Here is a 72089-nt window from a genome sequence, read left to right on the forward strand (position 1 = left end):
AGGTGTTAGCATATTTTCACAAACAATTTCAAGGGTGTTAGCACTCCACTAGATCCTAAATACATATGCAATGAGTTAGAGCATCTAGTGGCACTTTGATAACCGTATTCCAATACGAGTTTCACCCCTCTTAATAGTACAACTATCAAACCTAAATGTGATCACACTCTCTAAGTGTCTTGATCACCAAAACAAAATAGCTCCTATGGTTTATACCTTTGCCTTGAGCTTTTTGTTTTTCTCTTTCTTCATTTCAAGTTTAAGCCCTTGATCATCGCCATGCCATCACCATTGTCATGCTATGATCTTCATAAGCTTCTCTACTTGAAGTGTGCTACCTATCTCATGATCACTTGATAAACTAGGTTAGCACTTAGGGTTTCATCAATTCACCAAAACCAAACTAGAGCTTTCAGGTACTCAGTTCATCGAGAATGCTTTTTGGGATTTCTGCGATGAAAGGAGCATAGTAGTAAAATAAGTCTCAGTGGCGCACCCTAGAGCTAATGGACAGGTCGAGCGGGCAAATGGTATGATTTTGGATGCATTGAAGAAGAGGATGTACAGAGAAAATGATAAAGCTCCCGGAAGATGGCTCAAAGAGTTACCAGCCATGGTCTGGGGCCTCAAAACCCAGCCCAGTCGTAACACCGGCGTCTCACCATACTTTATGGTTTACGGCGCTGAGGCAGTCCTCCCAGTAGATATAGCTTTCAGATCAGCACGGGTTGAGAACTTTGACGAAGGCAAGGTCAACGAAGTGCGGGAGCTAGAAGTGAATAGTGCAGAAGAGAAGCAGCTCGATTCTTGCGTACATACAGCCAAATACCTTGTTGTTTTGTGTAGGTACTATAACAAGAACGTTAAAGAGCGGTTCTTCGTGGTCGGGGACTTGGTCCTGAAGTGGAAGACGAATCAGGCTGGTGTCCATAAACTCGCAACTCCATGGGAAGGGCCCTTCATGATCAGGGAAGTCACACGACCAACGTCTTACAGGTTAGCTCACCTGGACGGTACGGACGTACCCAATTCATGGCACATCGACAAGCTTAGGCGTTTCTATGCTTAACTACTGAGATATGTACTCCTCTTGTACTTTCGATTTAATTCAATAAAGCTATTATGATTTCTCCGACCACTATGATGTGTCACTTCAAATTTTACGGTTATTCTAACTTAGCCAGTCAAAGCCGACCACCATTCCTTCTCGGGTTTTCAGAGCAGGCCCTATCTCCGGTTCCTCCCAATGCGTGCATGGGATCCGCTCTCTACGCTACGGGTGATCGGCAGGTTCCCCCTGGTTTGACTTGTCCGCGTCTACGTGTGCATAGGTCACGCACCTCACACTCTGACCACATGGCAAATCAGGGCCATACAAACTTTTCAGGATGACATGTCGAGTAAACTAGTACAACTAAACAGAACGCTAACATGTTCTCACTTAGTTACACCAACACGAGTTTCAAGCTTAAATGCGTTTTATACAAAACAAACAAGCTTATGATGATATACAGTTATGTTATTACAAGCTTGCCTGAAGAGGCCCAAGTTTACAATAACACAACTACGCCCTTCTTCTATAGCTCTAGCCTATCCTATTGGCTGGTTGGAGCATGCGGCACCTGCTGCTCGCTGCTTCCAACATCCTACTCGAGTCTCGGGGACTCTTGTACTGGTCGAGCTAAAGAGGACCGCAGGCTTCGCCGGTTGGCTCACAACTGATGGCGTTTCCAGCTGACTTGTTGATGGTGTACCCTGTACAGGTGTTGTACCACCTCCACACAGGTTAATGTCACCAATTATCTTTGAAGATAGGTCCAGCTGGGTCATCCGAAGCTCCTCAGCCTTGTCTAGATCTATCTCCTTTGGGTACCTAGCCTCCAGGCACTTGAGATCGATCAGGGGGTAGTGGGCATGCACCATGCTTAGCACATGTGCGCTTGTGTACTCACCCGCCTCCTTCACGAACTCTTGGAACCATCCCCATGCCTTTTGGCATCTCTCGACCAGTCCGAGCTGCGGCGTCCTTGGCACTTCCTCTGTAAGCGCTGGGTCGATAAGGTTGAGGACGGGCAAAATGCCAGTTGGCACTTCCTGGCACTGGTTCTTCCATGTGTCCCGATCCTCGGTGATCTCTAGGCATCGCGCCTTCTAGCCATCACGATCTTTCATCATGGTTTCTAGATGCTTCTTGGCATTGACTTTTAAAACTACAAACCGCAAAAGACATTAAAATGTCATGCCACGACAAGATAACGTGGGCAACAGAATGAGCAAGGTGGTCTGGAACACTTACTTTTCAGCTCCTCCTTCATCTTGGTTGTGCGGTCCCGGAGCTACGACTGGTCGTGCGCCAGTTTCTTGTTGTCCTCCGTCAGGCAACCACACTCTATGGCCACACGGCTATTCTCCTCTTGGAGACAGACTACTTCGGCTTCTAAGCCTGCACTACAGCTATTACTACCAATAATGCAACAACACATGTTATGCACTTGTTGTGATAAAGTGACAACTTACTTGTTTTTTCCTGCTCTTTGTTACTGAGCTGGATGACCAGGTTCTGGTTCTATGCCTCTTGCTCCGTCCTCTCCTGGTTGGCGGTTTCAAGTTGGTGGCACAAGCGTTCCACCTCGGCCGCTAGTTCTTTATTGCTTGCTGTGATCCCCTCAATCTGGTCGAAGCACTTCTTTCAGTACCTTGCGGTCTTCATTAAGTCCTGCATGTACAAAAGCTAAGTCAGACAGTTTGATTGGATAGCAGGATCAAGTGGTCATGCAAAACATACCTGGACTTCCGTCGCCAGATGTTTTGCTGCTCGTTCAACTTTTATGGTCTCTTCGACCTCTGGGATTTCTTCATAAACAACCCATTGGTCGTTCCGCCAGCGCGACACATGTACATGTTGTCATTTGTCCTGGGGACGGCCCAAGACCTCCTCTACTTCGTCCTCTTTGGCCTCTTGTTTGGGTAGCGGCGCTGGTCCGGAGTTTGCAACCTCTGCGATCACTATGGCTTTCCCACGGGCCGTAGCATCGGCAAACTTGCTCTGTGCCACCTCCAGCTGCTGCTCCTCAGTTTGGTCTGTTACCCTTGGTGCTGAAGTGTCCCCCTCAGTAGGGTTAGTGCTCGAAGCACCTATGCTTGGCTCAGCTCTCCCCTCGACCACCTGCTTGGGGACTGTTGTCTGGCCGCTCGTCTGCTGAGGCTCTGCCGGACTTTCTGCTATAGGTTCCTCCATAGCCGGCTGCTGGGCAGTTTTCTCTGACATTGCTGGCGGAGCCATGCCGCACCCAGCTAGTTGGTCGGGATTTTCGGTGGCCGCCGACCTAATATATTCGAGATAAGTTTAGAAGATGACATTATTCAATTTAAATTGTAAGCTTACATCAAGGTTACAAATACTTATAGCTTGGAAGCGCGGAATGATGTGGCGAAGGCGCGTCTCTTCGGCCATGCTTGCTCCACGTGCTCTGCGGGTGCCACCGGGTCTCTTTCTACGACCAGTACCGGCATCGGGGCTTGATGCTCAACCCCTTTGCTGCTTGTCCTCTGCACTGTAGTGGTCGGTGATGCGAGTCCCACTGGCACGGAGGAGCCACCCTGCTCCATCGACTCCAGTTGCCTCCTCCTCTTTCGAGGGATGAGTCGAAAGATGTCTGCATCCTCTGTTTCATCATCTGACAATGTAAAGATGGCCTGACGATGCTTGCTGGCCACCGGCCGCTTACCAGCAGCTCTGGCCATTGCCTCCTCCCCAACTCCGAGTACGGCCCAGTCGACATCTTTGATCCCGGCGCTGGTCTGGGCGGTTGGGCCGACAACTTGCGGCCAATCCACACCAGGGGGTGGAGACATGAACACTACTGCTTTGTCACGACCATTAATCTAGGAAACATAAAGGCGATAACACACTAAGTTTCTGTTGCAACATAACACTATGGGTACAAGGCAGCATAATTTACCTTTGGGGGAGGTCGGGCCAGCTTGAAAGCGTGCTCGATGTCGCTCAACCTGACATAATTTGGATCAGCTAAGTTAAATAGCTCTCCAATCCTGGCTTTGACTTCTATCTTGTCAAGCGCCTCTTGCCTAGTCCTTGTTGGGTCTGCGCTACCTTGGTACTTGTAGCCGGGATGTACCCTCCTCTGGCTGGGCTAGATCCTTCGGCTGATGAAGTTCCCGACCACGCTCGGACCATCCAGTTTCTTCCACAAGATCATCCCAAGAAGATCTGAGATCTGTTCCAAGTGCTCGGGCTTCTCCGACCAGCTATTCTTCTTCTCTAGAATGAACCCCACATCGCACAGTGTGATCGTGTTCGGCTCTTCGCAGATGTAGAACCACTTCTTGTACCAGTCGTCCAGCGATGTGTTCCAAGGGCAGTGCAAGTACTGGGCCTTCATCCCGTCACATAGATTGAGGTACACACCTCCGACTATCTTCGAGCCGCCGCTTCCTTTCTTCCGCAGACAGAAAAGATGGTGAAAGAAGTCGAAATAGGGCTGGAAGCCACCATATGCTTCGTAAAGATGAATGAAGGTGGAGACAAGAAGAATCGAGTTGGGATGCAGATTGCAAATCCCAATCTCGTAATACAAACAGAGCCCCTGAAGGAAAGGGTGCACTGGAACCCCAAAACCCCGCTTGAAGAAATTTTCGAAAACCACAATCTCACTTGGTTGTGGACCGGGGTACCCTTCTCCTTCCGGCGCGCACCATCCTGTGAGTGCCTTGTTGTGGAGTACTCCCATGATGACGAGGTCTTCGATGGTCTGCTCATTGCTTCTTGACTTCCACCACTCCTTCGCCATGACTCCGGCTTTCTTCCGGGCGTCGCTCTTCGCCATGAATCCGCCCTTGCTGATGGAGGTGGATACGGTGGAGGGGTGATTGGTGATGATTTTGGAGGTATTAGGGATGGCAAGAGGAAGAAGAAAGCTATGACGGCGAATGGTAATGGGGATCGGTAAAAAGTAACTTACCAGTTCTATATTATAAATAACCAAGAGTTCCGCCGTTTCGTCTGCCTGAGATTCTTGGGAGACGTGCGCACGCACCGCAGATGGTTGTTTTCACAACCTCGAGATCTATGCCAATATATGCGCCCCTTCATTACCAGTGTACGCGCATCTTCGTTGCTAGTGTGCGAGGGCCCACTCTAACGCACCTCCTTACAGGTGCCAAACGACTGTTTGCTTGAAAGGACAAGAAGGTAGTATGACGTGCTATACCCGTCTGCTTTTTTGACCAGACGTGTCAGATTGGACTTGACAGAGTAAGAAGATAAATAAATACACCAAATAATAGTACAAGCAGTATTCGTTTCTTCGCTGCATGTCTCATGCTCAGGGATGGTCCAGACCACTACCGTGCTCGGGGACTGCTCCGACCACTATCGTGCTCGAGGACTGCTCCGACCACTACCATACTCGGGGACTGCCCCGACCACTACCGTGCTCGGGGACTGCCCCGACCACTACCATGCTCGGGGACTGTTCCGAAGAATGCTCGGCGATTGCTCTCCTCGGCTACATGTGATTTGTACTCACATACAGTTGAGAGACATTTATTTAGACCTTGCTACAAGGCTTATACTTCGTCTTCCAGCAAGCTCGGGGGCTACATCGGTACGATGCACCTGCCAGTGCATCTCGTATTGATTATACGATGATTGGATTCTTAACTTCAGTAGAAATTCTTTTTAGACCCTGGCACCATGTGCCTGCGTCACCTACTACCAGGCTCGGGGACTAAGTGGGCACACTTCACCTTGTGGTGAATATGTTTATTTAATCGACCCCTATGCTCTGACTGTTGGCCATAACAACTACTGTACAAGGGTCACTTACATTTCTTTTCAGAAATACAAGTGGGCACACTTGATCAGGAAAGAAATCTTTTTCTTTTTTCTTTAAGAGCACCATGCATTCTTCGGACAACTAGAATCTTCGGCTATAATCATGGTCTACTGCTCTCTGTACTGATCAGAATGCTGGCGCATTTGATTGGTCAATGTTTCAATCAGTTGCAAATGACATGAAGACGGATTGCATTAGTCGAAGGAGATCAAACAGCGTGTCGCAGCATAATACATGGTGCTCGAGGACTAGCTGTGGGGGTATTAAACCCTATACCCTTATGGCTAGGCTTGGGCCAGCCCATATCAGAGGGTCTGGTCCACCAAAAGATGACGCGCGGCCCGGCTAACCTGTTCGGAGTCCCGCGCAAGGAGTCAAGATAGATTTGGCGATCAAGCAAGATCCTGGTCGGTTAGAATAGGAATCCTTATCCGGCCACCTATGGCAATTATAACTGGCTAGGATTAGTTTCCAAATCTGTAACCCTGCCCCCTGGACTATATAAGGCGGGCAGGGGACCCCTCTAAAAAACATCTCTCATTGACATACAGCAATACAATCAGATGCAGGACGTAGGTATTACACCTCCTTAGCGGCCGAACCTGGATAAAACCTCGTGTCTGCCTTGCATCACCGTCTTGTTTGTGGCTTGCGCATCTGTCTACCAACAATCTACTACCTTGGGCATACCCTAGGTAGACTGTCGACCATATTTCATCAACACCCGCCATGTCTGCATCGCTGAACACAGTGAGCTGTAGCCCACTTCCATCGGTCTTGGGGAAGACAATCACCTGATCCACCATCCCCTTGACATAGCGCAACAGCTGCTTCACCGCGGCCCAGTGATCCTCTCAAGGATCCTCCATGAAGCGGCTGTCGTAGCCCACGACGAACATAATGTTCAGCCTCGTGTGGACTAGGTAGCGTAGACCGCCAATGATGCTCCGATAGAGTGTTGCATCTACCTTCACCGCGGTACTAGCCTTCGTTAGCTTCAGTCGCTCCTCCATCAGAGTCACGCATGGCTTACACTTAGCCATGCTGCTCTGCTCCAATAGCTTCGAGGCATACGCGCTCTGACCGAGTGTGAGCGCCTCCTTCCCCTGTCTCACCTCGATGTCGAGGTAATAGGAGAGCGCGCCGAGATCGCTCATTCGAAAACGAGCCACCATCTCATGCTTGAAGTTATTGATGTCCTCTGCACGCACACCGGTGACGATCAAGTCATCCACATATAGGCTAACGAGTAGCTCCACCTTTTCCCATCACCGCATGTAGAGCGCATGCTTGGTTACGCACCGCATGAACCCAAGCTCGCTTAGCGTGGTGTCAAGCTTGGCATTCCATGCTCGCGGGGCTTGTCACAGCCCCTAGAGCGCCTTGCGTAGTCAGAGCACCCTGTGCATCGCTCCCTTGATGGCGAAACCCAAAGGTTGCCTGACGTAGACCATCTCCACTAGCTCACCATTGAGAAAGGCCAATTTTATGTCTAGGTGATGGACGTGCCAGTCCTTCGTTGCTAACAAAGCCAGCAGCAGTCGGATAGACTCCATGCGCGCCACCGGCGCAAAGACTTCCGTGAAGTCGATACTCTCGTGCTGGACAAAGCCTCGGGTGACGAGGCGCGCCTTGTGCTTGACAGTGGCACCATACTCATCCTGCTTGACCTTGTACGCCCACTTCAGGCCGATCGGATGGCATCCTGGAGGTGGATCAACGAGCTCCCTAAGTCTCATTTTCCTCAATCGCCTTCATCTCCTCTAGCATCGCCCATCGCCAATTTGCATCGCGCTCAGCCAGTGCGAACATGGGTGGTTCCTCTACACTGATGAGAAGCAGCTCTGGGTCATTAAGCAGCCGACCTACCAGGCCTAAGGCACCCTATGCCACCAATGATGTCGTCTAGCCTGCGGAACCACACCTCCTCACCATCGTGGAAGGCATCCACAAACTCAGTGATGTCACTTGGAGGTGAGGCAAACTCGATCAGCGTCGATGGAGTCCCTTGTTCCATCAGAGTGGTTGACACAACACCTGGAGTGCTCGGCACCCTCGGCTATAGTGCTTGACACTACTCTTGGACCACTCGTCACCTACTCCTGAAGTGGTTGGCACACTATAGGAGTGCTTGGCACCAGTCTTAGGAGTGGTCTGAGACCACTGTAAGATCCTCTCGGCTCTACTATGGGAGCGTTTCGGCACCATGTCCTGGAGTGGTCGACACTACTGCAGGACCGCTTGTACCCCTCCTAGAGTGCTTGGCACCCCTCTTGAAGTACTCAGCACCGCCCTAGGAGTGCTTGGCTCTGTTGCTGGAGTGGTCGGCACCTCCTCTCCAGCGTCTCCACCACCGTGGATGACCAAGTGCTTGACGATGAAGGTGCTGGTGAAGCCGCCAGCTTCCCCTGTGCCCAGACTATCCTAGTCCCAGGCTGCCTTCTCATCGAACATGACGTCTCGCGAGACAATCACCTTGCCTCCACGTGGGTCATAGAGCTGGTACGCCTTGGTGCCCTCCTCATAGCACATGAGCACCATAGGCATGCTCCTGTCTTCTAGCTTGCCAAGGTGAGGCTTTGTGTTCTTCACATGGCCGATGCAACCAAATGTCCTGAGGAAGGACACATTAGGCTTGCATCCATGCCAAGCCTCAAACAGCGTCTTGCCCTTCAGGGCCTTTGGTGGGCGTGCGGTTGAGGATGAGTACTGCCGTGGTCACCGCCTCTCCCTAGAACTTTGCCAGCATGCTTTTGGCCTTCATCATGGATCGAGCCATGCTGACCATCGTCTGGTTCCTCCACTGCACCACGCTATTTTGCTATGGTGAGTATGGCGCAGTGTGGTGTTGCACCACACCCTGATCCGTGCAGTACGCAGCGAACTCCACTAAAGTGAATTCACCACCACAATCAGTCTGCAGTACGCGTAGCTTCTTGCCGCTCTCCGCCTCTGCGTGCACCTTGAACTTCTTGATCGCTTCTGCTGCCTCGGTCTTGCTGGTCAGATGCTACAGCCACATGAACTAGTTGTAGTCATCCACTAGCAAGATGAAGTACTTGCGACCACCGTGCGTCGCCGGTGTGATACCCCACAGAGGTCACCATGGACCAGCTCGAGGGCCTCTGCCACATGGTACTTCTGAAAGGTCCTAATGACTAGAGGGGAGTGAATATCCTATTAAAATTTTCTATAACAACACCTAGCAACCTGGTTAGACAAATATGAGGCGAAGCGAGTGTTGCGCTAGTCTACTAAAAATACAAGCCATCTACCACAATTTTAGTTTCTATAGTCTCTATCCACACAATGGCTATATCACTACATTAAGTTAGTGTGCTCTCAAAGGCTAACTAAAGAGCCACACTGACCAAACTAATAAGCTCTCACGACTAGCTACACTAAAGAGCTTGACAACTAGTTTGTGGTAATGTAAAAAGAGAGAGCAAGATGGTTATACCACCAAGTTTAGGAATGAACCAATCAATCACAAGAATGAATACCAATGAAGACCAATCACCTCGGAATCAAATGATGACACAATGATTTTTTACCGAGGTTCACTTGCTTGCCGGCAAGCTAGTCCTCATTGTGGCGATTCACTCACTTAGAGGTTCATGCGCTAATTGGCATCACATGCCAAATCCTTAATAGGGTGCCGCACAACCAACACAAGATGAGGATCACACAAGCCATGAGCAATCCACTAGAGTATCTTTTGGCTCTCCACCGAGAAAAGGTCAAGAACCCCTCATAATCACCACAATCAGAGCCAGAGACAATCACCAACCTCCACTCGATGATCCTCATTGCTCCAAGGCATCTAGGTGGCTGCAACCACCAAGAGTAACAAGCGAATCCCGCAGCGAAACATGAACACCAAGTGCCTCTAGATGCAAACACTCAAGTAATGCACTTGGATTCACTCCCAATCTCATAAAGATGGTGAATCAATGATGTAGATGAGTGAGAGGGCTTTGGCTATGCTCACAAGGTTGCCATGTCAATGCAAATGGCAAAGAGAGTGAGCTTGAGCCAGCCATGGGGCTTAAATAGAGAGCCCCTACGAATAGAGCTGTTGGCTCTTCTGTCTAGTGAAACATGGGCTGACCGAACGCGTCGGTCAGGTTGAATGGACGTAGGACCCCAACGTCCGGTCGCCCGATGCTCACCATGTGTCATCAGCCTCAAATGCTGAGCGCCCGATCTTAATGGCTAGTCTGCTTCGCGCCACGTGTTAAGTTGCGACCAGATGCACTACTCAAAGTGACCGAACGCTCCATCACTGGAGTCCAGTCATTTCTAGTAAGGCACCAGAGCCGGGTTTTTTTATTGGATGTGTCTAGTCCACCATGACCAGACACGTTGGTGCGTCCGCTCCTCCTCCTCTTCTCTGCACGTCGCCACGTTAGCAGGACTGGATGCTAAATAGTGTTCAGCTAGAGTCTGATCACCTGCATCTGGTCTCAGACTGAGAGTAACCCGAGCACACCACTGATTTTATAAATGACCGGATGCTGCTCCCCCGAGTCCGATCACCACGTGACCGGTGTTCGGTCACTATTTTTAGTGACTATCATCTCCTTCATGTCACCAACTTCTCCACCCTTACTGAAATGTGCCAACCACCAAGTGTATCACCTTGTGCACATGTGTTAGCATATTTTCACAAATGTTTTCAAGGGTGTTAGCACTCCACTAGATCCTAAATGCATATGCAATGAGTTAGGGCATATAGTGGCACATTGATAACCGCATTTCGATACGAGTTTCACCCCTCTTAATAGTATGGCTATCGATCCTAAATGTGATCACACTCGCTAAGTGTCTCGATCACTAAACCGAAAAGCTCCTATCAATTTCACCTTTGCCTTGAGCTTTTTGTTTTTCTCTTTCTTCTTTTCTAAGTCCAAGCACTTGATCATCACCATGGCATCACCATCATCATGATCTTCACCGTTGCTTCACCACTTGGAATAATGCTATCTATCTCATGATCACTTAGATGAACTAGGTTAGCACTTAGGGTTTCATCAATTCACCAAAACCAAACTAGAGCTTTCAATCTCCCCCTTTTTGGTAATTGATGACAACCCTTACATAAAGATATGAATTGAAATTTAATTGAATCCATGTTGCTTGCCCAAGCATATTTACCATGTGTAAAAGGATATGGACAAGTTTCATGAACCCCGAATGGTAGCAATTGCTCCCCCTATATATGTGCTAAGAGTTTGGATTGTAGCTTGCATATATACTTAGATAGGAAATATGGGAGACAATGTCTATCAAATGATGCTAAGGTATAAGAGATGGACCTTTGAAGCGTGATACCAATCGAAGTGCACCAATATACCATCCTTAGCACCATTAGTAACTAGACATACACAAAAACTAGAATACCCCATGAGATCAACATTAGAAGCAAGGGTCTAGTTTCCATAAAATGAACATAAGTCTAGTTTCTTAACCTATGCATGCTAGTTTTTCATTTCATCATTCAATCCTACAACTAGCATATACCACACAAGTATGGATATTGAAATTTAAAACTTGTGCCATGCAAGCAAATATATGAAATGCACATTCAAATGCACCATACAAGTTCATGAGCTTGCCCCTTACTTGTATGCTTAAAATTTTAATTGATCCCCTGCCTTTGTCATATCTCTCCCCCTATGTCAAATTCTCCCCCTATCACTTACATCTTTGTTTCTCTCCCTCTTTGTTGTCTTTTCACTATCTTTGTATACTATTTCTCCCCCTTTATCATCAATGACCATAAAGGTTCAAAATGTATATAGGTTGAGATTATCAATGTCAATCAATGGGGTGAGGAACTATTTTCCCAAATTTGGTTCAATCTAGAATATTTGCCAAAGATATTTAACTCGGTTTGATCCAAGGACAAGCTTCTTTACACCTCCAAATAAGGATTATCTTGTACCATGTTGAGTTAAATACTTATAGCTCATTTTCTAGATCAAACACTAGGTTTACAAGCCCACAAACATGTCATATGCTACCACTAGACCAAATTAAGCATAGAAGCAATAGTGGTACCATACAAATATCAAAATCATTTGATTTTCATGAATGAGCCTATTAAATGTGAAAGATGACTAGATGCACTAAACATGTCCTTAGCAAGTATGTATGCCATGCCAATCAACTTTTACCTTGGATTGCTCGAAGGAGAGGCATGTCATATAGGTGGGGGGGGGGGTGTATCAACACATATTTGAGAAATCCAATATGTTCAACTCATTCCTTAGTTTGCAAAACCTTTTCTCATCCAATGGCTTGGTGAATATATCGGCAAGTTAATCTTCGGTGCCTACACTCTCAATGCAAATATCCCATTTTTGTTGGTGATCTCTTATGAAATGGTGGCGGACATCAATGTGCTTTGTTCTTGCATGTTGAACCGGATTGTTGGTTAACTTGATTGCACTCTCATTGTCACATAGCAATGGCACTTTCTTGAACTTGATTCCAAAGTCACTCAAAGTGGCCTTCATCCAAAGTATTTGTGCACAACAACTACCGACGGATATGTATTCAGCTTTGGCGGTTGATAATGCAACACTATTTTACTTCTTTGATGACCATGAAACTAGTGATCTTTCCAACAATTGACATGTGCCCGAGGTGCTCTTCCTTTCAACCTTGCATCTCGCATAATCCAAGTCAAAGTAACCAACTAGCTCAAACTGTGCTCCTTTGGGATACCACAAACCAATATTTTGTGTATGCTTCAAGTACCTCAATATTCTCTTTGTAGCCTTCAAATGACTTTCTCTTGGTGAGGCTTGAAATCTTGCACACATGCATACACTAAACATGACATCCAGCCTTGATGCAGTCACATAGAGTAGGCTTCCAATCATAGACCGATATAATTTTTGATCCACCATATTGCCACTTGCATCACTATCCAAATTATCATTTGTCCCCATTGGTGTGCTAATGGCTTTGTCATCACTCATGCCACACTTTTGAGTATGTCTTTGATGTACTTGCCTTGACTCACGAATGTACCATTCTTCAATTGCTTGATTTGAAGACCAAAGAAGTAACTTAACTTCCAATCATGGATATTTCAAACTTATTAGCCATTATCTTTCTAAATTCTTCACAAAAGTCTTGATTAGTTGATCCAAATATGATGTCATCAATATAGATTTGCAACACAAATAAGTCTTTGCTAATCTTTTTGGTGAAAAGAGTGGTGTCAACCTTGTCCATCATGAACCCTTTAAAGAGTAGAAAGTCCCTCAATCTCTCATACCATGCTCTATGTGCTTGCTTCAAGCCATACAATGCCTTCTTCAACTTATACACATGGTCGGGCTTCTTGTCATCTTCAAAACCAGGAGGTTGCTCAACATATACTTCTTCATTGATGTAACCATTGAGAAATGCACTCTTGACATCCATTTGATAGAGCTTGATGTTGTGGGCACAAGCATACGCTAATGAGATTCTAATTGCTTCCAATGTAGCAACGGGGGCATATGTTTCTCCAAAGTCAAGACCTTCAACTTGTGTATATCCTTGTGCTACTAATCTTGCTTTGTTCCTTATTACTATCCTATCTTGATCTTGCTTGTTTCTAAAGATCCATTTGGTTCCAATCACATTGTGCCCCTTTGGTCTCTCTACTAATTCCCATACTTGATTTCTTGTGAAGTTATTCAATTCTTCATGCATAGCATTCACCCAATCAATATCCTTCAATGCTTCATCTATCTTCTTTGGTTCAATGGATGACACAAATGAGAAATGCTCATAAAATATAGCCAATCTTGATCTAGTTTGCACACCTCTTGAAATATCACCAATGATAGTGTCCAATTGATGATCCCTTGCAATATTGGTTGGTTGGAGTATTGGAACTTGATTGCTTGCACTTGCTTGATCATTGGATTGAGATGATGTGCTAGCCACTTGATTTTGTTCATTGTCATGAGAGCCATTTGTACTAGCCTGATTTGTATCATCTTGCAAATTTGTGTTAGAGAGCACTTGCACTTGATCATCTTCATCATTATTCATTTGCCTAGGCCTCAATTCACCAACATCCATGTTCTTCATGGCTTTTGAAAGTTGAATGCCTCTTACATCTTCTAAGTTCTTATTCTCATCTTGGGAACCCTTGGTTTCATTAAATTCAACATCATGAACTTCCTCAAGAGTACTACTATCCAAATTCTAAACTCTATATGCTTTGCTAGTAGTTGAGTATCCAAGTAGAAATCCTTCAACACATTTCTTGTCAAACTTGCCCAATCTAGTGCATTTCTTCAAGATATAGCATTTGTAACCAAAGACCCAAAAATATGCAATGTTGGGCTTTCTACCATTCAAGAGCTCATATTGTGTCTTCTCTTTTAATGGGTGACAATAGAGGCGGTTGCTACAATAGCAAGCCGTGTTGATAGCTTCGGTCCAAAAAGATTGACTCACATTGTACTCACTAAGCATAGACCTTGCCATATCAATAAGTGTTCTATTCTTCCTCTCAATAAGGCCATTTGATTGTGAAGTGTATTTGGCTGAAAATTTATGTCTAATTCCAAATTCATCACACAACTCATCAATTTTAGTGTTCTTGAACTCACTACCATTGTCACTTCTAACTCTCTTAATGGTTGTTTCAAACTCACTGTGAATGCCCTTAACAAATGATTTGAATGTTGCAAACACATCACTTTTGTCCACTAGAAAGAATATCCAAGTGTATCTAGTATAATCATCCACTATCACAAAGCTATATTTGTTACCACCAATGCTAGTGTATTGAGTTGGCCCAAATAAATCCATGTGCAATAACTCAAATGCTTTACTAGTGCTCATCATGCTTTTCTTAGGATGGGCGTTTCTAACTTGTTTGCCGGCTTGACAAGAGCTACAAAGCTTATCCTTCTCAAACACAACATCTTTCAAGCCTCTAACTAAGTCATGCTTAACCAATCTATTCAATTGTTTCATTCCAACATGACCAAGCCTTCTATGCCATAACCAACCCATGCTAGACTTAGTGAACAAGCATGATGAAAATTGAGCTTCACTATCATTGAAATCTACCAAGTATAGATTCTCATATCTAAAGCCTTTGAAGATAAAGTTAGAGCCATCTACACTGATGATTTCTACATCATCTACCCCAAATATGCATTTGAATCCAAGATCATACAATTGAGCCATGGATAGCAAATTGTAGTTCAAGCTCTCAATAAGCAACACATTGGAAATGATCATGTCATTGGATATTGCAATCTTACCAAGCCCCTTGACCTTGCCTTTGCTATTGTCACCAAATGTAATACTATCATAACCATCATTGCCATTGGTGTCAATTGAGTTGAACATTCTTGTATCACCAGTCATGTGTTGAGTGCACCCACTATCATGAACCCAATGCCTTCCTCCGGCTTTGTAATTGACCTACAAAAGAAGATCAATTCTTTTTGGGTACCCAAACTTGCTTGGGTCCTTGAATGTTAGTGACCAAGCTCTTTGGCACTCAAATGGCTTTCTTCTTTGAGCCCATCCATGGTGTACCAATGAACTTAGCTTTCACACCATTTGTACCCTTAGTAAGCACATAGAAAGAATTAATCTTAATTGAGGATACATTAGCTTGTGACTTCTTGTTCATGCACTTTTGCTCTATATGACCAACTTGCTTGTAACTAGTGCAAAACTGACCATTGTTCTTCACAAAGCTAGTCTTATGAGGAGCAAATGCCGTCTTGCCTTTCTTGAAGGTATAGCCCAATCCCTCTTTATAGAGAGAAGCTCTTTGGCTACCCAAGCACATAAGCAAATGGTCCTCACCACCATAGGCTTTGCCTAAGGCGCAAGTGAGCTCATTGACCTTCTTCTTGAGGGTCTCATTCTCAACCATTAGTGAGGCATCACAAGTGAAACCATCACTACTAGATGAGGTAGAAGTATATGTACTACAAGAAGGGTTAGTGGGAGCAACAATGATAGGCTTATAGAATGATTCATCAATTATATCACAAGTTAAGCCTTTGTCACATATTACAACATGCTCTTTCTCATTTTGCTCATTAAGTAAAGAGGAATTAGCTTTTTCAAGCTTCTTATGAGCCTTGCCAAGCTTCTCATGGGCTTCCTTTAGCCTCTCATGAGTTGCATTGAGCTCATCAAAGGCTTGCTTAAGGGCTTTTAAATTCTTACGCAAGCTTTTGCATTCCCTTCTCTTAATGTCAAAGTGTTCTTTAGCATCATCTAGCATATCAAGTAGTTCATCCTTAGTTGGTTCATCATCATCACTATCACTTTCATTTTTATTTTCATTATCATGTTCCTCATCACTTCCATCATCACAGGTTTGTACCAGTGGACTTAGCCATGAAGCATGATGGAGTGTCAAAGAGAGAAGGCTTCTCATTGATAGCAATGCTTGCAAGAGCCTTCTTCTTGGTGGTCTTATCGTCATCACTATCATCATCATCACTTGAGGAAGCATCACTATCCCAAGTAACCACATATGAACCACCCTTCTTCTTCTTATTCTTGATGGTCATCTTGTCCTTCTTCTCTTTCTTTTCCTTCTTATCCTTCTTCTTGCTCTTCTTGTTGTCATCATCATTGTCGCTATTGTATGGGCATTGAGCAACAAAATGATCCTTGCTTCCATAATTGAAGCACCTTCTTGACTCTTCCTTATTCTTGGATGAAGATTTCTTTCTTTTAGCATGGTAGCCCTTCTTCATCATGAACTTGCCAAATCTCTTGACAAAGAGAGCCATCTTCTCATCATCCATCTCATCAAAGCTCAAGTCTTCATCTTCACTTGATGATTCTTGCTTTGCCTTGCCCTTGGATGATGTGGCCTTGAACGCCACACTCTTCTTGTCATCCTTCTTGTCATCTTTCTTCTCCTTCTTTTCTTCCTTCTCATCATCATCTCTATAAGCATCATTGGTCATGATATCTCCCAAGATTTGGTTTGGTGTCATTGTGTCCAAACCGGTCCTCACTTGCAAGGTGACCAACATGCCAAATCTTATGGGTAAGCATCTCAAGAACTTATGAGAGAAGTTCTTGTCCTCCACCTTCTCACCAAGTACTTTGAGATCATTGACAAGCACTTCCATCTGATGGAACATGTCCGGCACATTCTCATCTTCCTTTATCTTGAAGCTATTTTGAAGCTAGCAAATTTCTCCTTGAGAATGTATGCCTTTGCACCCTTTATTGCCTTGGTGCCATCGAAGCCTCATGAGCCATCTCAATGTTCTTGATTTGCTCAAATGTTCTCTCATCAATTGCATCATGAATGGCACTTAGAGCAATGTCATTGTTTTGGAGTGATCTATTTGTAGTTTTGTGCAATATGAGAGATCAAAGTAAAATTTTATTTGATATGGCAGCTACTGGTGTCAACTATTAGTTTTATTTAAGAGCTCATCTCCATCAATAGATATCTAAAGCTGTTTTTATTACGATGAGAGCGGCTGAGTAGAAATTTTTTGTCAGACTATATGAATGACTTGATGAAATTTTTTATCCTATCAAGATAGGAGATGTGTATATTTGTGCATAAACTTTTAAATGTAGATTTGTGCTATGTAACTATGCTAAATTTCCCTTCGCACTTGTTATGTAAACCTGGGTTCTAAATATTGTGATACACATTGATCTTCAAATACTAACACTATGAACATCCAAGGCCATCAGTCTCAACTTTGTCATCTAAATAATCATATTATGTATTCCATGAGTGTCAATATTTGATTGTTATTCAATGTTCTACGAATTTTAAAATAATATGTTTATCTCTCTTCAAAAGTAATTTGCAAATCAGTTCTACATTTATATATCCTACAATTTCAGTTTTTCCCATACCCATAGGACATCACTTATCTTAAAGCACATGCGTGCCGTAAGTGCACTTCTACTAGTAAAAATAAAAAAAAAACAGGTTTTTTTCTAAAATGTGATTGGAAAAAGTGTTATTATAGCTGAGGCCGTTGCGTGGTGTCACCCGCCCGCCGATGTTCGTGCGAAGAGTATGCCCGCAGCAGCTTGATCGTCCAATTAAGGCCAAGTTGCTACTACAGCTCGGAGGCAACCGTTGACGACAAGGCTGACAAAAGCGAGACCCGTAAGCAAACAAAGCAATAAAACAGTCAACTAATCTATGATTCTTGTAAAGTTGTGATAGGATCTTGCACTGTGGCACATTAACATGCTATTATAATGATAGTTTTACTGATAATAACACGCCTCTCCTTTAAAAGAAAGGAAGAAAGAAGACTGCAGCAATATTAATGTGCAACCATGATAATTAACACACTGCTAATAGGAAGAAACAAGACTGGGATTAGGACTCCATAGTAAAATAAGGGCCTGTTTAGATTCCAAAAAATTTTGCGCAGTACCCGTCACATCGAATCTTGCGGCACATGCATGGAGTACTAAATGTAGACGAAAAAAAAAACTAATTACACAGTTGGTCGAGAAATCGCGAGACGAAACTTTTGAACCTAATTAGTCTATAATTAGACACTAATTACCAAATAGAAACGAAATGCTACAGTGAGCCAAAATCCAAAAATTTTTGGATCTAAACGGTGCCTAATACTTGTTGAATAACCATGCATGGTATCCATGTCAACAAATCAATATCCACACTGGCATAACAGCACATCGATGAAACACCCATTCTTCATGCCATAGTCTGCCAGGGTGAGGTTGTCTTGCAGCCGCTTCAAGGCAAAGAGGATGCGTTGTTATATAGGCCGAGTACCGTCCTTCTCATAGATCTTTACCTTGACATTGTAGATGGTATCTGTACTATCAACCTCAAGAGTGAGGATTCTTCCATCTAGCATCCTCGCAAAGATCCGCATGGAACCACTTGGAACCGGATGAAGGACAAGGAGAAGGGTGGACTCCTTCCAAATGCTGAGGTCTGACAAGGTGCGGTTGTCCTCCAACTGTTTGTTGTTAAAAATGAGAGATTGTCGACTCTTGGGAAAGCCCTCAATATCTTCAATTTTGGCCTTCACGTTGTTAATAGTATCTAAGCAGTCAACCTCGATCAAGAGTGATGGTCCTACCTACTAGCGTCTCCACTACATAGATTTGCATCTTTTCTTGGAGGTCAATCGTTGACTTATGCTGGATTTCATAATCAGCTAATGTAAGGTTGTCCTCTAGTTGCACACCATTGAACACAAGGCGGAGTTGTTCTTGAATCTTTGCCTTAACAGTGTACAAGGTATCTGATGGGTTGACTCTGAGGCAGATTGTCCTGCCAGTGTGCGTCTTCACAAAGATTTGCATGCTGAATAACAAGCACATAAAGGTCACTAATTTTTAGACAAAGAAAATGTGTTCGTACAGCTTTTACTTAGGCTACACAACAATTCCAAATAGAATCAGTAACCCGTTAACGGAAAATCTGTAGAAACAAGAACAGAAGTATACTGCTAAATCATTTTCTTTAATCAAGAGCAAGGTATCGCAGTTGCACTAAACCTAACATGCATGAAAAATTAATAAGTTTTGAGAAATCATTAAATATTACATGTACACCCAGTTCTGTACAAAGTGAATATGAAGTTCTCATTTAAGTGAACACTTTCTATTGGAATGGAACCAGAGAACAGGGGAATGCTAAACCAACCAAGAAGACTATAATAATGTTACGGAAGCTAGCGCACACTTACTTAAGAGTTGCGACAATGCATCAGTCTAATTGGAAAACAGAAATGCAGCCCTGAATTTTCACCAGCACAAAAAATGAACAGATGATGCTTTTCTTGTTTTTATTTAGGCTACTGTATGTATAGAACAGTAGCCAAAAGCGTCATCAACTAAAATAGGTTGACTAAAGAGATATAAAAATTTGATTGGACTTGTCATTGTTTATCATGCTATTCCTTTATGTATGAGTATAAAATACAATTCTAAAAATAAAGCATTTAGATTCCGTGCAAATTAAAGAACATGTAACAAGATCTAATACCTATATGAACAATATTTTCCGCAAGAGAAACGATGAACCATTGTTAATATTCTTGATGTAACCAATCCTACGATGATGTAGGATCCAACAAATCATTGGAGACGAGCCACAAATCCCAACCAATACTGACACTGACAGTACACTATAGAGATCAACCGACAGCCCGATGTACACACCAGAATAGGCAAAAAAAAAAAAAAAAAAAAAAAAGTTGCGTACCTTGAAGTCGACGAAGATATGTTCCGCCGCCAGAGAGCGAGCCTACGCAGATCGGAGGTGGAAGAGTTAGCGTCCGCAAAGATGGCATTTTATAGTTGGGCTATGCTAGAGATAAAATAACAAGTAAATCTGAACCGTTGAATTTTATAAGAGATATATAATTAAGTGAGGGTAAAAAAAGAAACAATCAACTACCCCAAAATATGAGGCTATAGCCCGTAATAAGAAGAAAAAACTAGAGATAGAAGTTTGCATGGGAACATGCACCTCACACGAGTTTCTATTTTCACGTTAGAAAAATTGTTGTGGAGAGATAAACTTTCTTGCCATGTTCTTATTTTTTGTAACTTTGGAAGAAAAAAAACATCTACGCCGTAACTGACAACCACTGCTAGTTCAAAACCTTTTTTTTCACTGCCGGTTTTTTCATCTGCAGTGGGCAATCAGCAGTGATGCCCATTTTCACAAAACCCCAAAAGAAAAAGAAGCAAAAGAAAAAGAAAACACCAGCACCAGCCCCTCTCGCGTTGTAGTAGTTCAGACTCATCCATAGATCCATTCATCACGGAGAGAGAGGGGAAGATTCAACACATCATAGATTGGTACATCACATCAAACAGAGGGAGAAATTCAAAAGATCATAGATCGATTCATCAAATCATAAAGAGAGATAACATTTCCCTAAAAAAAAAAAGACAGATAACACATGAGAGGGAGGGAGAGTCTCAACGCATCATTGATTCAAAAGAACATGTCACGTTAAAGCATGTTTGACTTCCTTTCATTCAAAAGTTTGCTAATTGGTAAAGAATCGTTAGAGATAAAAATGTTTAATTTTTATTTTGAGACAACACGTAATTTTTTTTGTCATGTCATGTATGACATGTTTGTTTTTTATATCTCATCCCATATGTCACGTTACATCGAATAGGAAAGTTAGATCATACTTACATGATATTGAACGCAACGGGAAGATATATTTTTTTTATTATTCTATATTTCTTCTATTATTTTTAGGAACTAATATTTGATAATTATTATCAAGATCAAACGGTCCATAGTCATATGGACCACAGCAAAGCTCTTTATAGTTTTGGGGATGACCCCGAGCAGGCTGGCCTTCCGGTTCCAACTTGCAAGGCCCATCATGGAACCGACTGATTCGGGTCTCGATCTCTGCCTGGTTCTTGTCTCATCCTTCTTTCTTCTCTACCGGTCGGTTGCTCCCTCAAGAATCAGCTCTAGTGGCTAGGCCCTTAAGGCTAGTTTTAGTGGTAAATTTCATGCATAGGTCATTACCAAGACTGTCACGTCAGCTTTTATGTTGGTAACTGTGACATCAAGTTTCATCTAGATGGAACTCTCTCTCTCTCTCTCTCCATAATTAACCTACCAAGTCATCAAATTTGCTGATGTGTCACATTATTAAATGCAAATAAAATCCAGATAAAATCCGTACTAAGACTGGCCTAACACCATATGCTGCTAAAATAGGAGATACATGTAGGATGTAGTGCAATGCTCATGTTTGCTTCCTTGTTTTAGCTTCACATAGTATAAATCAAAGACCGCATATACTTCCTGCGTCTCCTGAATAAATTAATTCTTCAAGTTGTCTTAAGTCATATTTTTAAAATTTTAACAGAATTTCTAAAAAAAAAGTGTCATGATTTGTGAAACCAAATTAATATTATTAGATACACCCTAAACATATCTTTATAATGTGCTCATTTAATGTGATAAATATTTATACTCTTTTGTATAAATTTATTCAAACTTTAAAAAATAACTTTAAAATTGATTTATTTAGGGACGGAGAGAGTAAAAATTAAACTAAATGCATGTTGTTTCACACACTCACGCTAAGGTTCTAATGTATGAATTTTATAGGACCATGCAAGAATTTTACATGATGAAACCGCATAAAGATTGATCAGAACTAACCGAGTTTTATTAAGTTGTTGATTCCATAACAGGGTTTTATTAAGTTGTTGATTCCATGTTCGTCTTCTCGTGAATATCCAGCCTGGAGAGCATTATAAAAAAAAAACGCATAAAGATTGAGTCAGTTCATTCGGCTGCTGGCTTTAAGGCTGTTTGGATCTAGTCACATCGGACGTTTAGATGCAAATTAGAAGGACTAAATTTGAGTTAATTATAAAACTAATTGCACAGATTGAGACTAATTTGCGAGACAAATCTATTAAGGCTAATTAATCTATCATTAGCACATATTTACTGTAGCACCATATTATCAAATCATGGACTAATTAGGCTTAATAAATTCGTCTCACAAATTAGTCTCCATCTATGCAGTTAGTTTTGTAACTAATTTATATTTAATACTCTAAATTAATGTCAAACATCTTATATGATAGGTACTAATTAGTCTCCGGAACCAAACGGGCCTAAGCCACAGCAGGCCGCAGCTAGCTTCTTTATATCTTGGATGAACAGTGCTTTGTGCTTGTTTTTTCGCAGCAGCAGCCAGCAACGCTGCCAGCCGAACGGACAGTTTAGGGAGCCAGGCAATTATTATGCAAAATATTTAACTAGAAAAATATGGTGTTTGTTTTTGATTTCTTATTCTAGAATCTATTTACTCAGGCTCAACTATTCAAGTCCTTAACTTGATGTGGTAGCTCGTATTTATTTTAAAATTTAACAACGTTATTGTTTCAATTATAAGCAACATGCATGTCCGTTCAGTCTTGGTATTTTTGAGATGCTCATAGTGTTAGAGTATGTGCACGTGCATGTCCATAGGGTGCGTGCATGTTTGAATTTCTATGTTGACACTGTTATTCGCAAACAAAAAAAATCTGGGGTTGTTCTTCTGGTGCTGGTGTTAGACCTCTGTCCAGTAGACAATTCATTTGGATCTGATCGCATCTAATCTGTGCCACAAAACTTCTACTCTCCAGCCCACCCATGCGCTCATGTGGAACTAATTTTTCCAATAATTTTCCTGTTGTCGTTGCGAAACTAAATTTCAATGCCGACTGGCTGCTCGAAACTAAATTTCAGCGGAAGATGTTTCGACGTCCAAGGAGGACACGTGCAGCCGCACAAGAATCGTCCAGGGGACGCCACAAAACCTAGCTAAGCAAGACAACCTATTCTCGTTCTCGGTGAAACAGATGATTATACATTTCACAATCAACTGATGCCAAGACAGACCAATAAGAACTGGATATATATAATATCTCACACATTAACATACTCCAGTGATAATTTTACTGATCACACACCACTATATTAGTCTATTAGAAGAAACAAGACTGCATTAATAGTTTTACATGTACATATGACAAATCACTCCTCGAAAGAAACAAGACATGCATATGATCCATCTCATCAACAACCGCAAAGGCAGAACACCAAATGGACGGTGGCCCCATTTGGAACGTCATAGTATGCTAGGGTGAGGCCGTCCTCCAGCTGCTTCCCAGAAAAGATGAGGCGTTGTTTTATAGGCCGATTGCCATCCTTCTGGTAGATCTTCACCTTGACATTAAGGATTGTATCTGAGTGATCAACCTCAAGAGCGTAGGTCTTTCCATCTAGTCTCTTCACGAAGATTTGCATAGAACCTCTTGGAAGCTGTTGGAGGACAAGGAGAAGGGTGGACTCCTTCGTAATGTTATGGTCCGCCAAGGTACGATTGTTCTCTAGCTGTTTATTGGCAAAGATGAGGCATTGTTGATCCATAGGAAAGCCCTCAGTACATGCAATTTTGCCCTTCACGTTGCCAATAGTATCTAAGTTGTCAACCTCAAGAGTGATGGTCGTGCCTACTAGCGTCTCTATTATGTAGATTTGCATCTTTTCTTCAAGGTCAAGGGTGGACATATCTTGTATGTTATAATCAGCCAATATAAGATTATCCTGAAGCTGCACTCCATGAAAGGCAAGGTGGTGTCGTTCCTGAATTTTTGCCTTAACTGTGTATATGGTACTCCCTGGGTTAACCGTGAGGCAGATTGTCCTGCCCGTGGCGCTCTTCACAAAGATCTGCATGCTGAATAACAAAAGCACACAAACATCACCAATTTTTTGACAAAGAAAAATTTTCCGTCCAGCTTTTATTTTAGCTACACAACAAATTCCAAATAGAGAGGCGAACGAATGCTTCATCAGGACTATAATATTACAGAAGCTAGCGCACACTTAAAGAGTTGCTATGTATTTTTGAAAACAAAAACGCAGCCCCGAATTTCCACCAGCACAAAAATGAACTGAAGATGCTTTTCTTGCTTTTATTATTTATTAGGCTACTATATATATAGAACAGTAGACAAAAGTGTCAACAAGTCAAATAGAAAAAAAAAGAAAAAAAAGATAAATCTAAAGTCGCAAAATAGATGAAAATTTGGACAAAGATCTGTATGCTGACAAACATCACCAATTTTTAGACAAAGAAAATATTTCCGTCCAGCTTTTATTTTGGCTATACACAACAATTACAAATGTCAAATAGAAGCAAAGAACCCGTTAACTGAACAGACAACCGGCGAATGCTAAACCAACCAAAAAGGACTATAATATTACATAGCGCACACTTAAGACACTACGTCAGATTTGGACATCACTGCCGGCCTCATCACTGCCGGATTTATGAGAACCGACAGTGATGTACCTTCACTGCCGGTTATGAGCTTGAAAATGAGAAAATGATTGGGGCTGGACTAAAACCGACAGTGAAGCACCACATCACTGTCAGTTTGTGGCTTGAACCGGCAGTGTTTTTGCGGCCACTTATCACTGCCGGTTCAAGCCACAAACCGACAGTGATTTGGCTCTATCACGGTTGGTTCTAGCCAAGAACCGACGGTGATAAGCCTACAACACAAAAAGGCTGCAGCTGTCCTCTTCTTCCTCATTTCTTCCATCCCGAGAACAGAGGCACGCGTTTGGGCCCGTCCCTCCATTGTTGCGGCTGCTCTTCACCATGAAGCTAGCGCTTGGATTTTGAAGAATGACTTGATCTTTTTGCTTTAAGGTTAGTAACAAACATCCACTCCTTTGATTTTATTGCTTAATTAGCTTCGTTTTGATGGCTACATTGCTTGATTCTCATTCTAGTTCTTTCTCTATTCTAGAGAGCACATTTCCAATTGAACATTTGTGCAAGGCTCAAATTATGGTGAATCCATCATCCAAAAGGTTGGTGTCTATGAACACATTTAAATTCCTAGCTAATTATTCCATAGTGGTCTAGATCATCATTGTTAGTATGTGATGCTATAAATAGTTCTTAGAAGTAGAGTAGAATAGATATTCTTCATTATTGTGCAATAATTATTTTTTACTATGATTTTCAATTTACAGGGCCGGGCTACCAATTTCAATTTTTCAATAATTAGTGTACAATAATGTTTTTTCAAAAATGGTACTTTCGAGCTACAATTGTTGTTCATGAAGCTCGATTTCTTATTAATTCTTTGTAAATACTGTCCCAGTATTTTTTTGTGTAGAGATAGATCGAGAGTGAATGCATCTATCCCGAACGGACAAGCGGTACATGCATGACGCCAGCCAGTTTATCACCGATGCCAAAGCCCATGCTAGGAATGGGAACCCTGTGTTCTGCCCATGCAAAGATTACAAGAATCAAAGAAACTTTCATCAAATTGAGTCTATACGATCATACTTGATTACCAGGGGGTTCATGCCAAACTATACGATATGGACTATGCATGGCGAGGTTGGTATGAATGTTCTGCAGGAAAACGATGATGATGTGGACATGCCTGACATAGCCATCCACGATGCTGACAAGGAACCCGGTGTTAACACGGAACCTATGGCCACAGTTAATAATGTGTTTAGGAACACGCTAGCTGACGACACCGAGGATAACGATGACATTTCTTAGCTGCTATGTAATGTAGAGACCGGATGTCTTAGTGAAAGACAACTGAGAAAGCTAGAGAAAATGAGACAAGATGACAAAACACTATTGTATAGGGATTGTCCAATGAACAAACTAGAAGTCGACATCATGCTGTTAGAGTTCAAATCGACAAACGGATTGAGCGATAAAAGCTTCGATCAGTTGTTAGGTATAATAAGGAAAATGCTCCCAGAAAAAAATGAGTTGCCAGAAAAGACATACTTGGCTAAGCAAATGATCTGCCCCATTGGCCTCGAGGTTGAAAAAATCCATGCGTGTTCCAATGATGGCATATTGTACCGTGGAAAAAATACAAAGACTTAGACAAGTGCCCCAAGTGTGAAGCTCCACGGTACAAGGAAGGGCCGTCAGATGAGGGTACCAAGACTAGAGGAGGTCCTGCAAAGGTCGTTTGGTATTTTCCTATAGCTCCCCGGGTGCATAGGTTGTTTGCATGTGCAAAGTCAGCCAAGCTATTGAGCTGGCATGGCGAAAAGCGTAAGAAAGATACAATGATGAGGCACCCCGCCTATGAGCATGACTGGAGGACTGTCAATACTATGTTCTATAAGGACATCAGTGGAGAGGTAAGGCACCTTTGGTTTGCTTTGAGCACAGATGGGATGAATCCTTTCGACCAGGTTAGAAGCAATCATAGCACCTGGCTAGTGACGCTCTGTATATACAACCTTCCACCTTGGGTCTGTATGAAGCAGTCGTACATCCAGATGCCACTACTGATCCAAGGGCCAAGACAACCTGGGAATGACATCGATGTGTTTCTGGAACCAGTGATCGATGAACTAGTGGAGATGTTTGAAAAGGGTGTGCCGGATGTTTGGGACGAGTACAAAAAGGAACATGTCACGATCAAGGGAGTACTTATCGCTACAATCACAGACCTGCCAAGTTGAGGTTCGTTGTCCAGAGAGAAGACAAAAGGCTATACTAGATGTGTCGGGTGCTTGGACGACACCGATGCGGTAAATCTGCCAAATAACTCAAAGATAGTTTATATGGGACACCGTAGGTTCCTACCTAAGGATCACCCTTACCGTAGGAATAGAAAAGATTTCAATGGTACTATGGAGAAACGCTTAGCTCCAAAATATTGAGACGGGCCTGCAATACTTCGAGAACTCAACAAACTAGAGGTTGTCCTTGGGAAGGGGGACAATGCAGTAGCAGCGCCTGATGGGAGTATTTGGAAGAAAAAATAGTTTTCTAGAAACTACCTTACTGGCCATTTCTGAGTGTATGCCACTGTCTTGATCCCATGCACATCACTAAAATATGTGCGCTAACACTCTTAACACCTTGATGGACACCGGGGGGACATCGAAGGATTCACTAGCCACACGCCTGGACATGCAACAATTGGGAATCGGGAAGGAGCTACATCCCGTGGAGCTAGAGAATGGCCAGTTCAAACTTCTGGTTGCGTCATGGACATTGAAGAAGGAAGAAAAGTGTGTGCTTATTTCTTTCTTCAATGAACTCAAAGTCCCGATGGGCTACTGTACGAACCCAAAGAGGCTAGTGAAAATGAGAGAACTCAAGTTCAACTATGGCCCTATGAAGGCCCATGACTATCATGTCATTATGACTCAGCTGCTCCCTATTGCCCTGCGTGGTATCCTCCCTCCAATGGTCCACGCTCCAATCATAAAGCTTTGCTCGTTCTTCAATGTGATCTAAAAAACGGTCATTGATGTGTCCATGCTAGAGCAGCTGCAGCAGGACATAGTCGAAACTCTCGTTAGGCTTGAGATGCATTTCCCACCAACTTACTTTGATATCTCATTGCATCTGCTTATTCATCTTGTTGACCAAATTAGAGCCCTTGGCCCAATGTACCTGCATCTGATGTTCCCTTTCGAAAGATTGATGAAAGTTTTTAGGAGGTATGTTAGGAACAGATTTAGGCCAGAATGGGGCATGGTTGAAGGATGGTCAACGGAGGAGGCCATTGAGTTCTACACATATTATCTGGACATCAAAAGGGTAGGAGTTCTAGAATCTCATCATGATGGAAGACTACGTGGCAAAGGAACGATTAGGGAGAAATCTGTTACAGTAGACGACCCTGTTTCTTTCAGACAGGCATAGTTCGTTGTTCTCTAGTAAGCCAAGGGTGTGATGCCATACATTGATGAGCATAGGCAATCGCTGCAAACTCTGTATCCGAGCAGGTCATAGGCTTAGCTGGATAAAAAACACAAGGAGGAATTTGTCAACTGGTTGCGACGTCACTTGCTTGGAATAAAGTTGGGTAATCAACTGGATGCCTTAGCCAAGGGACCTTCGAGTACATATCTTAAGTACCAAGGGTATGAGATCAATAGATTCACATTTTACACAAAAAAGCAAGATGGAAAGAGCACATACCAAAATTGTGGTGTTCGTTTTGATGCTCACAACAAAAACGGCAACGTGCAGGCGACATACTATGGTTTCATAGAGGAGATATGAGAGCTGGCCAAGCTCTTTTTCGCTCCTAGTGGGTCCGGCTCAAGGAAATCAACACTGATAGCGAAGGGTTCACTACCGTTGATCTCACTAAGACCGCATACAGAGATGACCCCTTCGTCCTTGCAAGAGATGTTATGCAAGTCTTCTATGCAAGGGACAACTAGACAAAAGAAAGGCTAAAAGTAGTCCTAGATGGGAAAAGGAAGGTTGTCGGTGTCGATGGAGTGATGGACGAAGAAGACTACAGGGGCTATTAGGAAATGCCTCCATTCGGGGTGAACGTACCCCTACCTATCCTTCAAGAGGGTGACAAACATGCTTACGTATGGCTTGATCACAATGAGGCCCTCATTGTTGATGCATGTAAAGATAGTTAGATTATTGTTAACTATGTAATCATTATGCACATAACCGTGAAGGATGTTTGATCCTAATGAAACTCTCATCTCCTGTCTCCTCGTTAATACTCTGCCAACTCAGCAAATATGCCGACGTATCATAGCAATTAATGAGAATAAAAGTTATTTAAAACTACCATTGAGACTGACCTTATTACTATTCAAATACTCGATTAGACACCAGGCATAACATTTCTAAACTTTACTCTCTGAATTTAAACACCAGCTAAATATAAATATAAATATAAATATATATGTCTAGACTTTCGATAGAAGGACATTGGGGCGACCATTCTCTTCCGAGCTACTACTAGTAGTGAGGGATCCACAGCTCATCGGTGCCACTGGTCCCCAACCAGTTTGTAGTCCCTGCTCACAATACTCGAAGGAGCCCAGCCCACAGTCAGCATTGAGCAAAGGTGTAGTAGCTCCATTCCTCCTCCAACCTTCATTGATCATTGATATATGTGCTTCTGGAGATGTGAATGGGAATGCCTGTGGCTTGTGTGTTGACTGTTGAGTGATCCATTTACTTGATGTGTGTACTGTTCCAGTCTCTAGATCGGGCCGAGATGAAGAGGAATGCTAAGAAGGCCATAGAGAAAGAAGGTGCATAGAGAAAATTCATTTAATAATTTATAAAACTGAAACAAAAAATTTGGGCCACCTAGGACTCGAACATAGGTCTCGGGGGCTAAGTTGCGGAGTCTTAACCATTGAGGCAGTCAGAGTAATTCAAAAGGAAGGGAAAAGTTATACTACTTAACCCCTAACTGGTACACCCCCATCACTGTCGGTTTGAGGAATGACCCGGCAGTGATGGTTCCTCATCACTGTTGGTTTATTGTTAGAACCAGCAGTGATGAATAATTTTCCAAAGTAATTTATAAAATTGAAACAAAAAATTTGGGCCACCTAGGACTCGAACACGGATCTTGGGGGCTAAGTTATAAAGTCTTAACCATCGAGGCAGTCGGAGGAATTCAAAAGGAAGGGGAAAGTTATACTACTTAACCCCTAACTGACTACGGTGGCAGCAGGGCCCTTCATTGCCGATTTTGGTTTTAAAACCGACAGTGATAGCTTCTATCACAGTCGGTTGCTCGAACCGACATAGAAGGCTCCATTCACTGTCGGTTTTTAAACTAAAACCGGCAGTGATGTGTAGTGATGTTGGCTACGATGGCAGCAGGGCCCTTCACTGCCGATTTTGGTTTTAAAACCGACAGTGATAGCTTCTATCACAGTTGGTTACTCGAACCGACATAGAAGGCTCCATTCACTGTCGGTTTTTAAACTAAAACCAGCAGTGATGTGTAGTGATGTGTAGATGCTCCTCACATGCCAACAGTGTTCCCACTGACCACAACAGCTGGAACACTGCTCCCACCTACCCCGACAACTTTAGTTTAGAAATAAAAAAATGTACCACGACTGCTAGCCCCTATAAAATGGCCCTTGGCCAGGAGCTACCCTCTCCATGCATGTTGGTTTCCGTCAGGCCTTATCAGCCATGATACAATGTTTTCCTCTGACAACAAACCACATATATTGTTATGTGTCGTAGTCCACCAAAATAGTGCACACAAGAGGTACTAGAAGAATGCTACTGAAGATAGAGCAACACCGAAGATTGGAGATGACACGAGGTTCACAGAGCCATCCACTATGGTGCGCATCTAGAAAAAGGCCATGTACAGACAAGGCGGATTCATCGATGCCACCTTGTCATCTCCAACCGGTATAGCTCGTAGACCACCTCGGTGCTGCTGTTTGACCCTAGTTGGTGCTAGAAGAATGCTACTGAGGAGGTTACATTATAATGTGTTGATACACATTGATTGTAACATTGACCTGTACGCAAATAGGTCTTTGTTATCGTATATGGAATTTTAGTGTACGGTCTTTGTTATTGTATATATAATTTATTTCTAATATTTTTGTTATTTTTTGATGTATTTCATTACTATCTAAATAAATATATTGTTGTTGTTAAAACTTTCCCACTGTACTATATAAATAAATATATCCTTTACATATATGCACCTTCACTGTCGGTTCTACTTACAAACCGACAGTGGTATTAACTTTCACTGTTGGTTCTATTTAAAAACCGGTAGTGATATTAACTTTCACTGTCGGTTCTACTTAAAACCGGCAGTGATGTCCATGCCCCCCTATATAAAACAAACCGCCGGCCACATATATCGATCCCACCCACTCACGAACTCTCACAGTCTCATTTCTCATGTTTCACTCTCACTTCTCAAGAAATTCACTCTCTCTCTACGTGATTTGGTCATGGCTCCTGCATTTTTCAATGGTATTGATATGTTGTCTTCTCCAATATTCTATCTATATTCATTTGATCTATATTTATATTCATGTTTTTTTGCATTCTACATTTATATATATTCTTATTCCTTGCATTGGATCTATATTTAATTATGTTGCCACATTTTACTTGGAAGATTTTTTTGTGCATATATTTTATGTTCATATTTTTTTGGCATTTTCTCGATCATGTGGTATGAACAACGGACCTCCCCCACCACAAGAACCAGATTTCCACCCTGCCGATGAGCCATTCGCTCCTAATGTGGCCATTCCATGGTTCCCTGTTCTAGCTATTGTATGAAATATTTTCCAACATCTTTTGTTTTTTGATGCTAACAAATAAGTGTAATTAGTTTAATATCATTGTTGCATACATATATGTCGCAGACTATATCCCCAATAGATTGGCTACGAACAACACTTAGCTGGTTCTTTATCTCGGACATCGTCGAGAACACGACATCTAATGCAAGTGGTCGGCTATGGATGTGTGAACTCAGTTTTTCCATCCCTTTGAGGGGTGCAAATCATCAGAACCATATCCACGAGATGGGAAGACAGAGCTCGGACGTGATAAGCACCCAATTCAGTGTCGTGCGCACCTATTTAGAGGCACTTCGACGTGTTTGCTATGATGTGACTGATTTCTCGCATTTCAAGGTACTTGCTTTGAATGCTGGTGATATCCCCATCCCGCAAGAAAGCGAATGGTTTGCGAGCTACAACCGTGCGGATGTGGTAAAATGGTCACTTATACCTGAGTCGTGGTTATTTGTTGTTTATTATTGTAATAACATTCTCTAATTTTTTTTCTTTTTCTCCGCTTGCAGATTACGTTCCAGGACCTTACCTATGCTGCATGTGGCTTATGGACCATTCTAGACCAAGCTATGGAGCAACTCAGGTACGATTGGGACTTCTGCAAAGGTAACCTCAGCCAACTCACTGTAGAAGGATGCCAGTACTACATAAGGATTACTAACAGGGACAATGGTCATTCAGTAGGTTACATCTGTGGCCGACCATTCTTTCGGTATTGTGAGGCACGAGAGAGTGCACTCATATGGGCATTGGACTTCATCGATACAAGCGGATACATAATCCGTGACATCAATTACCATATATGGCTACAGAAGCATGTTAGTGTGCGTGGCCCGATCGAACCCAACAGTGATTCCGATAGTAATTAATGTTTATTAGGTAGTTTTCAAGGTCGTAGTTTAATGATTAGGTACATGAAGTGGATTGGGAAAGATGATGACCTGTGGAGGGTTCCTAAAAGTGAGAAGGATTACATATGGGATATCAAGATCCCAGAGTATTTCACTTTCCCAATGGAGTATGACAAGGAGTTAGTCAAGAAAAAAGCAAAAGAAATCATGGGGACATGCTTCAAGAATTTCAAGGGGACATTGTACAAGAATTTTGTCCTCCAAAATAAAGAGCCAGATTTCGATGGTGGACAGTTTAGCAAGCAGAAGGACTTCTGGTAGGATTTCAAGGAATATAGGTTATCTGAGGAGTACTTAGAACTGAGCAGGAAGAATAAGGAGAACTCACAGAAAGCGATGAATCCTCATCATCTCGGCTCTCGTGGCTTACGCCAAAAAGATGCCAGAATTTGAAGCAGAACTTGAAAAAAATGGATCGCCTTGCTGAGGAAGGCGTTCAGGTTGAGACCGCCGATTGGGAGCCAAGATCAGTAATATACTATATGGGGAGGAATGTATGCCATGCAGAGGATGGGAGCTTTAGCTCCACAAATCAACCCATGAGCAAACTCATCTAGAGGATCTCCTAGGTAACTGAGGAGGTGAGGCAAGGCTCTTGCACTTCTAATAGGGAGAAAGATGTGCTCACCCAAGCACTCGGAACCAAGGAGCACCCTGGTCGTACTAGAGGAATCAGTGTTGTTCCTTGGAAACTAGCATTCACCCAAGAATCTAACACTTATCGGAGCCGCTCGAGGGGTAGAGCGGATCAGGAGGTAGAGTATTTGAGGCGACTAAAAGAGATGGAAGAAAGAATGGACGCACGGATTGAGGCGACTGTTGAAGCACGAGTCCAGCAAATTTTGTTGTCCAAGGGGTCAGGAGTACCACAAAACCCTACTCCTACTACCTTTAGCCCACAGTTTAGGGGTCGCAGCAGCTACGGATCGACCCCGCTCGACGAAGAAGATGCGAATATGCCTCATCCGATGGACGACATCACTGAACCCATCAATGTCAAGTTGTACATCCATTAGGAATGGACAAAGGACAAGGTGGCGCTCGGCTAGGCCTGGCCTATGGGAGACGGGACCATTAATGGCCGCCCAATTCCATAGGGGTACGCTCGCGTCACCATTGACAGAATACTTGATAAGAAGTATAACAAGATACACATCGAGTACCCTATAGCGGAAGACAGGCCAAAACTTGGTCATAACAAGGGCTCTCAAGTGGCCTGGCACAAGCGCTTCATTAAGCTTCACCAATTGTCCTCTGATGATGAGGACGACTATGAGTCTTCGCCCACCCATGATGATCACTCACCATCTCCCAACAGAGATCACTCCCCTCCTCATCCCTTGCCATCACCCCTAAGAAGACAAAGGTCTCCTTCTATTCCTCCTCGTTCGACTCCATCTTCATCAGCCCTGAGAAAAGAGAAGACTCCTCCTCCTCCTCCTCCATCTTCATCAGCCCCGGGAAAACAAAATTCTCGTCGTCATCCTCCTCCTCCTCCACCTTAGCCCGAAACAAGATCAAAGGCATCCTCACAGTTGTAGAAAAGGTCCTTGGATTCGGTCTCTAATGCTCCCAAAGTGGACCAACAAAAAAGAAAAAGGTCATTCAGTGGCAGCGTTACAAACTTGATGGAAGGAAAATTTACAGCACACATCTCAAAGGAAGATTGTATTAGTTTCTTCAATCTCTGTGCCTCATTGCCTTTGTTTTTGTTGAAGTCCGAATTCAAAAGGCAAACACAGAATCAGTACGCTATAACAAGAGCTGATGGAATACAATGAAGATTTAAGGAAGATACAGAAGTACGTCGAAGACAACCCCGAATTAACCATGGAAGAGGCCGTGGACATCTATTATCATAGGGACGGCAACACCAGCAATGAAGTATGAAAAGGGCAATCTTTTGGTTCCCGATCATGAGTATAAAAATTTGACAGCATATATGCGCCAGTTGCATGAATATTACATGGCTTAAGCAACAGAGACAGAGGACTTTGGTTTTGAGGTTATTATTCGTTCGCCACAAGTTTTTCATTATCCTGAAGAAGAGAAGTTCGATGTCAAGTGAGAGTGCTTGTTCCAGCTATACCAGAAACGCTCTCTTGATACACAAATGTTGACATTGTGGACTATGTAAGTACCCTACATGCACGATATTACAATTAACGACTCTCTTGGGACACAAATTGTTAACTTTTGAGCATTTGCCATGATTTTATGTAGGTGTATAGCAAAATTTTGCATTCTAAAAAGCCAATGGGATAACATAGGCTTCTTGGACCCCTTGCGAGTCAATGAGAAGACATGTCTAGACCTCCATGGATGTGACGTGGAAGACCTGAAACAGAGATTGATTGTTGTTTTCGACGAATTCAAGATGAAGAACAAAACCCACATACTTCTAGCCTACAACTGCGAGTATGTGTTCTCGGCTTTTAATTTTATGCTTCTTTTTTCCTTAAGATTATTCGATAATTAGGATTCTATGATTGCAGCAACCATTTTATCTTCATTTGTGTTAATCTTGCCAAAAATCTGATCGAGGTGTGGGACTCGAGGAAAAAACCATTTCATCATCTGGATGCACTGGTGGTAGTGCTGAATTAGTAAGCAATCCTAATAACATATTATTTTCTAATCACACATACCGCTTTATAATGTTTCTCCTTTTAATGTTGCTAAGTGTTCGAAGAAGACATATCGGTGGGACGCAGGTCCCATTCAAAGTTGTCGAAATGGAGGGGAAGTACCTAAAACAACCGATGAGAAACAATGAATGCGGGTTTTATGTAATGTGGGCAATGCTTCGCTACATCGGTGGGAAATCGGAAGAAGTCCATAAGTTGGTGTGTATAATCCCCATTTCATTTATGTCTGTTATTCATTCAACAAAATGATTTACTGATTCCTCTTTGGATATCATCTTTTTTGAACGACAACGCACGAAATATAACCACGAAAGGCTATTAGACATGGAGATCATCGCGTTGCAATCGGAGCTGGCAAAATTCATCTTAGCCGAGGTATTGGAAAAAGATGGAGTATTTTCCATTGCACAATCCGTGAAGTTCAAGGACCAATATGGCCTAGAGCGGCTCGCCAGATTATTGTAAGAAGTCCGAGAAGCATTGCACAATCTGTGAAGTCCGAGAATATTTATTTTTTATTTTGAGGGATCGAGATCTTGATAAGAACATTTGAACTGTAACCGTAATATTTGTAATGTTTAATATTGATCGACCTGTTGTGTACGTAGCGTATATAAAGCAAAACCCGATTCCACGAAAAAATATAAATTAAAAATAAATTATAAAACAATAAAATGCGAACATGACATCACTGCCGGTTAGCAGAAAATCGACAGTGTTGTCGTAAACATCACTACTGGTTAGCAACAAATCGGCAGTGATGGCACCGCCGGCTAGAGCCACAAACCGACAGCGTTGGCTTAGCCATCACTGCCGGTTCTTGTCACAAACAGGCAGTGATTCTTACGACAACACTGCCGGTTGAAACATAAACCGACAGTGTTGGTGGAACTGAACTCTACCGGGTGGTCTTATGAATCGGCAGTGTTGGTGGAACTGAACTTTGCCGGTTGTGTAAAGAACCGGCAGTGAAGTTGAAGAAGACTGCCGGTTTGTAGGAACTGACAGTGATAGCTTACCCTCATCACTGCCGGTATGGTTGTGCCGGTTCAAAATCCGGCAGTGATGGGGTATTTTGAACCGACAGTGAAGTGCTATTCTGACGTAGTGAGAGTTACGACAATGCACCGGAAAACAGAAATATAGCCCTGAATTTCCACCAGCACAAAAAATGAACAGAAGGTGCTTTTCTTGCTTTTATTTAGGCATATATATATATATATATATATATATATATATATATATAGAACAGTAGCCAAAAGCGTCAACAACTCAATAGGCAGTAAAAGAAAAAAGATAGATAAATCTACACAGTCGCAAAGGTTGACCAACAAGCGATATAAAAATTTGGACTTGTCATTGTTTATCATGTTATTCCTTTTATGTATGTGTAAAATATTATTCTAAAAATAAAGCATCTAGATTCCGTGCCAAGAACATGTAACATGAATTCCTATCTAATCTAATACGAGCTATGCCCCTTGGTTCTCAATATGAACAATTATTTTCCAAGAAAAAACATGACCAATTGTTAATATTCTTGATGTAACCAATCCTACTATCAAAAAAAAAAATCATTGGTGGCACGGACTATACGCTACGAAGATCACCGACAGTCCGACACCTACTACTACTAGTAGAGACTAGTATATTGCCCGTGCTAACGCTACTGCGACGTCTAAGATAACACATATTAAACATTCATTCATCTAACTTGATAAACAATCTATTATTACAAATTTGAAAAATATGGTAAATCTAAATCAATCTATTATACTTGATCAATGGTTATTGTAGATTGTCAACCTTTTGCTACAACCATCTTCTGGTCACAGCTAGCAGGCCATTCATCTGACAAATTTTGCAGGCCATTGATCTGACCAATTTCATCACGGCCATCTTCTGGTTACGGCTAGCATGTCCCTCAAAAAAGCATCAAAGTCTCTACAAATATCATGAAAGGTAGCAGGCCATTGATCTGACCAATTTCATGAACAATCACTGGTCACGGCTCATATGGCTAAGATGAGGGACAAACTGATTGTCGGCTTCAGGTTTCATGGAATGCAGGTTACAACAATGGAAGTACTATCATAAAAACTGAATCCGCGGTGTCATGATTTTTTTTGAAAGGCATGCAAACAATCATGAAGGAACCTAATAGCAAAAAAAAAACCATGAAGGAACCTAAGGCAGCAAACAAAGGAAATTAGCTAAACATGCAATCATTTAACCCGAGAGAGAACCTTAACAGAAGGCAACAACTTGCTGTTCGTAACCTCTTAGAAACAAGTCTAAGCATCTCCAAAATTTTCAAATATCCAGAACTCAAATAATTACTGTCCAAATAGATCTATGGAAATTTAACCTAAATTGATCTCCAAAATTTTCATATATGCACTCAAATCAACAAAGAAAAGAGACCAACTCACCATGCTTTGCTTCTTAATCACTGGACCAGGGCACCTGTCTCATTCACCAAGACAATCTTCACATCCTTTGCCTCCTTGAAATACAAAACAAGACAAAATTTGTAAAAAAATAAAATAAACAATTGTCCAGGTGAATTTCTATCTATTGGATAGGCTATGAGTGTGTGTTCGTTGAGTGGTCAGCTACTGTTGCTTATTGAAATAGGCATATACTTTCAGTCACATGCATGTCAAATTTTTTTTGGAATATTATGGCTGCTGCTATATTAGTTCATTGGAACTTAGAAATTGTATTATCGGCCAACTTAGAGATAAAAATCAAAGGTTTAACCAACGCTAGAGAATGTTCAGTAATCCAGACAGGAAACACGCCGCACCATTCTAGCTGCCTTTTTTGTCATAAAGCAAACACTACATCTTGGATAAACCACCTTGAGATTTGTCTTTGTGGCATCATCAGTTTTAGCATAGGACACCATCGCCATGCTAGCTGCCTTTTTTTCTATAAAAGGTATGGCCTATATTACACATGGCCATAATTGTTTGGAACCTATATTACACATGGCAACATTTTTTAGTTAGATCATAGCTTAAGAGAAAAGGTATGGCCTAAATCATTTTCTGAGAAAATATAATGGGAGGTAATACCTTTTGAAGAATGCGTGCCATACGCTCAAGGCCCATTCCTGTATCGATGTTCTTTAATTTCAACGGTTCTAGAGATCCGTCGTCCTTTTTGTTGTATTGCATAAAAACAAGATTGTAGAATTCAATGAATCGGCTATCATCGCACAAATCATGCACACAACTATATGGATATCACTAATTTCAGTTATCAGATAATTTCTTAGCCACTAAACCACAAAATGTTTACACACCGCATTTGATGATCCTCTCTCAGGATCCGATTGCACCGCTAGTCCAAAAGTTATCTTCTGCACCCATCCTCTTTTTCCACTCCCTTGGTACACCAACCTTCATAAAAGAACAAATATATAATCTATCACTCATACTGCAAAGCTACTGCTTATATATAATATATAATAAAAAAGGGAACAAATATCTTTCTCAGGTCCAGCATCTCCGATGTTACAAAATATAGCCATTGCATCTCTAGAACAGAGTATGCATGCTTTGACAGTTAAAGATGATTAATGAATCAGAAGATTATCTCTACTCCTGCTTCTACTACAATTCACTGTTATTGTTGCTCCCTCCCTCCCTCCCCCCCCCCTCTAATTGCGCACGGTGCTCTTGTACTCCTAGCCTAGATTGGCAGTGAAATATGGTTGAAGACATTTATAAACTTTAGATTTAGATAGCTGGCCTCATTGTGCCAGATATCGAATGCTTCATTGTCATCTTCAAAAAACACTAATCCACAACCTTTCTGCAGGTAATCCGTACCTAAATAAAACAGAATGAAAAATATATACTCAAACCTTGTAAAATCAAAGAACTAAATACAGATGGGTAAATACAATTCGAGTCTGAAAGTCCCGACTCTATTGATCATAGGTGGCATATTATTATTGTTACAGGTCTAGTAGAAAAGAAAATATAGGATCATGCTCAATGGCTTATTCTACTGTTTCTAGTAACTGCTTGTGTATAAATAGTTAAACACCCTTGCAACACTTAAGTTTTACCTTTTAATTGTTTGCATATAACTTGTATGCATCATAAAAGAAAGTCAAGAATGGACCTAACAATTTTCTAGAAAAAAAATATGTGCAACTTTGAACCAGGAGGAGATGAGTGAGGTCAATCTTTTGATTTCTAAGGATCCATTGGTTCATACCAGAAAATTCCAAACAAGCTCTCGCATCCCCAAACCCCAAAATCAGATATCCCTGTAGGTGCTGTCATTGATACTTAGCCATTTTGTGCAACATTTCAAATTTGATTGACCACATTCACAGTGTAATTCATAAATCGTAAGTGTCTGTTCTTATGTGGTGCCACATTTCACAAGCGCACAAGCCTTCAATGAACACAATATGAAAGTCGCACTTTGCCGAGAAATATAGGCTTGAACTGTAGCATCATCCCAGGTATGGTGAGGAACACTGTTGGGTCGTCCAGCACAAGCGATGAGCTCGGAAGGATCTTGTGGCCACGGGCTGCATAAAATTCAAGGAAACGCCGGCGTATGGCATCCCCACTCCAGTACTCCACTCCCCTGCACCCGCTGTGCCCAACTCCTGGGTAGCAGGTTCTACTGAGGCTGCAGATTGCAAAAAAGTGCATCACAAAATCTAAATGAAGCTCCAATTTCATACCAGTTATTATCGATTAATAAAAACCAGAGATAGTATAACACCGAGTATCTGAACCTGGCGAACTGCTTGTTACAAAGAATCCGTTCTTACGAGAAGAATGCCTTGTGCCGACACTATCTCCAACACATCCAAGCCCTGCCATAACACCATATGTCCCACGTTCCAAGAAGGCGTACCGTGAAGGAGGAGCAGATCTCGGCCATGGAGATGCCGCGATGCCGATGAACCAGGTGAATAAGGAGAAGACGACCCAGCCCCAGACGAGGGGTGCTGGCCCTGCGTACTGCAGGCTGCTCCCGTACAGAGTCCTGATCCCCATGAAGAGCGTCATCGTCGAGAAGGAGATCACCAGCGTCATGAGCAGCGTCTACAAGCAAACGGCGCACGGATGTACATCTGAACCCCCGGCGTGCACCCCGCCTTGCCGCCCCCGGCGATGGCGGCCCTGACCGGCTTCACGCCTCTCCAGGCGGTGGCACCCCGGCCACCTTGCGCCCCGCTGCAGCCTCGCGCTCGCCCGGTGGCTGACTCCCGTGTCCTGGTGCCCGCGAGCGGTGGAGGCCGCATCCTCTAGGGCCACGATGGCATCGCCCCGCCTCGTCCTCGACCGGAGCGCTGATGCAGCAGCCATCGCTGCTGGCTCCTGGAGCTAGGGTTTTGAGCCTAAGCGTGGGGTAGAGGATCGCCGCGCGTGGGGGAGAGGAACTGCCGCCTCCGTCTAGGGTTTCATCCATGGGGGAGAGGAGAGGAGTCGCGCGTCCGTTCGTGCAGAAGAGGGGGCATCGGGGCCGGTGGAGATGGGGAGTCATGCGTGGGGTGTGCGCGGGATGGGACAAGCCATGAGTGATGAAGGGGTCCGTGGGAGGGCGATGGAGGGCAGACACACTAAACATAAGCCATCAGATTTGGATGAGTAATGAGAGAGAATGACTAAGATAATTTGATGCATCCGTTTTGATGGTGTTATATTTTCTGAGTGCATTCATGGGTGTGGATGTAGCATAGATCATAACTGTGGAGCAGACATTTGTTGTGTGGTTGTAGATTTATTCTGACTGGTGTATTATAGGGTACGGTAGATATAGGTAAAAAAAGGTTGCCTACCTTGAAGTCGACGAAGATGTTCCGCGCCGCCAGAGTCAGAGAGCCTACACAGATCGGAGGCGGAAGAGTTAGCGTCCGCATAGATGACATTTTATAGTTGGGCTATGCTACTGTACGCATACATAAGCTAACAAGTAAATCTGAACCGTTGAATTTTATAAGAGATAATATATTATTAAGCGAGGGTAAAAAAAGAAGCAATCAATTACCCCAAAATATCATCAGGCAATAGCGTATGTACAAGAAGAAAAAACTAGAGATAGAAGTTTGCATGGGAACATGCACCTCACACGTTTTCTATTTTCACGTTAGAAAACTTGTTGTGGAGATAAACTTGCTTGCCATGTTCCTATTTTTTTTGTAAGGGCATCTCCAAGAGTTAATCTCCCAATCCAGTATTTTTAGGAAGATTGAAGAAAAACCATTTCCAATAATTCCCAATCCAACCTCTCAATCTTTTAGCCCTTGGAAAAAATGAGCGTGCAAAGTATAAACTTGCTTGCCATGTTCCTATTTTTTTAAGAGCATCTCCAAGAGTTCCCAAAAGAATTTTGCAATCCAGTATTTTTAGGAACATTGAAGAAAAACCATCTCCAACAGTTCCCAATCCAACCACCCAATCTTCACATGAAAAAAAAAACGAGCGCGCAAAGTTACGCGCGGTGCCGCGTCCGCGTATCCTCCTCGCGACGTCTTTCTTCTCCCTCGGCAACGTCTTTCTTCTCCCTCGCGCGCCTCTTTGTCGAGTCCGAAGCCAAGAGATCACGACGTGCGGCGCTGCTGATGCTTCGTGATCGAAGATGCTTCGGATGTTGCAGCAGATGCAAGAGATCACGACGTCGCTGATGCAAGAGATCACAACGTTGCAGCAGCCAGATCACGCACTACCGGAGACCGGCTTTCTGCAGAGTGCCAGGTGGTTTGCCGAGTGTTGTTTTTCGGACACTCGGCAAAGACGCCTTTGCCGAGTGTTTTTTTTTTTTTGACACTCGGCAAAGAGCCTCTTTGCCGAGTGTTTTTTTTAACACTCGGCAAAGAGCCTCTTTGCCGAGTGTTTTTTTTTTGACACTCGGCAAAGAGCCTCTTTGCCGAGTATTATTTTTTTGACACTCGGTAAAGAAAATTTCAAAGCATATTTTAAAGCAGTAAATTAATTCAAATGAAAAAGTTTTCAACTACAAAATTGTATAACTCATCAAGATGTACAATATTTGTTTTGGTCTTTTCTTCATATGACAAAGTGAAAGTAAATTTGTTCATAAATCTAACATATCTCTCTTGTAGTTTATGAAACTACAAGAGAGATATATAAGATTTGTGAACAATGTTAGAACGACCATGTCGGATGAACAGTTGATCAAACAACCAAAATAAACTCTGTAGATCTCGAAAAGTTATGAAACTTTGTAGTTGGTAACTTTTTGATTTAAAAACATCTTGTCTTGCAAAACTGCGTTTGAATTTCAAAATTTAAAATTCAAATTTTGTAAACGACCTTGGATGGGAAAACTTCCTAAACTAAAAGTGTAGATCTCGAAAAGTTATGAAACTTTGTAGTTTACAACTTTTTTATTTGAATTCGTTTAGGGCCTCAAACATGCAATTTACACTTGGCAAAAAAACTTCTTTGCCGAGTGTTTTTTTTGACACTCGGCAAAGAAGCTTCTTTGCCGAGTGTTTTTTTTTGACACTCGACAAAGAGCTTCTTTGCCGAGTGTTTTTTCTGACACTCGGTAAAAAAAATTTCAAAGCATATTTTGAAACAGTAAATTAATTCAAATGAAAAAGTTTTCAACTACAAAGTTGTATAACTCATCAAGATGTACAATGTTTGTTTTGGTATTTTCTTCATACGACAAAGTGAAAATAAATTTGTTCACAAATCTAACATCTCTCTCTTGTAGTTTATGAAACTATAAGAGAGATATATAAGATTTGTGAACAATGTTAGAACGACCATGTCGGATGAACAGATGACCAAACAACCAAAATAAACTTTGTAGATCTCGAAAAGTTATAAAACTTTGTAATTGGCAACTTTTTGATTTGAAATAATCTTGTCATGCAAAATTGTGTTTGAATTTCAAAAATTTAAAATTCGAACTTTTCAAACGACCTCGGATGAAAAAACAACCAAAATAAACTCTGTAGATATCGAAAAGTTATGAAACATTGTAGTTGGCAACTTTTTGATTTGAAAACATCTTGTTATACAAAACTGCGTTTGAATTTCAAAATTTTAAAATTTGAACTTTTCAAACGACCTCGGTTGAAAAAACAACAAAATAAACTCTGTAGATCTCGAAAAGTTATGAAACATTGTAGTTGACAACTTTTTGATTTGAAAACATCTTGTCATGCAAAACTGTGTTTGAATTTCAAAATTTTAAAATTCAAATTTTATAAACGACCTCAGATGGAAAAACTTTCTAAACTAAAAGTGTAGATCTCGAAAAGTTATGAAACTTTATAGTTTACAACTTTTTTATTTGAATTCGTTTAGGGCCTCAAACATGCAATTTACACTCGGTTTAGTATAATATATTGGGAACTAAAACGGAATCCAGACACAAGTGAGAGTGTTGTGTAGTGGTAGAGGAGGTACGTGCACAGCGGGAGGTCTCGGGTTCGAATCGCGTCGGCCGTGTAGCGATGAAATTCACGCGAAAAATATCGGAGATGGGTGGGCGCTGGCCGGTGGGGGCCTCCGTCGATAAAAAAAAATTCTATTTTTTTGGGTAAAAATTCCCATTTTTTTCGGGTTTTTTTCGGTTTCAACTTTGCCGAGTGTCGGATACTCGGCAAGTTGCCGAGTGCCCGACAAAAGACACTCGGCAAAGACGCTTTTGCCGACGGATTTTTTGCCGAGTGCAAATTGGGCGTTGCCGAGTGCCCCTGGCACTCGGCAAAGCCACTGATACCCGTAGTGACGTGCAGAGTCTCGGTCGTGGACGCAGGGGCGGAGCCAGAATTTGAGCACAGGAGGGCTAGCCGACAACAATCATATGTGATAAAATGCATATATGATACTAACATAGATAATATTCAAATAAACGTTTTTTTACTATATACATAAAAGAAAAAATCAGTGAATATTACAAAGAAAAATAGAACAAAACTTAATTAGCACTGGGTCTCTAACTTTCGCTTAATCAATCTAATTCTTAGGAAAAAAATATCATGGTAATAATAGAAACAAAGTAGATGACAAAGACAACATAAAGACTAGTCCGAAATAATATAGATGCCGTTGGAGATCAATACGAGAATAAACAAGCAAAACACTGATTATATTTGTTAACTAGCTATAGAATTGTGTAGGGAGAACAAAAGAAATAAAAAAAGACAATAGAAAGGCTAATCCTAGATTTTTATAGAAAAAGAGCAAGCAATTAAAGCACTATAATTAGTATCATTACCTTGCTAATTGATCAATTAACCCGCTAAATAATGAGGGAGCATTACGGAGGCACCAGCATGTTGAGGAGGGGGGGGGGGGGGGGGGGAGGCCCCCCTCAGCCCCTCCCTCCCTCCGCCGATGCGTGGATGCCACCGGGAATAGTCTGGCCGCCGCCGTCGCTAGGATTGGCCTGGCCGTGACCTCCTGGTGTCTCTCTGTGCCAGGCCCTTGCCAGCTGCTGGCTCGCTGCGCCAGACCGCTCAGCGTGGGTGCAGATGGACTGCACCGTCCTCAACTTGATCTACAACAGCATCACCGGTGATCTTCAGCAGATGGTGATGCTTCGCAACCCGAGCGCCTGCAATGCTTGGTCGGTTCTCAAATCCGAGTTCCTTGGCCAGCATGAATCGCGTGCCCTCCTCCTCTCAATTGAGTTCTGCACGGTCAAGTAAGGGGCGATGTCGATCACAAACTTTTGCCATCGCCTCGAGACAATGGCTAGTGCCCTGAACAAGTTCGGGGATCCAGTCGGCGATCACACCCTCATGCCAACACTCCTTCGTGGGCTCAATGACAAGTTCCGTCATATGGTCTCCAACTTGAAGATGCAGCACCTGTTCCCGACCTTCAAGGAGGCCCGCACCCTACTCCTTCTCGAAGAGATCGACATTGACGCCACCGCCGAGGATGCCCTGCCTCCCACCTTCGTCACTGTGCCCTCTGCCCCTCAGCGCCCACCAGGCGGATCTGCCTGCAGTGTCCCTGCTCATGGCGGATAGGGCGCCGTGCCTGGCAGCTCGCCCTCCAACCCTAATAACCCGTGCTCCAACAACCATTGCTGCAAGCATTGCAGAAAATCTGCTGCTCCTGGCAATGGCGGTTTCGGCTCTAGCGGTTCACGTCCCGGCAGCCCGCCTTCGCTCACCCCGATTGCCATCCTGTGCGTAGGCACCGTGCAGCTGTGGCTGCACCCATACAGCCCCAGCGCCCCATCTGGGTCAGCACCGCCCCCCCATTCTCACTTTTTGAGCCGCAGGCGGCCTTCATCGCTGTGCCCTAGCAGTGCCCACCCTACTACCTGCCACCATGGAGCCTCGGCGTTTCCCTGGGCTTTGCCTATGGGGGCGTGCCTGCATCGACGCCTTCCTATGCTGCGCCTGCAGCCACCGCAGCCCTCCTGGACGCAATGGTTAGCGGCTCTTGGGACAAGGCGTCATTGATCAATAACTTCAATACCATGTCCCTGACGTCGCTGCCATCTTTAACCGAGTGGTGTGCTGATTTGGAGGCTGGCTCTCACATGGCCAACTGATGAGGACATCACTCCTTCGAATGCTCCCACTGATCCTCCAACCATTATGCAAGGTCCAATGACCCGAGCTCAAATGCGCCAACTAAATTTAGAGATGAGCTCGTTCTTAAGCGACCATTTTCATACTTTTGACAATAGATTACTACCTAATGTTGTTATCTTGCTTAGGAACATTGGAGAGGGTCATGAGGAACTTGGAGGAAGGTGTGGAGGTGGAGAAGACCAGCAAGGACGTCCAACACAAACTGGAGGCCCAGTCCAACTCGACTTCGAGTCTGCATCGGCCTTTAGGACCAGTCTGCAATGAAACGGACGTCTAGGACGCATCCGGACTCCGTTTTTAACGATCCACATATGGGTGAAAAAATAATTTCATAAGCTAACCAATGGTCTTTGTTTGAGGTCCAAATTACACTAGAGTCAACAGCAATCGTCGAAACGAGTTAGCATCTAGAATCTGTTAGGTGTTGCGTCACCGCTTTTGGTCCGTTGGGTTGTGTATCGTCTTTGAGCCCGTTAGGGGGGCGCATCAAGGGAAGCGATGACCCTTAGACCTTATAATCAGTCACTGCTGCTATCATTAGGTTTTGTGTTTTGCTTAGATCAATTTGTCTTTGATAGTCACCGACTTTTGGTTTGTGGAACCCCACTTAGAGAACTTAATCATACATCTACAGTTTGTCCCAATCTTTGAGCTCCGTACTTTCGAGTTCTTACTTGTGTTCTTCGTTTCACATGCAGACATTAGCCTTCTTGGCGTGGTCAACTGGATTGGTGACACAGTTGATAACCAGAGAAGCCGTGGTGCTAAGATTGCATTGTTCGGGTCTTTTGATCTGAAGCTGGATCAGTGTGTCATGCTCCACCCAAACTATAGTTATCATCACCTGATGAAAGATTGGGTACCCCCGTCCCCATCACCAACAGTGCTGGTATACTAACTTCCTCTCACCCTCCCTCTTCATTTGGTTCTTCATCTATCATTGTCAGGAACGGGGCCTTGCTTCCTATTACCTCTGTTGGGTCATATAAGAGTTCTCTTGGGAGGGGTGGCCTAGGGGCGGCGTCTAGGGCTGAGGGACCTGTGGCCGTTGGGCTAGGGAGGAGGGGTAGTGATAGTAGGGAGAGACGGAGGGAAGCGTAGGGAGAGAACGAGATAGGGGAAGCTTGATGTTATTCTTAACCTGAGATGATTACAATGCTCCTATATTTATAGTCCTCGATAGACTTGCATCTCAATTAAACTACTATCAAATCCCATCTAATCTTATTTCCTAGGTTGATCATATTTCTATTCTTTTCTATTTCTTTCCTTTATTCTAGATCCTCTGAGATATGGGTGTTGGCAGCATGACGGGAGGCTGCCCCACCCCAGGGCGCGCCCATCCTAGTGGCGCGGTTGGCCAGGGTGTGGCTGGCCTGGGCCCTTCCTAGGCTTGTAGCCCCTTCCCTTGGACCCTCCATTAGGCGTATGACATCTCTCTCCCTTCTCCAATCAACGCGTCCTCACTCTGAATCATTGTCCAGTCATTGATGCCGTCGACCGGGAGCTTGCTACCCCAAGGTATCTCTTCTATGTGGATAAGGAGATGCCCAAGAGTGTCCTGCATCTGCTCGGAATTGGTGTTGTTGGCGAGAACTCAAAGCAGTATTGGCAGGAGCCGATGTAGCCGAAGATGTAGTAGTTGAAGGTTCCTGAGCCCATTGCTGGTCTATGGGCATGCAGCCTGTTCGGTTGGCTTGTTCGTATCGTTGCTGGTTCGTGAAGAAATACTGCAGGCTGGTTTGTGTGAGAGAAAAATACTGTTCCGGCTGGAAATTTACGATCGTTTACGACAAGCCACAGCCAAACGAACATGCTGATGGCGTGCTGCATTGAGGATGATGCCGGGAGGTATCCCCGTAAAGTGGAGCACCTACATGACCCTTGGAGGCCGTGGAAACATGTATACTTGTCCAACATCGACTTGACAAGTGATGCATCTACACAGTGCTGTCATGACTGTGGACGGAGGTGTTGTCGCCAAGTGCTCCAGGGTGCCAAAGAGGAGGTCGCCCGTGTTGTAGTCGGCTGGAGAGATGAGCTGGTGGCCATGAGCGTGCTGCCTCCTGATGAAGATGTCCTCAATGGTGAGGAATTGTTGACCGTTGCTGTCGAAGAAGATGACCGTTGTTGACGACAGTATGGGCTGTGGCTAGTCTTCTGTTAGCAGGATGCTCGAGGGGAATGCCTGAGTCACTGGTGTCGATGCCGTTGTGTCATGTGTGGAATTCGACTGCTAGAAGATGGGGGGTTGTCATTCCCAGTGATTCTAGCAGATCCTGCATCAAAGGTGAAGTCGCCGGTATGTTGTAGCGTTCATTGTAGAGGACGATGCCGTGTTGGAGCGACCATGCTTGTACCGCTACATTGAGTTCAATGGTGGCAGAGATGGTCTGAAGTTCATGCTCATCCATCGCGGCCAGGCAGTGCTGTGTGAGAATGGCCTGGTCGGTGGTGTTGTCAGGATGCACAGCTGCTCTGGTGTTGTAGTTGATCCGTGGAGGAAGCGCCTTTGCTGGGGTGTCGGAGCCGTTGTAGAAGGAGGTGGTGCCACTATAGGAGGAAGTGGTGTCGAGGTGCTGTCCGTCCTGCCTGACGGGGCATTCAATGCCCGCTGTGGTGTGTAGTCGGAGTCGGTAGATGTAGCGGTGCGATGCTCCTGTGCTCGTGCCAGAGTTATGGCAGTCTCCATCGCCCGTGGACGGTGTTGTGCGAATACTTACAATACTCAAAGCGGCCTTGATCAGATCATATTCTCTCTATGAACTACTTCTATATAAGTTACAAAATCAAATCCATGCAGAATAATGAAACTGTCAAGGTTGGTGTTCAAATGGAATCACCGCTTGATTATTCAAAGCAACAGATTATTGTTGACCCAACTTTTATATTCCAACAATATGCTCAATCTCGCTCGAGACTCTAGAGAATGAAGATTGAGCATGGCCAGAAGGGCCAATCTCTATGAATATGAGACTTGTCTTATCCTAAAAACAAATGCAGATTGGTTTTCAAAAACTTTGCAGTAGATATCTTACTATTACTGATTGGAGGCCCGAAGCCACCACGTTAATCCTCACCAGATGCGCTAGAAAAAAATAAATTCCTCACCAGAGTCACAGTAGTGTAAACTAATTAAGGCCCAGCGTGGGCAACAATGGGTGTGTGGTCATATATATCAAACCTTTATAAGAATCCAAGACATAACAAATTAACAATCATAGGCAATGTGATGAAGTTTGCTCTACACCGTAGATGATATATACTGCCTAGCATGTGATGTTCACAGCTAGAGCTAGTGATCTATGACGGTGGCGCTGCATTCGATTGTGCTAGAAGAGCCGCTGCCTGGGCCCTGTCCGCGTTGTACAATCTGACTTTCAACATGCCAAACTCAGCCGACGCCCGGAGCCTGACCTTGCGGCGGCTTCCATCCACGGTGTCGCTGCCCTTGTTCCCGAGCGTAAACCCCTTGTGATGCGCCACGTACTGCGCGTCCACCACACCGATCTGCTGCTCAGGCTCCTGCAGACACACAAAACGTAATAACAGGTATATGGTAACCCATTTTTACTTTATTATATGTATAAGCGCGCGAATATTAGTAATAGCATTTTCTGTGGTGGCGAGAGTAACGTCCTCTACATATACGCAGCTGAACAGCGACGAGCCAACAACAGCACTTGTACATGTATTATTCTACTAGCATATATCATTTATTGATGAGTTCTTACGTCGACGCATCTCCAGAAGTTCCAGTCGAGACCCCAGCCGTGAACCAGGTCGTTCTGGATCATGTGCCAGACGCAAGTCCAGGCCTCTCTGGTGAAGACGGGAGCCATCACCTCCACGAACCCGCTGCACGGCCACCGGTGCACGTTGGTACTGCACTTCCCGGCAGACGTCGACCTGTGTAAACATATATATGTGGCCGTTCCATTGGCCGGGTTTTGGTTCAACCGTGAGCCGGGAAAAAAGGCTAATGTGAGGTATGTGCTATCAAAGAGCAGTAGAATGTTTGGTTGAAATAATTACAAAACCTACACCTTTAAAACAGGTGTGAAACATCTCTATTTCCATCCATTTAGAAAAACAGAAAACCAAAATTTGGATCAAGGTGCTCCGAAAATAGTACTACACGAAAACAGGTACTTCTAAAAAAAAATAGCTTTAGGTTCCACCCTTCTAGTTGGCGTGGTATTTTTGAGAAAGCACATTCAAATTCTACCCTTTTAGTTGGCGTTTTGATTTTTAGCGCAGCAGGATCACTTTCGAAAAGCCAAACCAAACGAGCCTTAATTCAGTGGATTGAGAATTAAAACAAAGTAGATTGTCAGAACATACAGTATTAGTTACTATTATTAACATGTTGTCCGACATTAAAGCAAAGTAGATTGTAAGACTCGGCAATCAAAATGGGGTAGTTGTTCCAAAAAAATCAGCCTTGCCGGCCAGTTTTATAACAAACTGTAAATTAGACTTTACAGTTACGTTTTTCCCATGGAGACGATCGAGATGTATAGTCTGGATGAGAGAATTATAGCCTTGGAAAGATCCAGAATCGTGGAAACTAACTACGTTGGTTTCCAAAACCGGACAATACGGTTGTCAGCCCAAAATCAAATTGAATTTTGTATTTCGCATGGATTTTAATTTATAATAATTTTGGCACCACCACCCCCAACAGGATAAGCTCACCCTCGTCCAAAATAAAAATATAAAGGACCATAGCCAATTGAGGGTATCTGATCCATCAAATATATAGTCAATCTAGTATTTTACATTCTCCAAACCCTATCTTTTCAAATCTCATATCTGCCATTCTAGAAGCATCTGACGATGTTTGTTGCTAGGTGGCTTGCCTACCCTAGAATAATCGTAGGTCCGCTGTAAAAAAACCCTAGGTCTGCCTCCCCAATAGGCTTGTTCACTGGAGAATTTTTTAGTCATATTATGGTGAGTCTACCGAAACCGGCTAGAACTAGCCAGGTTCGAAGACAAGCTAGGCTAGTTTTCCCTGACTTTGCTACAATTCAATCCCCGGGCGATCCTCTTATGATCCAAGCATGCTATCTCTTGGGGTGTATGGCTAAGAGTAGTGACTCAAGTGGCCACGTAATAAGTTTATGGCCGCTTTTTTGAATCACTACTACAAAAACAATTTTAGGAGGCAACTCATTTTATTAACAGAGGCGAACAAACAACCTTTGAGTCTCCAAAAATACCTTACTATTTTCAGAGGCGACTAGCTGATTTACGAAGACACCTAAAAATCCGCTGCCTCTAAATATCAATTAACAAACATGGACCACTTAAGGGGTCTATCTATGAAAATAAATCATATTTTCAAAGACGGGCCTCTTAATAGGCTCGCCTCTATTACTAAGCTAAGTCAACATCCGGCCAATTTATCTCTTAGACCCAAACCCTAAGTCATAGTAGAGGATGCTAACATTTCTACCACATGACACAACCACCACATCTTCTACCTCCCACACAGGCCGTTTGTGGGGGTATGACCCCTGATACCCACAGGGCTATACATCGGCTGAGCCGCCAGGGGAGGCCCAGCCCGCAAGACAACGCCGCACGGAGCATGGCATAGGTCGGCGTGCCTCACAAGACTGTGTGAAGATCTTTGGCGATCAGGATGATCTGTTCGGATATGCTAGATCCCGTAATATCTGTAACTTTCTATCTTGTAAAACCGACCAGGATAGAAACAACCGATCTGTAACCCTACCCCGGACTATATAAGGCGCTCGTTTTCATCTGATCATACGTAATACAACCCACCGAAAGACACATGACGTAGGGTATTACGCCAAGTCGGTGGCCTGAACCCGTCTAATCGCTGTCTCTTGCGTTCTATGTCACCATCCGGTTCCCTCACACGCACCTCCACCGATTCATCTACTACTGTGGGCATATCCCTCGGTAGACTGCCGGACGTATTTCATCGACGGTGGCACGCCAGGTAGGGGGGTACGTGCTGATCCCATGACAAACCAGATGGCGTACCTCAAGATCATCTACACGTTCTCGGCGACGGCCCGTGCATCCAACCACTCGTACAGGCTGCCGTTAAGGAGGTGCTCAAACAACAGCAGGCTCGTCGCATTGTCCGATCTCGAGACGCTGCATAGGAACTTCACCACATTCACGATCTGGATCGTGCTCAAGATCTCCACCAACGATCGAGTCTACTGTCGTAGCTCCTACACGGGGCTCTACTTCCGCAAGCCTGGCATCGGGCGTTACGTTGATTCCGCCGAAGATCCAATCGATCTCAGGCTTACGTCGATCGACCATACGCAAGACATGTGGCTGCACAAACGGCGCAGACAAAATCGATCTAACTCTGGACTCGTCTCGTGCACGAGTGCCAGTCAACGAAAGGACTCAACGCCTCCAGACGATTTGCCGCAGTCGGAGTAGGCATTCAGCAGCGTGACCCGGCCGGCCGGATCGTTCAAGCTCTAAGTCCATGGACTCCGTTGAGATCAATAACAGAAAAATATATCATAAGATATATCTCCAGCTTCTCCCTATACGTGCACGAGTGTCTACCATCTGCGTTATAGGTGGTCGACAGCGGCTTCTTAGCGACGCTTTGTTCTTCCTACATGCACACGAGCTCCATGCTCCGCGTCATGGTTAACGGGCTAGCTAGGGCTTGAGACTCAGTGGTCGGATGGTTTATATTAAATATAAACACATCTTCAAAAGAACAATTAGTGTTTACACCAACTGATTGGCGAGCTGCAAATGTTATTTCATCACTGCTGATTTTTCTCTGGGCTTCATATACTTTATTTTTACATCATGTACTACCTGTTCTCCATATTTTTATTTCGGGTACCCGGTTCGGTTGCCGAGCTCATTTTTACGCTCGGGGGCTGGATCAGTCGGGAAGGACATGAGGATCATCATCCAGGTGGTCGGACCACCTAGCAGACGGACTTCACCGCCAATCAACTGGTTAGACTGTTCGGCGCTCGCTCCTGCTCGGCGCTCACTTCACCGCTGACCAGTTGCTTGGGCGTCATCATCAGCTACGCTCAGGCTCACCAGCTAAGCTGAGGACTCCTCGGCGTTCGGACTCTTCGTGCAAGCGTCGCCAGCTAAGCTGGGGACTCCTCGGTGTTCGGACTCTTCGTGTAAGCGTCGTCAGCTAAGCTGGGGACTCCTCGGTGTTCGGATTCTTTGTGCAAGCATCATCAGCTAAGCTAGGGACTCCTTGGCATTCGGATTCTTCGTGCAAGAGTCGCCAGCTAAGCTAGGGACTCCCTTGGTGGTCGGATTTTGCTACGTCTCGTCTGTCGATTCGCCTACTGGCTTACTATGTTTTGCCGATGCTGCATGTTATGTGTGCTATCAAGATGTTCCATGCTGTCTGGATCAGGGTGCTGATCCTGGGCGGCATGTCAGGGGCCTTGATAAGTACATCTATCGCAGCAATCCAGTGCTAAGCACATCTCTCCGCTTTTGGCAAGCTTTCAGGCTTATTTTCTCTGCCCCTGCTACAAGTTATGTTCGTAATCTTCCAGCAGACTCGGGGACTACGTGTGTACACATCTTCTAGCGATGACTGTACTTATTTCTACGCTGCTTCTCTCAGCTAAGCTAGGGACTAGTTTCCTGTTAAGCTAGGGATTGGGCTCACACCTGAAGACTACTACTTTGGACACTGACACCACGTGACTACTTCACCTACTGTCAGGCTCAGGGACTAAATGGGCACACTTCACCTAGCGGTGAATGTGCGTATTTCTGAACTTGGTCTTCTACAAAGCGACTAAGTCATAGACTATAATCGTCCAATCTCCCTGTTTTGGCTCTAAGAGTCAATTTTGCCTAAGGCATCGATGCTAAGCATCTCTCTTCGCTCATGTGGGACTAAGTTCCTCAGTGCTAACTAAGTCAATGACGCTAAGCATCCAACTTCGCTGCCCAGAACCTAAGTGGGCACACTTCATCTAAGATGGAGACTTAAATTTTTTTTTACTTGAGCCCCTTACATCCTTCTGACAAACCTCAACTTCGAGTGAGTCCGGTTTTCATCGACTAGTCCAACTGGTCGGACATTTGCCTCAACAGCTCGGACGCTTGTTCAATAGCTCGGACGCTTGCTTCAACAGCTCGGCTCCCAGTTAAACTGGTCAAAAGCCTGCACCTGATGATCAGCAGCAAGTTGGACAGCTCGGATAAGCTCAAGACGGTGTTGCTTAGTGGATACAAGGCGCTCGGGGACTATCTGTGGGGATATGACCCCTGATATCCACAGGGCTGTACATGGGCCGAGCCGCCAGGGGAGGCCCAGCCCGCAAGACAACGCCGCGTAGAGCACAACACAGGTCGGCGTGCCTCACAAGACTGTATGCTGATCTTTGGAGATCAAAGATGATCTGTTCGGATATGCTAGATCCTGTAATATCTGTAACTTCCAATCTTGTAAAACCAATCAGAATAACAACAACCGATATGTAATCCTACCCCCAGGTTATATAAGGCGGGTAGGGACCCCCTCGTTTTCATCTGATCATACGCAATACAACCCACCGAAAGACACAGGACGTAGGGTATTACGCCAAGTCGGTGGCATGAACCTGTCTAATCATTGTCTCTTGCATTCTGTGTCATCATCCGGTTCCCTGACACGCACCTCCACCAATTCATCTACCACCATGGGCATACCCCTCGGTAGACTGCCGGACGTATTTCGTCGACACCGCCACTCCCTCTCCCAATGAAACAACCACCTTTCCTCTCCCTTTGAACCCTCCCTTGTCTGCTTTGTGCCTCTACCAAGGCTAGCAGATCCTCACTGCCCATGATGGGTAGGATGCATGGCGGTGAGGCCGATGCACCTTGGAGGCGGCAGGGCCGAGGAGCTACAAGTGGTCAAGTTTGAGGACCTAAACGGGTGATTTGCATATTTAGGGACTTAGATGATACAGTCGAACAAGTTTGATGACCTAAATGAGCGATTTGCAAGTTTATGGACCAGGATGACACAGATGGACCTATACGGTCGATTCGCGAGTTTAGGGACCGGGATGACACAGCTGAACAAGTTCGAGGACCGCCAGTGGACTTTACTCTAATACTATTTTTAGCTTGTGATGAATAAGATGATGATGGATGAACCGATTTCATTCCACAAATTAATTAAAACAAAATGTGGAAAATGAGAATATAATGGACTAACGTAAAAAACGTAAGTATAGTTATTATTAGTTAATACAGTACTTACGTGTGTATCTCGGTGTCGTTCCTTCTAACGATGATATGGTAGTTCTTGACCCCCCTGGTGATGTCCAGGCCCGGCTGCGAAATCTCCAGCCGCCCGTGCTTCTTCACAATCTTGATGTACTCCTCCGCGTCGAAGGTCTCAACCCCAAGGTCCTGGTCCCACAGGAAGATGTAGTCGTATGGCGCCACGATGCTGGGGTGCATGAACCTCTTGGCATACCACCTACATGCATGCATTTTCAGTGCATGATGATGCACCCCACACCACCAAAGGAAGAAGGAACTGGATGTTTGTTGCTAGCTGTTGCTGCTCACCATTTGGCCTGCTTCCTGGCGCTGACATGAATGGCTTGCTTGGACCACTCGAACTTGTCCCACTCTGTCGTCCGACCATCGTAGTGGAACAGCATCAACTGCTCGATCCATCGGTGTTCATTCAGTTTACAGCAAACCATCAGAAACAAGGATGGAAACAATCAGCCAAGTAACGTATAATTGCTTACAGTGTTACCTTGTGAACTGTGGCCACTACCGGACTCAGGTCTTTGCCGAGTGCCTGTGACACTCGGCAAATCCCCATATACACTCGGCAAAGTCTTTGCCGAGTGTAACTCTCGACAAAGATCACTCGGCAAATCCGGTGACGGCAAAAGCCTCTTTGCCGAGTGTCTTTTGTCGGGCACTCGGCAAAGGCTTTGCCGAGTGTCAGCAAAACACTCGGCAAAGAAAAGTTGCCTTACGGCGCCAATTGACGGCGACGGTCGCTTTGCCGAGCGCCTCACGGGGGGCACTCGGCAAAGCCCGCCCTCTTTGCCGAGTGTCACACTCGGCAAAGGCAGGGAGGCTTTGCCGAGTGTCTTCCTTGTGACACTCGGCAAAGGAAGGGAGGATTTGCCGAGTGCCTTACTGGTGACACTCGGCAAAGGCAGGGAGGCTTTGCCGAGTGTCTTACTTGTGACACTCGGCAAAGGAAGGGAGGCTTTGCCGAGTGCCTTACTTGTGACACTCGGCAAAGGCAGGGAGGCTTTATCGAGTGCCTTACTTGTGACACTCGGCAAAGCCTCCCTGCCTTTGCCGAGTGCAATGGCCATAGCACTCGGCAAAGCCTCCCAGCTTTGCCGAGTGTCTTGGTCATTGCACTCGGCATAGCTGGGAAATTTGCTTTTTTTTTGCATTTTTTTGTTTATTGCATCCACACATACATATATCACACAACCATCACATATATATCACATATCACACAACAATCACATATATCACACAGCCATCACATATAATCCATAACCATGACAAATATCATCACAAGTTGTCCATAAGTATCACATAGTCCACAAATATCATCACAAGTTGTCCACAAGTATCACATAGTCCACAAATATCATCCAAGTGCCGCCACAAGTGCCACCATTCACAAATAAGCATCACAATCACAAGTCCATCTACCTCTATTGTTCACGGCCACTCCACCGGTCCCATTGCGACGGAGGTGTGCCCTGAGCTGGAGGTGTGCCATGAACATCATTCGACGCCGCCGATTGCCCCTGCACAAAAGAGGCTCTTAGCATTTTGTGTGATCCGTCGGACGTCCGGCACATAGCATTTCCGATAATTAATTGGCTCCTACTCCTACATAGCAGCTGCATGGAGGTTCTTATCCGCATTATTTCTGCGCACATACGTAATATAATTTGATTTGATCTTATTTGATTGGTGGAGCTAGCAAGCTTACCTTACTCAACTTTGTTTATCATCTTTTATATTTGGTGGGTTATGCAATCCATGTCAGCTCAGCAATGTAGAATCAATCAGCACTGTCAATGTGAATATATTTATTTTCTGATGCACCATCTGTGATCTCTACTTTATTTCAAATTATTTTCTTTTGGACCAGAAGAAAATGAATATCGATCACAGATTGTAGTAAAAGTTACTAGTCTAGCTTCTTTCTCGATTGAAAACAATGGCAAAAAAAAAAAAAAATCAAAGGATGGATGCAACTCTGTTCTCAAGATAAATATTGGGAGAGCAATCTTTTTATCATAATTTTTCTTTGTACTGACACACATATGCCCTTATTTTGGTACCCATATTTTCTATTACACATACACATGCATGTGAACATTTCTCCAAACGCCCATGAACTTTATATTGTCCCTAGTTATCTGATCTGCAGTAGCACAGATGACTAAACAGGTCACCTGCAGACCTGTTACAGTGATGCATGGATCATGGATGATGGATGCATGCACGCGTATCTCACTGACTGACACCAACGGGAGATGGATGCCATGCTGATGATATACTGCTGGACTGCTGCTGCTGGTGCAGGAGGACAGACAAAAGCAAGCAAGCGCACGTCGTAGAGTACAGCACTTGCTTGCTGCCCACTGTTCCGGTCAGAGTCCAAACAGACTTCAGACACACACAAACACAGTACTACTACTACTACTACAGCGTTGGATGCTGGTAGCTACTGAGTGGATTTGGAGTAAACAAATGGCGATGCTGGGCGGCACCAGCCCGGTACAAGCAGGCGCGCCCCAGGCGGATGATGGGGCGATGTGGTTCCGACCAGCGACGGCGGCGAGAACCACTGTTGGAGGTTTGGGGCTTGACATGGTGCTGTGGGAGAGGATGAGGTGGGAGGTGGAGAGGGGAGGCCGGTGGGTTGCGGCCACCGGCAATGGCGACGAGTCTCGGATCTTCTATTTAAGTGGTGGTGTTAATTAGTTTGCTTGACTCTTGAGTCTCGGATCTTCTATTTAAGTTCAGTCAAAGTCCAGAAAAAGCTGTGTTTCATGGCAGCACCAAACCCTCTATGTATGTTAGTCGCTGACCCCATATGCTCCAACGTGGGCTAAAATTTAAAAAAGACACAAATGTGACATGTTTATTTGAATACGGACAGCGAATAAAAACTGGCAGAGACATCCTAAAGCTGTTGGACCTTTGGAATAGTAGAGTGCCAATGCACACTTTCCCAGAGCATTTCTGCTTTGTGAAAGGAAAGACAACTACCCTCGCAAAAGCCGCATTCACATATCATGGTGCATTTGTCTCAACATATCATTTGGATTCACATTCATATATCCATATCCACATTCACATTTAGATTTAAGGTAGAGAAACTCACAGGAGTGACAGCAGGATCATTTGGTGGAGTGAATATCATTGGTGGCGGAACATAGCCTGAGTGAGCTCCAAGACCTTGAATATACCGAAACATCTGCTCCATCCTCCGTCGATCCTCCTCAGCCCTCGCCTCAGCCTCCTCCCGTCGCCTCCTCTCTTCCGCCACCTCGGCCTACAATATTTCACCCCAATGATACAACGCAAAGCAAAGGTATGTAAAAATCAATGAACGTCGAATAAAACAAAAATAACCTTGAGTGCCTGCAACGTGTGCTGTGTACAGTCCGGCCGTGTGCATATGGCCGGGCTCGAGCTCGTGCTCCTTGCTCGAATTTGGGAGAGAGACCTAGTACGGGTCGGGTCGATTGCGCCGTCGCCAATCCAGTACCGCCCGTGCTTCTTCCCTCCTCCCAACCTCATGACGACTTCTCCATCAAGGTCCTCGGAGGTGGGATCGTACTCTGGCCCATGGACCTCCCTTGCCATCGCTGTGTACTCAGTGAGGCGGGTGTGGATGGACGAGTTGCTGTACGCCTCGGGCGGGTCCTCCGGGTTGTAGTGGACGTCGGACGTCGCCTTGCCCTTGTGGGCCATTGCCCACGCCTCGAACTGGGAGACAGGCGCGCCACCATGTGACGCCGACTGCGAAAGAAACAACAGGATGATTAGAAATTTGCATAGTTGAGCTTTAGAATAAAGAAATGGATTCAGCATACCCATTTAGCTGCGTAGGCCGGGAGGCAAAGGTTGCCTTGATGGTGTGGTGCACCAGGCATCATCAAACGCCGCTCCCGGCAAGCGTTGTGCGTCTCCCACCACTCAGGGCTGCACCACTTGTCCACCATTGCCTCCCAGCAGTCTTCGTGCCTAGTGCACCACCACGGAACCACCTACACGACATCAAGTATATGTAGATCAAATTAAGCTTATTTAATCTTAGAAAAAATCAGTATTAATCTTATATATTTACCTTCATGTATTGTTCCTTGGTAAGCGTCTCCTTTCTTGCCTCTTTTTTCGTGACCTTCCTAAACTCGAAGGTCGCGTTGTATGTCACGACGGCCTGGAGGCGCGCCTCGTAGTGCATGTCACCCACGAGTTTGTGACAAGCTTTGTTAGCCGCCGCCATCGCTGCCACCTCCCATCCTGGCTCGCATCTAAAGAAATCCTGTATGTAGACGCAATGTATCCTATCATTATTTGAAGAATGTCTAATGAATTCGATGAATTGAGCAGTGTAGTGAGACGAAGACTTACCCACAGCTCCGTAATCACCCGCTCTGTCTTGTGGCCGTAGATCCTGCCATCCCGATCATATGCATCTGCGCAGACGGCGTAGTGGGCAAACGTCCAGGCCGACTGCCGCACTCCGGCAAAGTCAACAAAGCCAGGGAAGTGTGTCTTGCACAAAAGACCAAGAACGCCATTGGGATGGCGTCCATGACCACCTGCACCCACAATCACGAAACCCCTGCCCAAGTGATCAAGAAAAATTATTAGTTTCAACATAACAAATGAGAAAATAGTGACAGCATCTAAAGTTACTTACTTTGAACCACTGGGTCGAACCATCGGGCGTCTCTCAAGAGGTATCGGTCGCTTCGGGAGTTGCGAGGGACCTCGCTGATAGAGTTTAGCCGTGCCAGAGGAAGAGGAGCCCCCTGCCGCCGCACCATAGGAAGAGGAACCCCCCGCTGCCTCCTCAGCCTCGTCCTCCTCGTCGTCGTCCTCCTCCTCCACCTCCTCCTCGTCCTCCACCGCCTCCTCGTGCTCCTCGGGCACCACCTCCTCCTCGTCCTCCACCGCCTCCTCGTGCTCCTCGGGCACCTCCTCCTCCTCAGACTCCTCCACCTCCTCCTACCTCTATGGCGGAGGAGCCTGACGACCCCTGCGTTTCCTTGGCGGTGGCGGAGGAGCTACCTCCTCCACCCTCTTGTATTTCGACTTTACATTCCTTAAACCCCTTAAGAGACCCCCGCCGCCTGGCATCTTTGTTCAATCACCTGCAATTACAAAGAGATACAAAATGAATAAAACATAATTAGAAAGAGATGTAAAATAAATAAGACGTAGTGCAAAATGAACAAAACATAATTAGAAGGTAACATAATATTACTTGTCTTAGAAATAATCATCATGATCGGTATTAGCTGGATCATAAGTCTCATCATCACTATCATGCATGTCTACTTCCATGTTGATATCATGACCATCCGGAGGAGCAATGTTGTCATCACTGTCATTGCCTAATTCTAATCGCCGAAGTAATTCTAAGTCCTTTACATTTTGAACCTCATCTCCATCGTCCTCATCATCAACCCTTTCATTGTCTACTTCCATTATGACCAGATCGGTTATGTCTATCACAAAGCTCCCTTGTAGCCCCTCTTCTTGAAAGAACTCTCCGTCATATGTGTTTGGGTCAAAGTTGTAATCTTCATTGTTTGGGACAGGTAGTTTACTGTGTGGCGATACCTTGTTCACAACATCCCAACCCTTAAGATGCGGGTCGTCTTTGCACGCCCATGGGAGATAATAAACTTGTGTGGCCTGTTGAGCCACGATATAGACATCGTCTCCTGGGTACTTGGAATCCTGTCGAATTTCGACTAGCCCAAGATTAGGGGTCCGTCTTATTTTTTTAGGATCAAACCAATGGCATTTAAATATGACAGGATTAAGAGGTTTGCGGCCATGAAACATGAGTTCGTATATTTCTTCAACTCTTCCATAATAATCGAGCCCATCAAGGGCGGGCGTGAAAACTCCGGTATTTGTGGTTCTTCGATTGGGCCGACTCTGCTCGTGTCTTGTTGTGTGAAAACGATATCCATTCACGTCATAACCAGTAAATGACATGACCCTAAAGGCACAGCCACCGGCAACCTGACTCAACTCGGCGCTCATAGATGCATCGGTTTGGCCCTACAAGCTCAAGCGGGATATAGTTCATTATATCATTCGCACGTACGAGCAACTTGTAATGTCAAACTAAGTACGAGCTAAATTAGAACGTACCTTGCATTTGAACTCCTCGGTCATGTATAGCCATTGGATCCTCGATACGAACGGAAGGTACCGTAGGATTTTCACGGGGATGTCAAGCTGCCTCTTGAGACCATCACCATAGTCTACCTCAAGGAACCTAGAGGATTTACACTTTGGACAGTGCTTAGCTTCCGCGTGTTCATTCCTAAATAAGATGCATCCCTTTGGACAAGCATGTATCTGCTCATATGGCATCTTAAGTACACGGAGGAGTCTCCGCGACTCATACATGTTCCTTGGCAGAATGTGACCTTCCGGAAGCAAAGTGCCAAAAACTGTCAGCATAGCATCGAAGGCGTCTCGACTCAGGTGGCACTGGGACTTGAAAGCCATAAGGCGTCCAATGGCATCTAGTTGAGAGACCTTTGTCTGGCTGTGAAGGGGTTTCTGTGCCGCAGACAACATGTTGTAATACGCCTTTGCGGTTGCATCTGGCTCCTCATCCCTACGTCCTTCACCGAAGTGTGCTTCATGATAGTCACCTAACATGTCTCCTACCCCGCCATCAGCATCAAGATCCTCGATGCGTTGTCTCATGACCTCGTCTATCCTACATCCTTCACCATGGAGGGTCCACCGGGTATAGTCTGCCATAAATCCATACTTGCCAAGATGTTTACCCATGTCCACCTTTGTTTGTTTACGCCTGTTCTCACACTCGCTGCAGGGACACCAAACTTTATCCGTTTCTTTAGCCTCCCGAAATGCTGCTTCCAAGAAAGCATTGGTCTTCTTCATCCATTCATCAGTCCAGTCTCCATAACCCCTTCGGCCAGTGTACATCCACTCACGGTCATCCATCTTTTACCACATACGCGAGTAATATAAGAATCCATTGCATCTACATGAGGATCCTACTATCTAATAGGTGAAGATAGGTCATAATCCCACCCGAGGATGCGTAGATGAGGTTAGTTTCCATGCTCTACTCCTATCCGAGACAGAATTTCGGCAGCACCTCCACGCTCTTCTCCAAATACACGTCCCGGCAGGGAGATTGTGTATCTGGAGAAAAACAGGGAGATGATGTAGAAACTCTGTCTCGGATCGGAGTAGACCATGAAAACTAACCCCATCTACGCATCCTCAGGCTGTCCAAAAAATGTGGACAATTCAAAACACATACGGTTATAGACATGCAAAGATCTGCATACTTCCAACCGTATCCCTTTCGAATGGGAGACACCTAACTTGGTTATGTGATCTACGAACAAGATACGGAAAGAGGGGTTATACCTTGGGTGGCGGTGGAGTTAGGCTAGCGGGGCCGTGGCGGGTTGGTGCAGTGGCGAGGCAACGCGGTGCAGGCAGACCCGCAGTGGCGAGGAATACGATCGGGGTCGCCGAGGTACTCCGGCTCGGCTCCAACGGGCTCTTCTCTGCAAAAAAAGAACATACGGGATTAATTGAAAATTTTGACAGAACCTCCCCTACACGGTGAGGTTTCTAAAACATGCAAAAAAACGTACGGCACGATGGCCGATAACCACATATGTATATGCATTGGATTCACATTCATATAAACATATATAATCACAAAGCAAATACTGTAGTTTGCAAACAAAGCAGGGATCTGCTTCCTGCGTTGCCAAATATACTGGTACTAGTAATATATATACACACACTCACTGCACGCACAGCCAAAAGTAACAAGTGATGACGACGTTTTATTTGGACATTGCCAAAATACTAATACTCATCACTGCAGCCGGCCGCCACAAATAACAAGCAAGTGATCGCAAAAGGATTTATGCTAATGGCAGCTAGCTTTTCTCAGTATGCATGTATATATTAGGCTAGCTAACTAGCCACTACAAGCTCCAAGCTGGCCAGCCGGCCGAAGAGCACGCACGCGCCTATATATATAATCCTCACACATATCTTTTGTCGTCTCAAATTGGATTATATATTAATCATATGCATGATTAGTTTCAGCATGGGCCATCACTGTGTGATCGATGTACTCCATCATTCAACAACCAACCTGGAGATTAAAAAAGGTGCTATGCTATATATATATATATATATATATATATATATATATATATATATAGACCATTTCTATGAGATACATTAGCTACATGCGCTAGCTCTGGTGACAAATGGCTGTCAATTCTGAATGCCAAATTACTATGCTTTCTGCACATTTCAATCTTTGCTCGTCTTTCAGGTGCAGCAGGCCTTTGAGAAGTAGCTAGCTATAGTTTCAAGGCGCCTGGCAAAGACTGGCTTTAGAGCAGCAGGATGTACAGGGCTAAGAGGGCTGCTTCGCTCAAAGCAAAGCGCCGCGTTGGCAAGTACGTATGAGCTCGGACGCACCATTGGGGAAGGAACATTTGCAAAGGTCCGGATCGCCAAGAACATGGAGAACTGGGATCATGTTGCTATCAAAATTCTTGACAAGGCAAAGGTTCACAAGAACAAACTAGCTGAACAGGTGAAGTGTTAAGACTCTGCATTCTATTTCCATAGATTTTCACTGCACGATTCAAAAAAAGTTATTTACAGTGAATTCCCTTCTGTTTGCTATATATGTCTAGTGAGAAAAAAGATAATTACTGATCCCACCCTCTCAACTGTATGGCAGATTAGGAGGGAAATCTGTACAATGAAGTTAGTACAGCATCCCAATGTTGTTCGCCTGTATGAGGTAATAAAGCTTAAACTTTAAATGTAAAAATATATTATTTTTTCAGTATTACGTTTCTTGCATTGGAATGGGATGCACATCCAGGTCTACAGTTCATAACCATTTATTTGCATTGTTTTTGTTCCTTTTTTTATGACAGGTGATGGGAAGTAAAACAAGGATTGACATTGTGCTGGAGTTTGTTATGGGTGGAGAGCTCCATGATATCATTGTAAGCACTGTTGTATCATTGCCAATGCTTCCTCTGTCATTTGACCTTATTCTTTTCTCATCAATGATAATTTATATAGCATGCTAGTTGCTAGCTGCTTTTCCAGCCTAAACTTTGCATGAAGAGACATTTAACATTCCATGCTTTATATATATAGCACGTTTGCTTCTTTTCTCTACATGACAGTTTGTGATTCACTGTCCAAATTCACAATCAGGCCACAAGTGGAAGATTGAAGGAGGAGGAAGCACGTAGATACTTTCAGCAGTTGATCAATGCTGTAGACTATTGCCACAGTAGGGGTGTATACCACAGAGACTTGAAGGTGCAGTATTGTTCATCCTTGATTCTGCTCTTTGTTTGTATCATCAGTTATGATCAAGGAAATAGTATGAAACTTAAATGTTGATATTTCTCGTATGCAGCTAGAGAATCTGTTACTTGATGTTGCTGGAAACTTCAAGATTTCAGATTTCGGGTTAAGTGCTTTATCAGACCAAGTGAAGGTACTATCAGACAAGATACTACAGAAATTATTGTGTTTTATTTCTTTCTGTTTCTTTCTTTCTTTCTTTTGGTTTCACTGCATTTCACTAATTTACACCATAATCTTTAACTAATTCAATGCTAGCATAATGATGGATTGCTGCATACTACATGTGGAACACCTAACTATGTTGCTCCAGAGGTGATATTATTTTGTACATCTCTTCTTTTTTTTTGTTTTAACCAGAAATAAGTTTGCCTAATACTGATTGATATCCAATATGTAGGTTATTGATGACAAGGGATTACCTAGGTGGCGCAGGAGGCCGGGCGCCAGAGCCTGCGTCGTCGGCGCGCAGGGGAGGGCGCCGGGTGCGGGACGCCGGGGCCAGCCGCGGGAGCCTGCGTCGTCGGCGCGCGGGGACGGGCACCGGGTGCGGGCGAGACGAGTCCAGGCGGCGGGCCGCCGGCGGAAGTGGCCGGCGTGGGCGGGCGGGCGCACGTGGGGCGGCGTGCAGGCGCGACGTTGCGGGCGGGGTGGCGTGTGGGGCGGTGACGGGGGCGGCGCGAGGATGACGGGCAGGGCGGGGGGCGGCGCTAGCAGGGGCGGTGAGGGAGCGAGGGGACGGGTGAGGGCGGGGGGCGGTGAGGCAGGGGCGTGCGTGAGTGAGTCTCGGCCGTGCCAGTTAAGTCTTGGGTGAGGCCTTTGCCGAGTGTCCGCGATCCAGCACTCGGCAAAGCCGGGATTTTTTTAAAAAAAAACATTAAACATCTTTGTCGAGAGTCAAACCGATAAGGCACTCGACAAAGACTATACTTTGCCGAGTGCTAACCCTAGCACACTCTGCAAAAGTTATTTTTTTAAAAAAAACTTTTCTATTTCCTTTCCCTTTTCCTTAACCGTTTTTTCCAAATTTGTTCCAATACACTTTGAAAATACCTTGTCAAATTCACTCAACAATGCAAATTTGATGCTTCAGCGAAAAATAGACCATGATTTCATGTAGTTATAGCTCAAATTCCATTTATATAATTGCAATTGAAAATTAATAATTATCAAATGGATCCAAAAAATCACTAAAATTTAACATGACACGATATTTGATGTCTATTGGCTATACAAAAAGTTTCGGAGTCAAACCACAACTCGACCGTCATTTTCACTACAAATCTTACCAGATCATTCTCAACAATCATGAAACTTCTTCGGAGATGTTTCGGTTTGTAAGCAATGTACGTGACAACTTATGCGACACCTTCTCAATTTTTTACCACAGCCTCCACATATGATATCATGACATCTTATCAAATTTCATGATTTTCGGACTTCCTTTGCTTTTTATTGAATTTAAAAACCATTCAACCACACGCTCGGGGGGGTCGTGTTTCTGAAATAAGATGTTCGAAAACCCTTATAATCTTAAAGGTAAGGCCTCAAACTGGGTTGAATAACATGAATATCAATTTTATACTCATTTTTTCCAAATATTTGAATCACTTGCAGTTCAAATTTAACTTAATTCAAAAAATTGCTTGAAATGCATTTAATTAGTTAAATATAGCAAATAAATTCAAAAATACACCAAACTTAAGCATGGAGTACCACATGTGGTGTGTGGAGAGGTGAAAATTTTTGAAGTGCAGGAGCCAAAAAAAAATTATACTTTGCCGAGTGTCTACTTTTGACACTCGGCAAAGAGCCTCTTTGCCAAGTGTTGTCTTTGTACACTCGGCAAAGAGCTGACGGCGGCAGGCTGGTTTGACGGCGGGTCAAAATTTGCCGAGTGTGAGACGTTGACACTCGGCAAAGAAAGTCTTTGCCGAGGGTTACCTCTGAGCACTCGGCAAAGAAGACGTCTTTGCCGAGTGTTGACGCTGAGCACTCGACAAAGAGCAGCTTTGCCGAGGGTCGTGTCTTTGTCGAGTGTTCGAGTTTGGGCACTCGGTAAAGACATCCTTTGCCGAGTGCCCGATATAAAACACTCGGCAAAGTTCTTGGCACTCGGCAAAGCTTGCGATTCCGGTAGTGGGCGTTGACATTGACTCTCTCGCTGTAACCCACTGTCAGCGCCACAAGGTATTTGCGAGTGGGGGTGTCCTGCTCATCGCATTGACACCAAACAAAATATATACTCACTAATTAATCGTGTCAACCCAACCCAGCCCTCCATGAGGCCATGTGCTTAATATATATAAGGATATATAAAGAAGCTTAGGGGCAGCTACAAGGCATTTGTAGGGGTGGTTTGCCCTGTCGCCCATACCCAGACACCACTACAATTCAATTATTTGTAGGGGTGACCGACGATTTGTAGGGGTGGCTGAAAAATGAGCCGAAGGCGACCCAGCAGGAGACCCCCGCCTGGCACTCGGCCTTTTTTGGGCCCATACCGATGCTTCGTGTGCGTGCTGACACCTCGCGTCGAGGGCTTCTAGTCCCGCTCCCTCTTTTTCAGGTGCCCGCATTAGAGAACAAGTTGAAGGTAACGGTTGACGAGGGGGATCCGAACTCGGCGGAAGGATAGAATGACCCTCGCCGAGCGTGGCATCGGCGAGAGGCGGTGGCGCTCACAAGGCAGGCGGTGGCGCCGTTAGGGTTTGGAGTGGTTGGCTAGAGTATGGGACGTTGTATTAGCGTAGCGAGCTGTCAGATAACCCTTGTGTAATTTCAACGGCCTCCCCGTATGGCTTATAAATACCCGGGGGCACTGTTTTTTTAGACAGAGTTAATTCAATAATTTAATGGCCATTTAATCCGCATTCATTTCAGCATGCTTTCTTTGGGATATCGTTTGTGCTCCTCCTAATCGCTGTGGGAAACCCTCAGCCTCCCCCCGCATAGCTTCTAGCGAGGGTGGGAGGCTAGGAGTGTCCCCACAAAATTCATTTTCCAGAAATCATAAATTTAGGCAAAAAAATAGCAATTTTTTAAATCCCACGAGATCCATCCGGCAGCCACACATCCGCGCTCTGCTCGGATGATTCCTGCTTGCGTGAATTTCATTGCTGCGGGTCCCGTGTGTGCTCGAATCAGATTGCTTAAGGATTCTATTTAGTTGAATTTATTGACACCGCGGTGCTGGTTATCGAGTTTATGGCACCACCGACCATCCAAAAAGTAAAAGATGGCGTCAACATTTACTTATTATGCTCTCTTCTAATAGTGGTTCCTCGATATTCAGATTGTAAAATCCTGATAGAAAAGAGTCGACTGTTTGACCTTGTTTTTGTAATGGCCTCCCTTAAAAAGCCGAAAGGTAAGGATTTCTAAAAACTTTTGCGTTCCTTTTTCCACCGGGCAGCCAAGTCACACGATTTTTCACACGAAAAACGCACGCTTTGCGTCCAGCGGGTTTGAACCATGACCTCAACCTCGCGCGTTTTCTCCTCTAACCACTGCACTACACACACAGTCATGTCCAAATAAGATTTTGTTTCTCTTAATATTATACTGAACCGACTTTAAAATGAGTGTTTGGGACTCTAGACGAATTCAAATGAAAAAGTGGTAAACTACAAAGTTTTATAACATTTTGAGATCTACAACTTTTGTTTTTGTTGTTCCTCCATCCGAGGTCGTTTGAAAATTTTAAATTTGAAATGTTGAATATTTAGACGTAATTATCCTCAACAAGATGATTTCAAATAAAAAATTATGAACTACAAAGGTGTACAACTTTTCGAGATCTATAACTTTTGGTGTTCCTAGTTCTCCATTAGAGGTCGTTTGAAAAATTCAAATTTCAAATGTAAGAAATTCAAACGTAGTTTTCCTTGATAAAATGATTTCTAATGAAAATGTTGTCAACTACACAGTTCTATAACTTTTTGAGATCAACAACTTTCTTTTTGTTGTTTCTTCACCCATGGTCGTTTGAAAAATTCAAATTTCAAATTTGAAAAATTCAAACGTAGTTTTCTGTGACAAAATAATTTCAAATGAAAAAGATGTCAACTTCAGAGTTCTATAACTTTTCGAGATCTACAACTTTCGTTTTGGTTAATTCTCCATCTGAGGTCCTTTGAAAAAAATCAAATTTTAGAGCTTAATTTTTACCAGGGATGAAAACGGTACGGATATTTTCCGATCGTATTCGAAACCGAATCCGTTTAGAGGGGTTGAGATCTGTCCGTATCCGAGTCCGGATATCCAACATCCGATACCGTATCCGTATCCGAATACTCAAATCGCATATTTATGATGTCGATATCCAATCGTATCCTATCCGACATAGTTGACCCTATCCGGACAGAAATATGAAAACAAATGTAATATCGGTGATATCCGTCCGTATCCGATCCGTTTTCATCCCTAATTTTTACTATTTGGCGTCCATTTATAGGAGCACCTCGAGATCCAGCCGCCTCTACAAATCCTTTGTAGGGGCAGCTAGATCTAGAGCCGCTCCTACAAATATGGCCATTTATAAGGGTGGCTAATAATACCAGCAGCCCCTACAAATAGATTTGTAGGGGCAGCTCTAGATGGGAACCATTTGCCCTAAAAAAAAGATGTGTTGCTACAATCATTTCTGTAGTAGTGTCCATTTAGTAAAGTTAATTAATAATGCAGTAGTTAGTTAGAGCATCTCCAAGAGTTCGCAAGAATTTCTTTGTAAATCCATGGAGTTTTTCAACTTACCAAAAAATATTGGAAGAAATAAATAAGATCATCTCTCAATAATTCACTCCTAAAATATAGAAAATAATTTTACATCAGCAATCCTATATTATATCTAAATTATTCTAACCACTTTTATATATTCTTTTTCTTTTGTATATTTGCATCAGGAACCCTTTTTCTACTCTTTATTCTTTCTCCGTCCCTCCACCTTTAGATTGGCCGAAGCATACGGGTGTTTGGGAGAAGATACGCGTGACCTTAAGTCCGCGTATCTTTATGCGCAAGTGGGGGCTTTTTCTCAAGTGTCAAAAGATTGGGAGTTGAATTTAGGAGTTGTTAGAGATGGATTTGTTTCATTCTTTTTAAAAATCGTGGATCAGGAAGGATTATTGAGTACTCTTGGAGATGCTCTTATAAGAAAAATAAATGGAAGCAAAGAAGGATGAGCGGACGAAGATCAAGAGAGAGAGACCTCACGTGGGTGTGCCCAGAGCCGGCGCAGGTGAAGATCAGACTCTCGAACAACGATGTTTGCTGGTAGCCGCTCCGCGCCTTTTTGTTTTGCCGGCAGAGCAATCTTCTACGGCACAAGAGGCATGTAAAAAAGGTCAAACATGCCCCCAAGGTATGTATATGAACCAAGTCGCAGTGACATATGTTGAAACATGATCTTCGTCAAGTCCCACTGGTGTGGACTTGATTTCTGACAAGTTGAGAGTTTGTACCTCTAAATCTGAAGTGGCATTTGACTGCAGCAGATGAGTCCCCTCTGCAGTATAATTAGAAGTGCTATTTCTGAACGGTGTTGAAAATCTGGCAAATGAAACGCCGATCAAGAACCCGATTGCTGCCGCAAACAACACCCTAAGGAACGGATTTGATTTCATTCTCATTTTTCACTAGCGAGATAGGAAGATCACAAGGCATATATATATATATATATATATATATATATATATATATATATATATATATATATATATATATAGAGGAAGATCACAAGGTACGACACACACAAGGGCCAAAATAAACGGTGTGGGCTTGGCCCAAGTTGGTGGATGACGAGGATCGCTAGGCGGCACCAGCAGACGCCAATCGCGTCAGCATCAACATCACCTTAGTCCTCCTCTTGTCCACCTGTCGTCTACCCCTCCACCACCTCGGCCAGCGCGGCGGCGGCCTTCTGCAGCTCGGCCACCTTGGCCCTGACGGCGGCGCTCTTCCCTTCCCCCTCCATCACCTCCCAGCCGGTACAGGAGATTTAAGAATCTCAGAACGTCGCGGTGGCAATCGTCCGTTACGTGTATGCATCTTCTGTACATCTCTTTATATACAGTACCGCTTGCTAGAAGAAGTAGCGAAGTAGCAACAGTTGTATGATTTTGTCATGATGACTTGTACAGTGGAAAAGAGTTGCCTTAGACTACCAATCATTGGTGATCCTTTTCAGGATTAACTTTGTGCTCCTTAAGCTATTCAAACTAGTCAAATAGGAAAGTTAGATACTTACATGATATTGAATGCAATAGGAAGATATTTTCTTATTATTCTATATTTCTTCTATTACTTTTAGGAAGTAATATTTGATATTTTTTATCAAGATCAAACAGTCCATAGTCATTTGGACCCTAGCAAAAAGCTCTTTATAGTTTCGGGGATGACCGGTAAAAAAAAACAAAAATCATAATTTAAATTGTGGATGTCATAAGATTTGGGATGCAACAAAAGTCACCACAGTTTATGCCAACTAATTACATATTCAACATATATAAAGGTGCCATAAAAAGGAAAACCATGTATGGGTGAGAAAACATATAGATAATTCCTTGCAAAAAAATTGATAAGTTTATGATAACTGTACATAAACTACAAAGTATATATTATGCTTAGAAAGTAAATAAAAAACACAAAATTTATTTTGAGTTATTTTTTATTAGTTAGAGGTATGAAAAAATAAGTAATACTTGTATATCTTCTAATATTCAAGCCCGAGAACACGGATTAATGGGCTAGTAAACTGAACTGATATACGGTTGCAACGAAGATGACCTCTACCTACGTGCATGACCCCGAGCGGTGAATGTGCTTATTTCTAGGACCCTTTGCTTTCCTGCACGACTAAGTCGTAAGCTCTCTGTATCGGCTCTAAGAGCCATCTTTTGCCTAAGTCATGAATGCTAAGCATCTCTCTTTTCGCTGTTGAGGGACTAAGTTCCTCCGCGCTGACTAAGTCATAAACGCTAAGCGTTCAACTTCGCTGCCTAGAACCTAAGTTGGCACGCTTCACCTGAGGTGAAGGCTTCAAAAAATATTTACTTGAGCTCCTTACATCCTTCGGACAAACCTTACCCTCGAGTGAATCCGAGCTCGGCCCCTAGTTAAACTGGTCAGATGCATATTCTAACTGCTTGGCACCCATTTAAATTGGTCGGATGCTTGATTCAACAGCTCGGCTTTCAGTTAAACTGGTCAGATGCTTTGTTAAACTGCTAGGCTATTTAAACTGGTCAGACGCCTGCTACTGTCAATCGGCTACACGATGAACTGCTCGGACAAACTCAAGACGACGTTGCTCAGCGAATACAAGGCGCTTGGGGACTAGCTGTAGGGGTATAACCCCATATACCCACAGGGCTGTACATGGGCCGCGCCGCAAAGGGAGGCCCAGCCCACCAGATCACGTCATGCGGTGCACGGCACAGGTCGGTGTACATCGCAAGGTTACGTGAAGATCCTTGATGAAGAAGGATGATCTGATCGGATATGCTAAGATGTTGTATTCCTTGTAAATAGATATCTTGTAACCGATCAGGGATAGATCTAATCGACCTGTAACCCTACCACCCGAGCTATATAAGTCGGGTAGGGACCCCCCTCATTTGGATCTCATCTTATAATACAATCCATCAAAGACACAAGGACGTATTGTATTACGTCAAGCTAATGGCCTGAACCTGCCTAATCGTTGTCTCTTGTGTTCTGTGTCACTATCTAGTTCCCGTCACGCGCACCTCCACCGATTCAACTACTACCATG

At 43.9% G+C, this 72089-nt stretch overlaps 1 protein-coding gene and 2 pseudogenes across 1 annotated transcript; 1 reads left to right on the forward strand and 2 right to left on the reverse strand.

Annotated features, from left to right (window-relative positions):
* Positions 1-18520: 18520 nt before the first annotated feature.
* LOC136488891 (polyubiquitin-like) lies at positions 18521-24111 on the reverse strand (annotated as a pseudogene).
* Positions 24112-48950: 24839 nt separating this feature from the next.
* LOC136488892 (uncharacterized) lies at positions 48951-70290 on the reverse strand. Its single transcript, XM_066485670.1, has 9 exons — positions 70202-70290; positions 69779-69866; positions 69526-69633; positions 66432-66527; positions 55218-55318; positions 54904-55125; positions 50320-50346; positions 49382-49532; positions 48951-49172 (listed from the first exon to the last, which is right to left on the reverse strand). The coding sequence occupies exons 1-9, from the start codon at positions 70288-70290 to the stop codon at positions 48951-48953; spliced, it is 1104 nt and encodes a 367-aa protein (XP_066341767.1).
* On the forward strand, positions 57362-57481 carry LOC136490443 (small nucleolar RNA Z206; annotated as a pseudogene).
* Positions 70291-72089: the final 1799 nt, after the last annotated feature.

The sequence above is a fragment of the Miscanthus floridulus genome, chromosome 10, assembly GCF_019320115.1.
Source record: "Miscanthus floridulus cultivar M001 chromosome 10, ASM1932011v1, whole genome shotgun sequence".
Lineage (NCBI taxonomy): Eukaryota > Viridiplantae > Streptophyta > Magnoliopsida > Poales > Poaceae > Miscanthus > Miscanthus floridulus.

Excerpts from the sequence above, each read along its gene's own strand:
- LOC136488892 (XM_066485670.1), bottom strand. The coding sequence starts at position 70,290 with ATGGAGGGGGAAGGGAAGAGCGCCGCCGTCAGGGCCAAGGTGGCCGAG. Across the intron at positions 69,634-69,778 it reads ATGCCACTTCAGATTTAGAG|AAGATTGCTCTGCCGGCAAA; the intron begins GTACAAACTCTC and ends CTTGTGCCGTAG. Across the intron at positions 66,528-69,525 it reads TCTGGGCACACCCACGTGAG|GACACCCCCACTCGCAAATA; the intron begins GTCTCTCTCTCT and ends TGCGATGAGCAG.